Below are 51,040 nucleotides of genomic sequence, written 5' to 3'. Positions count from 1 at the left end.
GGCTTCTTCAGCACGCTGAAGGTAGGCGGCGACGTCTATGTTACCTTCTTCGGTAGCGTTGGGCAGCATGGCGTCTAGCGTGGCCGTTGCCTCCCTTTCATGGATGAGCCTAAAAGGCGTCATCTGGGTGGTCTCCTGCACTGCGGTGTTGTAGGCGAAGACGACGTAAGGCAGGATGACATCCCAGGTTTTGTGTTCGGCATCGACATACATGGCGAGCATATCGGCGATGGTTTTGTTCAGGCGCTCGGTCAGTCCGTTGGCCTGCGGATGGTATGAAGCTGTCCTCCGATGGCTGGTTTGGCTGTAACGCAGGATGGCTTGCGTTAGTTCCGCCGTGAAAGCTGTTCCTCTGTCCGTGATGAGCACGTCGGGGGCGCCGTGTCGAAGAAGAATGCACTTCACGAAAAATTTGGCGACTTCTGCTGCTGTTCTATTCGGTAGGGCTTTCGCCTCGGCGTAGCGGGTCAGGTAGTTGGTCGCTATAGGGATCCACTTATTTCCAGACGCTGGCTCAGGAAAGGTCCAAGCAAGTCCATGCCGATCTGGTGAAAGGTCCTTGAAGGGGTTAAATGGGGTTCAGAAATCCTGCTGGTCGGGTGGGAGGGGTCTCTCGTCGCTAACAATCTGGGGAGGGTTTCACATATTGTGCTTCATCGGCAGACAGTCGGGGCTAGTAATACATGTCTTGAATGCGGCGGAGCGTGCGAGAAAACTCGAGATGATTAACTGTTGGCGCATCGTGTGAAGCCTGTAGAAATTTTTCGCGGAGACAAGCAAGTACAACAAGGAGCTAGGCTGCCTCGTTCGCTACGAAGTTCTTCTTCACGAGGACATCATTCTGTACAAAGAAGGAAGACAGTCCTCGCTTGAATGAGGCGGGGGGTGTAGACACCTTGACTTCTAAGTACGCAATGAGGCGTTATAGGTCGGGATCCGAGCGTTGCTGCTGTGCAAAAGAGCTGGGGTTGATAGGGTGGATGCAGCTGGCATAGGACAGGGTTAATTGGAGAGACATGGGAGAGGCCTTTGCCTTGCAGAGGGTGTACTGAGGCTGATGATGATGATGATGGGCCCCAGGATGGTGTCCTCATCATCGTCCGGTGGCGGTACAACTACAGGGGCTTGTGAGAGGAAATCGGCGTTAGAGTGCTTGCGTCCGGACTTGTGAACGACGGTGATGTCAAACTCCTAAAGGCGCAGACTCCATCGAGCGAGGAAGCCAGTGGGGTCCTTCAAATAGGCAAGCCAGCACAGCGCGTCCTGCAAGCTGTCGCTGGTGGTGGTCATCGTGTCCGAACGAATATTAGAAACATCAGCAATGCGGTTGTACTTCCGAGTCCGGACATCGAGGGTCTTCTTGATTGTGCAGGCTTCTTGCTTGAATTCCTCGACTGTTTTTGGCAGCTGACGGACAATGCCGGAAAAGAGTTTCGATCAGGATAAGTGTGGCGGAAGAGGCCCTTCATTTTCTTCCACCTAACCGCGTACGGGCTCGTTCGGAAGAATCTGGATCCTGGACTCGCGGAATAGTTCGGCTCTTACTTTCCTCGCGAAACTGGTGAACGTCTTCAAAATTTCTCTCTTGAATAGCCCCCATGCCGTTAGGGAAGCCTCGTGGGTTTCATACCACATGCGTGCTGAGCCCTCCAGTGCGAAAAAGACGTGCCTGATTTTCGCCGCATCATCCCACTTGTTGAATAGTTCCACGTGCTCAAATTGGTCCAACCATTCTTCGTGTCCAACCATGCATCGCCTAGGGATTCATTGAAAGTGTGCGGCAGCCGCGGCTGCTGCAGTATGATCGGTTTCGCTGCTCGTAGCAGTGTCTTTTCGCTGTCTGGTGCGGTCAGGCAGGTCCCGAACTCAGGCTCCTCCCCCTGGAGACGTCAGCTGGCTTGGTGAGCTGCTGGCTCGTCCTCGGGTGTGAAGCGCAGAGGGCTTGCGTCACGACTTGAAGGGGGTGTCCGGTACATGGAAGGCTGCCCCGCACGTCCACCAGATGTCACGAAGTGGTGGCTGCAGATCATCAGAAAGGAGTTTATCACTCGGCGGTGGCGTAGCAGTAAACGTGCTCGACGGTCGTCGAACAGAATGCCCGCCGTTGTTGGCCGTGCTCAATTTAAAGCTGACAGCGAACTTTCTAGATAAAGCGTGCAAAGTTACTAGAACATTCTGGAACAACGTAGAATCAGTTCTGCCTTTACGTGATCAATCAAGATAAATCTGGAAGCGTCTTGCTTCACGAACAAAGCGATAAAGCGGTGTGCCGGCAACTTTAAGAATGAACAAACACTGCAAAGATTCGCGGCAATATGAATAAAATAAATAAAGTAGCCGAGGAATTCTACACAGATCTATATAGTAGAAACCGTATTCAGGACGTTAATGAGAGAAGCAGTAGCAGATAGCATTGGGATATCCCACCAGTAACGAAAGAGGAAGTAAAGAAAGCATTCGGAGCAATGGAAAGGGGGAAAGCAGCTGGTGAGGACCAGGTAACAGCAGATCTGTTCAAGGACGAAATAAAGACTGCTCGTAAAAATAGCCGCTTATTATACGCAATGCCTTATGACCTGGAGCCTACCAGAAGCTTGCAGGAACGGTAACATCATCTTTACCCGAAAGAAAGGAATCGTCAAGGGCTTGAAAAATTGCAGACTGATCACCTTACTGTCTCGTGCGCTTGAGGTATTTACTTAGGTAATCGCTAGTAGGATCAGGACTACCTTCTCCTTCAATCAAGCAAATGACCAAGCAGGGTTTCCAAAAGGGTGCTTGGCAATAGACTATATTCACACTACACATTAGTGGATTGAAAATCGAGACCTCGAGCCCTCATGCGCCCGAGGAGCTCACAGTGGCCGTTGCCATGACCCTCCCTAGCTACGCTCCTTGTGACTACTTTTTGACCGACTCCTATTCTGCTTCCGCAGCTTGCGCGATCTAACCGTCGACCGCACTGTTTCTGCGAGTCCTCTGCCATCTACCTTCCCACAATTCGGCCCAGAATCTGGTCTAAGCCACAGTTCACCTGCCACTGGAGGGAAATGAATAGGCGCATGTCTGGGTCCGCGCTCTTTGTTAATGGGTTGATTCCCCTCCGGCCGTCTCTTGTTACCCGAGATTGTGGAGCATTTTCGCTCCTAACGCCGCCAATGCCCCGTTTCTCGCCTTCAACTTCGCAGCGAGGAGTCCATTTTCTTTGCCAACAACAAATCGGCACGTATACCCTAAGATCGTCCACTACCACTATCTTTACCCTACCCGCTTCTGCACCAATTGCCCACTATGCAGGGAATATGGTACTTAATTTCACACCGTCTGGCCGGACGGGCCATTCGGGCAGCCCCTCGGCTTCCTGCCCCGGACGTAGCTAGCTGGGAGTATGCCCTCAGGTACTCCGACCTGGTTAATCAGCACCAGCTGGTCGCATGGGCTGAGGCGACCTCGAGGGCTCTTGGGACCCTGGACTAAGAGCTGCATTCCTAAGCTGATGTAACCGTCAACATTACCAATTAATATATTTTTCGCCACCAATGGCTGCCTGCTTACTGTCCTGCTTAGATGGGGTTACGAGTGAGTAACTAAGCGTCCCTATGCAGCCCTGTTTGACGATTGTCTTGCAAACGGCCGTTCAGATAAAGTTTGCGGCATGTTTCCGCAAGACTTCACTTCGTCGACGGTTTGCTCTTCTTGCACTACGCGGAGTAGGAGGCACGGCGCCAAACTTAAGGCCGGGCATCTGTGGCTGCTTGCCTATCGCCGGTTGTTTTTTCAATTTTGTCTTCCGCCCAACGCACTGACAGGATTTTTTATTTTTTTATTTTACAGGTGCTTGATGGTCGACGAGGCAACGCCTGCATGGGCCTTCCTGGACTCACCAGGATTTTTTTTTCTCTCAGGTTCGTGAGCAGAAAGAAAATACACTTCGCGACGCAGGGGCTGGATCCATGAAAGGCGCCCTGACTGTGGGTAAAGTTTTTGAAGCATGCACATATCTATTCGTGACCAATGCTGTCTTTTGGTCGTGTTCCTCTTCGCACATCAAAATAACGGTGTGTGGAGCGTTGAATTTCAAGAGAAAGTGATTTTTGGCGACGCTGTCGAACCGCCAAAAGCCAAAAGTGCGCCTATTGTGAGGGGTCCTCACCAGCATTAGACACGCTGGTGAGTGTGTTTTTTTGGCGTGTTCAAATTTAATTTTAAGCGCGAAGTTTTGTGTTTGCCGGGCAAAAGCGTGTCCGTAGAAAAGTGCCTCTGGGAGTCACAGAGCCCGTTAAAATTGCGACGATATATAGCGCTTCTATTTCACGGAAAGTCGCATTGAGTTTTCGTAATCTACGGGGATGGCCAGCTATCAGTTTGACAATGGGAGACTGCTCTGAAAGAATGAAACGGAAAGGAACGTGTTATTTTATTTTCATTATCGCTGTAAGGAACACTTGTTATTTTGCTATTTTCTTACCAGAAAATTCGGGAGCGCTGCAGGCTTCTCGCCTGCCGTCGTCTATATTTCCTCTCACTTTTGCTCTGAAGCAACACATTCGTGCATTTCTGGGCTATAAAGATGCAATTAAGAAAGATACATTTAAGAAAAAGATACAAAAATACATTTAAGAAAGCTTGCCCGTGCAGCTGCAGTATGTGATCTTGGTGCGTAGGCATCGGGCTTTAATGAAACTATGCGCGTTATCAAGCCGCAACAGTAAGCTCATACCAGATAAACGAATTCTTTCAGTGCATGATCATAGCCGTTGATTCACCTCCAGGTGCAGTTTGGAGGAACAGCGAGCAATTGGCGTCTCAGGCCAAGCCTCAGCACCTAGACACTGGCTGCAGTTTTTTTTTCCTTGCCTTTATATGCAAGCCTTTTCCCTGAATCAAGAAGCAAACATAGCAGGCATGCTCAAGTCTGTGCCAGTCTGAGGCAAACAAGCTACCGGTGTTTTGATTTACAATAAAAAATGTTACCGTATTTGACAGGACTGTTACATTGTTTATGCGTGTTTATGCGGTTGCCTGAGATGTGGCAGTAACCTTTCACATATTTGGAGTATATTTCTGCAGGAAGACAATATCTCCCGATAATAATTTCTTCACGTTTATGCTGTCTGACATATCAATGCCCTTTGTGTATAACACCCGGGTGGGGCTGAGGTTTGTTGTGTTGCATGCGTGATATTGAACATCACCTGCTTTGGTGCCCACATGGCGCATAGTAGTTTTTATTAAATTGTGGTGTCATGCTTCGGCAAGTTTCTGAGATCTTTGCTGATATTTTTCTCCTTTTTACTCTTTTCGCTCATTCATTATATTTACTGTTCCATTATAGTCAGTTGAACTTCAATTTTAAATAACCCGCTTCCTAATTGATTTCTCTTTGTGGGTTTTTTGGTTTTGTGCTTCTCACATATTCAAAGCATATTGTAAATTCCTGTACACGACCACCTTTGTTTCACGGATCACTTGAAAAAAACTATGGCATCTCCACCACGCACTGATTTTATATATGCATGAAGTAGCGATATACTTCAATTGGAGGGCGCGTGGTTGACTGTTATATCTCCAAATGTTCGTGCACTCACTGCAAAACCTTTTTCCTCCGCGCGAAAGCTACACATGACGAACGCAATACGTCTTCGTTGTCGGCAGAACTGCTGTTTTTCTCCTAGAATAAATGCCGTCATCAATACATGACGCTTGGTTGATATCAATGAAGACGTGACATTTCGTGGCGGAGAAACTGTCAAGATATCGTGGGCGGCTGTGGTGTTGGTTGGCGCCGAAGTTAAAATGATTCGGGCCAACCTGCCCACCACTGCACTCTCCGTAAGTTCGGAGGGGGAGGAGCGACAAACTTCTCCACCCCGCGTGCGAAAGATTGTGAGTCGACTGCTGACCGGCGATAGGGGCCATGACTGATTAGTCGTTGACCGGAGGCATGAGGCGTAGGCAAGTTCCGTAGCGAATTAATTTAATTAGGCAAACAACGACCAAGTATTACAATATGCTCGACAGGTTAGCGCCGTACACTGACGTGACGCAAATAACACAAGCACCAATTGAACACGTTAACACAACAATTAACACAAAGAAAGAAACATCAGGGCGATTGCGATACAAAAATGTTACGAGACGGAAATACAGTACAAAGGATTACAACGAGAAACACAGAAAGCAAAAATACAAAGACAAAAGAGTTGAAGTGAGTAGTGAGAAACAATGGCTTAGCTGCGGAGTGGCAAGGTCCGGTCGCAGGGAGCGTCCGGCTGCGGTTGCTCGTCGCGGGGCTGATGGGGGCTTGCGTGTACGGGCGAACTTGGGCCTCGCGTCTTCGGGAGCACCGTCGCCGCGCTCTACGCGTCAGATCTCCGCCTAGGCTCCTTGCCGACCACTTCCCTGGCTGACCTCACTTACGACCGCACGCACCGAAATCTCCAGACCAACTGCCAGCGCGCGGCGTTCCCGTCGCCCTCTTCGCATGGCAAAGAATGAAAAAAAAAAACACTGGGGAAAAAAGACTCCTCAGGAGCACGCACAGACGAATGCAGCTCCCAAAAAGAAAAAAAAAGGACACATGAAGGAATGTCGAAAGAATTCGGCACAATGCCTTAATCCCACGAGGGGTCCTTGGGGGCCGCGAACAGTGCCGGGGTATTCAATCCACTTCTGCTGTTCCCAACACGTGCAAGCGCTTGCTACCTGTATGGCAACAATGCTAGGAGGGGGGGGGGGTAGTTTTGAGTGACCCCTCCAGCGCTATGGTGAGAATGCCGTTCCCCCGCGGGGGAGGGGGAAAAAGTAGTCGACGCCGCTCCGCGACATGTTTCTGGGAAACAAAGGTCAAAGCTGGACAGGGCAGGCATGAACTTTGTGACACAACCCCCGCGAAAAAAATGATATTCTCAATAACATTCACAAACAAAACACAAATTTCGTGCATGCACACACGCTCCTGGCGGACAAGCCACCTCAGATGAAAGACGCGCACATCACTGTCACCAGCGCGCACCACCTCGTCGTATCACCAGTTTTCCACGAAGGCTCGCAGGATAGCGCACCAACACACGCCTCACGGACTGCCACACCTCACGCAGTCACGTCCCAGTTAGTGAAAACAGTTCGACACTGCACATTCGGTCGTAACAGTCCGACACAAACACGACCACACGCAAACATTTTGCGTTGCATAACATTTCAAAACACTACCAACAATGCACAAAATAACAATAAAAAGAAATTTCTAGCTAATGGTGAAACTGGGCCGTCGCAACGCGTTTAGTTCACCCCATGGCTATTCACACCCGGCCGAGGTAGTCTGTGCCAACGTTATCTTTTCCCTTAATGCTCTCGACCCCGAAGTCGTACTCCTGTAGGAACAGCGCCCAGCGAAGCAGCCGTGAATTCATAAACTGAACCTCGTTCAGATATTTCAGTGGCTGATCATCTGTCTGGACGGTGAATTGTTTGCTGTAGAGGTAGAAATTGAAGCACTTGATAGCCCATACAATGGCCAAGCACTCCTTCTCAACTACTGCGTACGCCTTCTCTCTGAGAAGTAGCTTGCGACTCGCGTACGCGACGGGATGCAGAAGTCCGTCCTTTTCCTGCAACAGTACTGCCCCAACCCCTTGATCTGAGGCGTCGGTACGGAGTACAAATGGCTTGCTGAAATCCGCAACCTGTAGGATGGGGGCCTCTGAGAACAGTTGTTTCAGGCTGTTAAAGGCTTGTTCTTCGTTATCCCCCCACCTAACGCTGTTTGGTGCGAGTTTTTTGGTCAGGTCTGTCAGAGGTGCGGCGACAGTTGCGTAACTCGGGATGAATTCACAATAGTATCCCGCTAGGCCCAAAAAGGCTCGTACTTGGCGTTTGGTTATCGGGCGTGGGGCTTGCGGATCCAGTCCAGTGTTGATTCCATCGGGCAAAGGGTCCCCTTTCCAATCAAGTGACCGAGAAAACACAAATGATCGACGCCGAGTTCGCATTTCTTCGGGTGTGTGGTCATCCCGGCTTCCCGGATTCGCGTGAGAACCTGCTCCAGTGCCTTGACATGGTCCTCCCACGACTCGGTCGCTACGAGCAGGTCGTCGTAGTAATGATAGACGTTGTCTATCCCGTCTAGGAGCTTCCTCATCAGTTTAGCAAAGACGGCTGGGGCGGTCTTGATGCCGAAAGGCATGTTCCTGAATTAGTAAAGGCCACTGGGAGCCGACAACGCCGTCTTTTCCCTTGAGTGATCGTACAGGAGGACCTGCCAATAGCCCTTCGCGAGGTCCATCTTAGAGAACTTTTTGCCTCCCACCTCCGCGATGAGGCAGTCGGCGCGGGGGACCGGTTCGGCGTCGGCGACTAGTACCTCATTTAATCTCCTGAAATCTACGCAAAAGCGGTTCGAACCGTCGGGCTTCTTTATCAGGACTGTTGGGGCATTATATGGTGAGCGTGACTTCTCGATCACGCCCATCCGCAGCATCGCGGCAACCTCCCTCTCAACTTCCTGACGCACTGCGAAGGGAAGCGGGTACTGCTTGATCTGGATGAGCTTGTTGGTGGTAGTGGTCAAGTTGCACACAGCCCACGTGGTGTATCCGGGCCGATCGAAAAACAGCTCCTTATGTCGAGGAATGAGAGACCGTAGCTCCTGTGCTTGTGGTGGGGTCAGTTTCTCGGACGCCGCGACATCGCGGTGGTCGGCTTGTTCCCGGAGAGGCCGCACCAGCGCCCCATCGTCTATATTAGAGGCTACCGCCGCAACCACCGGCACGTGAGAGTTGGTTTCAGGGACCCGGCTGAAGTATTTCTTCAGCATATTGACATGGAATGTTTTTTGGGTTTCCCTCAACATCTACCACGTAGTCGACTTCTCCCTTTTTTCCTTTAACCACATAGGGGCCCTTCCATTTCATCGTGAGCTTTTTGTTCTCGGTGGGGAGCAGTAAGAGCACCTGGTCTCCAAGCTGTAATGCCCTCGATTTAGACCCGCGGTCGTAATATTGCTCGTATCGCTCACCTGTTTCTTCTAGAGCCTCATGTGCCATCTGACAGGTCGTTTCGAGCCTCTCTCGCAGGTCAATCACATACTGGTAGGCCGTCTTGGCCTCCTCTTCCAGTTTGTCCCCCGTCCACAATTCCTTCAGTATAGTGAAGAGGCCTCGCACGTTCCGCCCGTACAAAAGCTCGAACGGGGAGAACCCAGTGCTTGCCTGGGGGACCTCACTGTATGCGAAGGCTCGATAAACCGAACCCACTCCTTGGGCTGTTCTGTGCACATGTGGCGGAGCATCTTCTTGAGCGTCCCGTTGAGCCTTTTCATGAGGCCGTTGACCATCGGGTGGTAGGGCGAGGTGGTCTGCAGGCGAAGAGACAGCAGACGGCCCACTTCTGCCATCATTTCCGAGGTGAAATTCGACCCTCGGTCGCTCGACATCTCCTCCGGAACACTCACTCGGGCGAAAAATTGTAAGAGAGCCTCGGCCACCCGCTCGGTCTCGATGCTGGGCAGGGCGACGGCCTCTGGGAACCGGGTCGCATAGTCGACTAGCGTCGTGATGTAGCTATTCCCCTTCCGAGTTGTGGGCTTGAGGGGCCCAATAATATCCATAGCCGCCCGGCGAAACGGCGTGTCAACCAGAGGCATTTTCTCAAGGGGCACCTCTTTGACTGATCCCCGTGGGGCTGCTTTCAGGCAGCTGTCGCACGACGCCACAAACCGACTAGCGTCACCATGCACGCCGGGCCAGAAGAAATCAGCCAGAATGCGGTCACAAGTCTTTTTGTGCCCCAAATGACCTGCCATCAGTCCGCAGTGCGCGAGGCGGAGAACCTTGTTTCGGTGCTGAAAGGGGACAACCAGCTGTAAAGTACCCGAGCCTGACTCTGGTAGGAACTGAAGACAGAGCATGTCATCTCTTAGCAGAAAGGTGTACAAGCCCCCTCCACTGCACCGGACCTTACCCTCTTCCCTCTGCATCTGAAAACAACGCCGGACGGTCTCGTCCGCTTGTTGGTCTCGGCTAATCTGCGTCGGGGTGACTTCTGCCATAGCGGTTGGTACTCGTAACTTGCGGAACGTCTCCGACAATTGCTGCCTGGACTGTTGACGGGTGGTCACGACCGCCGCGGGTGCGGGCTCGTCCGGGGTACTTGGCTGTCCCTGTACGGGATCCGATGCACCCGCTCCGGCCCCTTCGATACTCAGGGCTATTCCCCTCCATGTCGCGTCGGGCTCGGACGTATGCCTGGCGCCGTCGATATTCCAGAGAATTAGGTCGAACAGTGGCGATTCCATACATCCGGCCAGCACCTCTACCCTATAGTAAGGTATGTCAACTTGAATTCGCGCCTCGGGTAGCGTTTTGACCGAGCGGTCCACCAGGTAAACGGCTCGGTGTCGGCCAGTAAGTTGGGACTTTATTACAAGGTCTCGGTTGACAATAACAATGTTACACCCCGTGTCTCTCAACACCTTTATCATCTGCCCAGCACTGAGGCCTTCAACGACGGGAAGGACCACGGACTCTTGGGCCCTGCCGAGGTTCACCACTGGAAGGAACTGGCCATCTTTCAGCTCTAGATAGCCGTTTTGAATGCAGGTCGACGCGTCCTTTGCTCCAGGGCGTGTCCGGTTGCCCTGCTCAGGATTTCTCCGGCTCTCCTTGCAATGCGCCGCTACGTGCCCCGGTCGCGCGCAAATGTAGCAGCGTGGTGTGGATGATGGTGCCGCGGGTAGCGGTTTTTCCTGGTGGCCTTTGCGGCCAGCGTCGGAGGACTTGTCTACGGGCCGGTCCTCACGTTTCAGTTCACGCCGGCCAAAGTATGTGGACCCCCTAGCAGTGACATAGTTGTCTGCCCTTTGTAGCAGCTCATTCTGATCGCCCGCCGTTTTCTCTTTCAGGATGGTAGCCATCGACGGCGTGCAGTTCTCTAGAAACTGCTCCCTCAAAAGGAGGCTCTTGATACCCTCGTAGGTCTGCTCGCACGAAGAGAGCTGTACCCACCGCTCCCAGTAATTCTCTAGTCGGGAGAAGAACTGGGACGGGGTTTCGTGCTCGTGGGGGGCTTCTGTCCGGAACTTCTGTCGAAATCCCTCCTCCGTCAAGCGGAAACGAAGCAGAAGGGCTCGCTTGACCTTGTCATAGTCTACCGCATCCGCTCCCGGCATGCGGCCAAAAACGGCCAACGCCTCTCCCGCAAGGCACGTGCTAAGGGCAGTAGCCCACTGGTCTTGCAACCACTTCTGCGCCTCTGCGACTCGTTCGAACCGTGTCAGGTAGGCGTCCAAGTCATCCATTTTATCGTTAAACGGCGCCATTAGCTTATGTGGACTGACGACCGTGAAACGCGATGTAGGTTCGCTTTGAACCGAAGCGGAATCTGAACCAGCGCTCCCGCCACCCTCGCCTTTCGCGTGGAGAATTTGTAGTTCAGCGTTCAGTTCTAGCATTCGACGAGCGGAGCGCGCCTTGTTCCTTGCTTCCTCCTCGAGCAGCCGCTGCTCTTCTTCTTTCATTTGCTTGCGCTGTTTCGCGCGCTGATCGCTGAAGAATTCCTGGAGGGCGACCCCCTCGAAGCCCTGCTGCTTCCCGAGCAATTATTTTTTCTAACTCTGCCATTGCACCAACGGTTCTGCCATTGCACCATCGGCCTACGCTTGGCAATGCCGTCGAATCCAAGCTGCAGATGATTTCGTTTGCTCAAACCACGCTTGAGAGCAGCACGATGTTGGCCCGCAAGTGCGTTAGGCTGGTCCGCGCCTTATAACTGGCTGGTCAGCGCCTTATAAACTGCTGGTCAGCGCCTTATAACGGCGATGAGCGCGCGACACGGCTAGAGTTCACGCATGCATACGAAGGGAGAGCGTCCTCTGCTACGCTGTTCCGATCACGAGGAAACATGCTCTGCCACAATATCTGTTCGCGAAATACCGGCTGGCAGTAGAGCACTTGTGCACGACTAAAACGTGACACTGAGACGTGCTTTCTCTCTTTTTGCAGTGATAGCTGCATTGCGGTAGCATTTCGAGCCTTCAACGTGGCGGCGCCGTGGCGGTGCCGCCACCCTGTGGCTGCCCCGCCACGCTGTCACGTGGTGCGGAGCAGCTGCTGGCGGCGCGGCGCCTTGGCTGATCAGGTGGTTCGTCATGTGGTTGGTCACGTGGCCAAGTTCTGCTCCGCCAGCTGTTATCGCGTCACTCGAGGTTTAACCACAGCTAAGCCACGGCCAATCTTTCTTTTCCTTTTACGGGATGCCGCTTGCGAAGCAGACTTAAGATAAGAAAAAATAAACTAAAGGAAATACAGCAGCACGCGGAAAATCTTGCCTCGAATGCGAGCCTTCTAATTTGATCAGCTCTCTGCGAGGTGGGAACACGATAAATTGGTCACCGTCCAGCTCTTTTGTCCAGATGGTGTAAAGAAAAGCATCGCAGCTTTCAAACGTCTCAGTGTCACATCTTAGTCACGTACATGTGGTCTACTGCCCGTCGGTTTTTTGCGAACAGATAATATAATAGGGTGTGTGTCCTCGTGATTGGAAGAGCGTAGAAGAAGATGCTCTCTCTTCGTGCGCATGCTCGAACTCTCGCCGTGTTGCGCGCTTATCGCCGTTATAAGGCGCTGACCAACAGTTTGATCGACGCTCGCACTACACTATTAAACTCTAGGAAGGCTGTACGTGATGGTGACAGTCCTCATCCTGCGTCGAACTGACCAACCCGTATACATCTTAAATATGTACTGCCCCCTAAACTTAAGAACATTACTTTCTCGGACATCTTTAGCAAGGCGCTAAAGATAGCAGGTCGCGACCGCCTTCTGATTGTGGATGACTTCAATGCCCTCAGTCAGTTGTGGGGGTATTGCAAGGAAGAGTCGCGTGCCAGAAAGGTTGCGGAACTAATCTACAGGCTGGGCATTACTCTCCATACTGACCCCGTCCATCCAACACGTGTTCGTAACTCCGTAACTCGGGGCACTTGTCCCGATCTTACACTCAACCGCAACATAAGACACGCAGGCTAGATCAACGCCGAGGATACTCTTGATAGTGACCACTGCATCATCAACACTATCATTTACACTGGCTTTCTACACCACTTCATGGTGCAGGCCCGCCTGCCAGACTGGATGGCGTTCCGTCAATCTCTGCCCCCGTAAAATATGCTCCAAAACAACTATTCTTCCTGGGCACACACCATTCTCCAGACACCAGAAAAACATGAGAGCCAACTACAACCCGCAGATAAGGTGACGAATGTCGACAGCGATCTCCTTCATATGTGGGAAGCCCGGCGCATCCTCACACCGAGGTGGCGCCGCTAGAAATATAAGACACTCTCTTGCAGATTCACGACTCACCCAAAAGGTGGCAGAGTACGCAGCCCAGCTCGCCGACTTTAACTGGGTGGATCGCTGTAACTCGGCTGCTAGACAAATGTCTAGTTGCAATACTTGGGGGCCATTCCGTAGCCTCATAGATCCAACTGAGACCAGCGCAGAAGCACAGAAACATCTGCAACGAGCATTTCATAAATTCGACGGTAATATAGACCAGCTTGCACAGACTCTATGGGATCAGTATCTGTGTCAATTCCAAGACCCCCGTGGACGGGAATACCTCTATGGAGGATGAACCGGATCTCGATCATCCGTTGCATCTACCCCTAGATTAGAAAACAACGCTTGTCACGTTAATCCCCAAGGCAGGTAAACCTATCAATACCGATCACCTCCGACCTATGTCTTTAACGCCTTGTACGGCACAGCTTACGTAGACAATGGCACGAGATCACCTCTAAGGATATCTGGAGGCCTCTAATACGTTCGCAGACACGACGTTCGGATTCTGGCCACACAATTCGGCACATGACATTCTGCTTCAACTCAGCCACGAGGTACTGGAGAGCACCCTCGCAATGACAAGGTGGTTCTCGCCTTGGATTTGAAGGGCGCCTTCGACAACGTGAAACACTCCGTCATCCTCGCTCACCTCACCGAGACACACTGCGGACACAACACTTTTAATTACATCAAACATTTGTTAACGGACCGCGAAGCCTTTGTTTGAACTCATGACAAAGAGCACAGCCCTTACACTATGGGCACGCGGGGCGCGCCACAAGGCGCAGTGTTGTCCCCACTGCTCTTTAACCTGGCAATGCTCCATCTCTCTACCCAGCTGACTGGAGTTGAAGGTGTATAGCATGCAATGTATGCCGACGACATCATCATTTGGCTAACAGAGGGCAACATTGGTCAACTGGAGGACCGTCTGCTAACAGCGGCTGGCCGAGTGGATCGCTATGCTGCGTACTTTGGTCTCCAGTGCTCTCCTTAAAAATCATAATTCTTGCATCTCCGCCTCTCGCCAAGATACAACAGCCCAATAATTTTCTCTCAAGCTAGTGTACTCATACACGAATGAAATGAGATAAGAGTCCTCGGACTCTTTATTCATCAAAATCGTCGCGCTGACAAACCCTAGCCAAGGTTCGCAAGGTTGGTGACCAAGTGGGCCGCATGCTCTGCCGCGTCTCCAGTGTGGAGACCTCAGAAATAAGGGCTCTATGCGAGTCGCCCATGCTTTTATGACGAGTTGAATTCGTTAGTCGACTCCATAACTGCACTTGCGCAAGCATGACGAAGACATCTTCGAGGTTACTCTCCGCAAGATTATCAAAAAGGCGCTCGACCTCCCGATCTCTACCTCCAATGCGAGGCTCCTTGCACTGGGGGTGGTGAACACCTATCAGGAGCTGCGCGAGGCGCACCTCACTAATCAATACAAGCGTCTTGCTCAGACCATGTCCTGTCGTCGCCTACTGGGCCGCTTACATATACAACATGACCATCACATCGAGAAAAGGGTACGAGTGTCCGAACTATGGAGAGGCGCCCCCCGGGTTCGACCTGTTTCCCTACCAAAATGGACTGAGAAGACAACAATTGACGGCGTCAGGCGCGGGCGAATGCCCTGCACCGCCAATATGGCTCCCAACACAGCGTTTTCTACGTAGAGGTGTCTGGCCTACACCATCCCCGGTGAGGATCATACACGGCCGCAGTAATTCACGAGGAAAGACAGGTGGACGGCCTCATTTTTAAGGCCCTTGCGCAACCCACGCGGAGGAGGTAGCAATCGCCCTGGCTGTCTCCCACTCTCGATCTAAATTCATCTTATCCGGCTCGAGAGCGGCCTGTCGGAATTATGAGCTGAGCTAGATAACACCTACAGCGCAAGGAATACTTCCAAGAGCAGCTCGGGATCAGGGCCGCATAATCGTATTTCTCATTTGGACTCCAGGCCACCAGGGCTTAGCAGGGAATGCGGCCGCCAACTCAGCCACCCGCGCACTCAATAAGCGCGCCCCCGATGTATACCTTACCGATCTGGATCAGAACACCTGTCCTTTTTTAACCTTCAAAGATGTATCCGCTCATTACCGCGACTCGCACCGTCAGTGCCCGGCAAGCCGACTGCATTTTGCAATCTCTAGCTTCACTGTGAACCTGGGCGAAATCGCACTGGGAGGATGATTTTTGTGGCTCAGCCGCCGCTGCAGTGTACATAACACAGCATGTGTACGTTACACTATGTAAATACAAATACATTGAAAGCCTCCTATTGAGAACTGAAGTAATTCAAATTCTAGGATAATTTGAATCATACTTGATCCTCTCTGGCCCTCTTCCATGTAATATTACAACAGAACGTAATGAATGTGGCCTTCCGGAAGGAGAAACAGAAGGTGAGCATTCCAATGAAACAGTGGTAATTCGAGGTTGATGAAGCCGAATTCAGCTATAAATTATTTGGAGGGCGTAGTCGGATACTGCAGGGTGATCCATGTATACTAACGTCTAACGCAAAAAAGCTATGTTGTCACATTCGTGCATTTCTCCATTTGACGAACTTTTCCCTTTTGAAAGCACCTACCATGTTTGAAACTTATGCAGGTTTATACTGGTCCGGTATAGCGCCCAAACCAGACAGGCCAATCCGGTATGGAGTTTCAACCGGATAGAGCAAGCCCGGTTCAGGGCACAAACTGAACAGACCGGTCCGGTACGAACCTCAAACCGGATAGACGATGTTAGGTTCACATCTCAAACCGGGCACAAAAGTCCGGTTCGAAGCGCGAACCGGATATGCCAGGGATGACCGCTGCCGGTGATGCCGGTGTTGTTGGCGTGGGGGGCACCACCCGGATGGGTTGCAACAGCGCTGGAGACACCCCTGGTCGTAGCAGGTGGTAGCATCCTCCGTTGGCTCCCCGGAACGGGCTCAGGCACGGCCGAAGTCCACGATGCGAAGCCGTAGAACGCGAGCTCACTGGAGCAGTAGCCGGCGTCGCTCTCTTCCAGCCGAAGCGTCCCTGACCCGCCAGAGCCTCCGCTTCTCTGTTCTCCCCCCCTTTGCCTCGCTCTTCCTCGCCCTTTTTTATAGCCTTGGCGTTAGTCCACGTAAGCCTTGTCGTCTTCTCCACCATTCGTCTCTGTCCGCCTCACCGAATGCTTCTCCACCAATCATCTCTCTGCACCTCACGGAATGCTTCTTCTTCATCTTCTTTATTCTTCGGTTAATCCTCGTCGTCGTCATCACACCTTTATCCTTCATAATTTTGTTTTAGACTCTTTATTATATGTGACAAGGGCCCCCTCTCTGAAAAAATTTTCCATGAAAAACTCGTCACGTCATCCTTATCTTCAAGCCATCCACCGACTATCATCAGTGGCGATTCTGGACCCAGCACACAACACACCGCAGATGTCCAGCACGCGCCAAAAGCACACCACTAACACAGCACAAAAAATTGCACTGATGGAACATTAGCACACCACTGCCGTTGTCCGTGCGGTGTCCTTAATACACATGTTAATGTCACAACACACTCCCTTGTATAATCACTTAACACCAAGTACAGCAACAACCACAAGATAAATCCCGGAGATACATTAGCACACCAAAAACAACAAGATAGATCCCAGAGTTACCTAGAGCTACTCAGTTGGCTCCATCTGTTGAGAGCTCTAATTGGTAACATATGACCTCTGTTTTGCCTCGGCCACCAGAAAACATCTCCCACTTGATGTGGAGTAGAGCTGTGAGCGTCTGTCTTCATTCACATAGAGTTTCATTAGTACCTCATCCCCTCCTGCATTTTTCTCCCCACTGCACGTGGTCACCTCGGCAACATGATCTGTCTTTTCGGCCAATTCCGAGCATGCTACCTTGAGGGCGTACGTTACGGCACCCCTTTCTTCGTACGTCTTCAAAATATTTACATGGAAAACCTTCTTAGTGTCATCTATCAATAATTCATAATCCATGTCCTTTTTCTTCGGAGTCACATGGTAAGGGCCCTTCCATTGCATCAGTAACTTATTATGACCCGTGGGTAGCAGGAAGAGAAACCTGTTGCCCGGATTCAGATTCCTGTGAATGGCTTTCTTTTCATAATATCCCTTATGACGTTCACGCGCCTTTTCCAGGCCTTGATGTGCAAGGCTACATGTTTCCTTCAACCTGGCCCGCAACTCAAGAACGTACGTGTATGTTGTCTTGAGATCTGATGCAATCTCTTTACTAGCCCATAGCTCCTTGAGTATTGCAAATGGACTTCTAACGGTGCTCCCATATAACAGCTCGGAAGGCGAGAAACCAAGACTAGTTTGCGGTACTTCGCGGTAAGCGAACAAAAGAGCTGGGAGATACCTATCCCAATCAGTAGGTTTCTCCTGGCACATTATATTGATCATATTTTTTAGGGTTCCGTTGAACCGCTCTACAAGCCCATTACACATGGGATGGCAAGGCGTCGTCAGTAACTGCCTTACTGACAAAAGGCGGTTAACCTCCTTCATTAGTTCCGATGTGAATTTCGAGCCCAGGTCACTCAAAACTTCCCTCGGTGACACATAACGCGAAAACATTGCCACAAGACCCTCCGCCACTTGGATGCTGTCAATAGTTCTCAGTGGAATAGCGTCAGAATAACGAGTGGCCACGTCAACCAGAGTAAACACATATCTATTTCCTTTGGCGGATATTGGAGATATTGGCCCCACATGTCAATAGCCACTCGCTGAAACGGCCGGTCCATGGCTGGCATCTTGTCCAGACGTACGGAACCAACTCTTCCCTTCGGAACTGTGCACTGACACACGTCACATGAGCGAACAAAGCGCTTAACGTCACTCTGAACACCCGGCCAAAAGAACTCCTCGGTGATCCTAGACACCGTTTTTGAACACCCTTGTGTCCGGCCATAATGGCGTGTTGTCCTAAGCGTAGCACGGACTCTCGCATATCGCTCGGTAACACCAGCTGTTGGACCCACCTTCCTGAACTAAATATGCATTCCCTGTGCAGAAGACCATTTACCAATTGATATTCGAATGACGTGCGACTCTTCTTTCTTATCACTTTTTCCCCGACTCTTTCGAAGCAGGCCTTCAAGCTCGGGTCTTCTTTTTGCCTAATTGCAATCTCGCCCGGTGTTACGCTCAGACACATCGTAACAGGAGTAGACAGCGGGCGCTGGGTTGCTCGGGCCGTCGCTTCAGCTCTTGTCTCCACTGCCGACGAGAAACTGGCTCACCCATCTGAGCTGTCGCGAGCCTTTCCTCCTTTGGATGTCCTTCAACGTCGAGCATCCTCCACTCGAGATCGGGGTCTTCGACACTTCTTGCACCCGTAATGTTTCGCAAGATGAAATCGTAGATGGGTTGGTCTACGCATTTTGCCACTACCTGCCCAGTATAATATGGCGTGGACACTAGAATCCTGGCTTCAGGAGTGACGGCCGACGCTTCCCCTGTAAGATCCTCGTCCTTCACCAGGCTTCTTCGAACCAAAACTGTGTTGGCTCCAGTGTCTCTAAGCACCAATATAGAACGGTCCCCTGTTTGCCCAACCGCCACCAGCGTTGCTGCTTTCGACATGGGTGTTCCACTCACAGCCTCTTTTTCCAGCGGCGTTTGCTCTCCTTTCAGCTGTGGAACTTCAGGTGGCGTGAGAAGTTCTACCCTAGAGTCGACAACGCATGCAGCTCGGTCCTGCGTTCTGTATCGGCACCCATCCAGAGTATGACCAATCCTCTTACAACCTTCACACACAACCTGTGTTTTTCGAGCAGCGCTACTAGTCCGACAGTCAACTGCATGGTGTCCCACCTTGCCGCAGAGAGAACACCTTACTGGCGCTTTAGATGCACCGCCATATGCTCTTGGTTTTGCCACATCTGCCTCTAGGGTCTTTTGGGTTTCCTCCTTTGCCTTACTCAAATTTCTTAGCACTTGATTCTGGAGGAATTGGTCTGCAGTATCGGCGAACTCTGAGGTCTTACGATGACTTGTGCCACTGAGCCGCATAACTTCCTGAGTAAGCGTGGACGTGAACGCTGTGCCTCGGTCACTTAAAACAACATAAGGGGCGCCATGGCGGAGGACTATGCTGATGATGAAAAAGTCAGCAATTTCAGCAGCAGTGGCGCGGGGAAGGGCTTTCGTCTCACAATACCGGGTGAGGTAGTCGGTGGCAACCACAATATACCGGTTACCCAATGATGACGTGGGAAATGGGCCCAGTAAGTCCATGCCTACTTGGTGGAAAGGAATTCTCGGCGGAGCAATGGGTTGGAGCAAGCCAGCCGGCTTGAAAGGTGGTTTCTTCCGACGTTGACACTCGCGGCAAGTACGCACATAACGCTTGACAGTCGCAGAAAGCCTGGGCCAGTAATAACGGTGACGAACTCGTGCCATCGTTCGAGAAAACCCGAGGTGGCCGGAAGGAAGCTCGTCGTGGCATGCCTGCAAAACGTCAGTGCGGAGCGCCGTTGGAACCACGAGCAGGTAACCAGAGTCCGTCGGGGCGTAATTTCGTTTGTAGAGGACGCCATCTCGCAAGCAAAACGACGACAAGCCACGCGCGAATAGACGAGGCGGTAACGAGGCGGTACCCTCAAGATAATCGATGAGTGGCCGCAATTCCGTGTCGTCCCTCTGGTGTTGAGCGAGGTCGGACGTGGTCAGAGCACCAATAAAGAGGGGGTCATCTTCGAGGTCATCAGAGCTGGACGGGATAGGAGCACGGGACAAGCAGTCTGCATCGCTGTGTTTGTTGCCCGACTTGTAGACAACTGTTACATCAAATTCTTGCAAGCGAAGGCTCCAACGAGCTAGCCGGCCCGAGGGGTCTTTAAGATTCGCGAGCCAGCACAGTGAGTGGTGGTCACTCACGACCCGAAACGGGCGACCATACAAGTAGGGCCGGAACTTCGTTATCGCCCACACAACAGCTAGGCACTCCTTTTCAGTGGTTGAGTAATTGGCCTCGGACCGAGACAGCGTGCGGCTGCCGTAAGCAATCACACGCTCAACACCATCTTGCCACTGGACGAGGACTGCACCGAGGCCAATGTTGCTGGCATCGGTGTGAAGTTCTGTATCCGCCTCCTCGTCAAAATGGGCAAGAATGGGCGTTGTTTGTAGGCGTTTGCGGAGCTTTTCGAAGGCGTCCTGCTGTTCCTGTGCCCAGACGAAAGGCTGATCGTCTTTTTTCAGCCGTGTGAGAGGCTCAGCCAGCCTGGAGAAGTCTTGCACGAAGCGTCGGTAATATGCGCAGAGGCCAAGAAACCGGCGCACAGCTCGCTTATCAGTGGGAGTCGGGAACGCAGCTACAGCAGCCGTTTTGTCGGGGTCGGGGCTGACACCCTCAGGTGTCACAACATGGCCCAAATACATAAGCCGTTGTTTACGCGAAGTGGCATTTTTCGGGTTTTAGAGATAGACCGGCTGATCGGATGGCCGTCAATACTGCACTCAAGCGTTTGAGATGTTCTTCGTAGGTCGCAGCGAAAATAGCCACATAATCAAGATAGACGAGACACGACTGCCATTTGAGGCCAACCAGGACAGTGTCCATCATTCTTTGAAAGGTGGCAGGAGCGGTACACAGGCCAAAAGGGAGCACCTTGAACTCGTACAAACCGTCAGGCGTTATGAACGCGGTCTTTTCACGGTCACGTTCATCGACTTCGATCTGCCAGTACTTACTGCGTAGATCAAGAGAGGAAAGTATCGGGCATGACGCAGGCGATCGAACGAGTCATCAATTCGGGGCAACGGATAAACGTCCTTTTTAGTAATCTTGTTGAGGCGACGATAGTCGACGCAGAATCGGAGAGTGCCATCCTTCTTGGCGACCAGCACAACGGGCGAAACCCACGGGCTTGTTGACGGCTGGATAACCTCGTCGCGGAGCATTTCCTCAACCTGCCTCCGAATCACCTCCCGTTCTTTCGCAGACACTCGATAGGGGTGGTGTTGTATAGGCCTCTCGCCTTCATCCACTACAATGCGGTGTTTAGCGACCGATGTTTGTCGAACTTTAGAAGTGGTCGCAAAGCAGTCACGAAAAGAGTCGAGGATCATGTGGAGGCGGTGTTTCTGATCGGCGGTTAGGTCGGCGTTCACGTCAGTCATAACGGGGGCGTCAGACGTCGATGCATGGGTATCGTTGAGGGAGCAGGCGCAGTGGGAGACTGAGTCACTAATTTCATCGAAATAGGCTATGGCGGTTGCTTGCGGCAAGTGGCGGTATTCGGCGCTAAAGTTCGTAACAAAAAGCTGCGTTCGCAGTCCGTGGAGGGAAGTAACACCCCGCGCAACGCAGACTTGTTGACTCAGCAGTAACGACAGGTTACCTTCCGCCACCCCGTGAGGAGTGCGTGGGTTGGAGCATTCCACCGTAATAAACAAACTGGAGCGTGGTGGTAGCGTGACATTGTCATCAAACACGCGAAAAACAGGCCTGTCGGGCTCGCTGCTGTCGGCTATGGCACAATGAGGTGAGAACGTCACGACAAGTTCGCGGAGGTTGATTATCGCACCGTGTTCCCGAAGAAAATCTAACCCGAGGATGAGGTCCTACGAGCAATGAGCCAACACAGCGAAGCAGGCAGTGAAGGTGACACCACGAATCTCCATTCTAGCGGTGCAGACGCCAAGCGGTGTCACCAGATGGCCTCCAGCTGTCCGGATGTGTGTTCCAGGCCAAGGTGTCAGTACTTTCCTCAGGACAAGCGTCAGACCACGACTCATGACGGAGAAATCGGCGCCGTTATCTACGAGAGCAGTCACGCGGCGGCCATCAACGATGACCGAGATTTCAGCCGAAGCTTGGTCACCGTCAGAAAAACGCTGTGTGAGGGAGGTCGGACGAGGGGATCGTTCTCGCGGTCGGGTTGGGGCGTCAAGCGGAGGCGTCTCCGTTCGTCGAAAAGTCGTCGGACTTAAGGGTCGTTAAGATTGTCCAATTGAGGCGTCAAGCAAAGAAGGCGTCTCTGGGTGTCGAAAGGTCGTCGCGGCGTGGGGTCGGAGGTCGGGTCGGATGCTAACGTCGGTGAGCGGAGGATGTTCGTCATTATGTCCGGTGACGGCGGCCCTACCTCCGGGGGTCGCCGTCCTCAGTTTTCCCGGCGCGGGCTGGAGGACTGTCGGACGTAGGACTGGCGAACTGGCGATGAAAACCGTCGAGACGACGGTGACCTGGACTGACGTTGGGCAGTGGGTACAGGTGGGACGTTGGCTGCTAGGTACTGATCGATCTCGCGGGGTCGTTCACCATAGCGCGGCAGGGGTGCGTCGGGCGAAAAGCCGCGCAGGCTAATCCGGCGGTACGGGCAGTGACGACGGATGTGGCCTGCTTCGCCGCAATGGAAGCACAGGGGCCTGTTGTTCGGCGTTCGCCACATGTTTGCCTTCGTGACGGGTGGGCGGTCGTCTGGCAGCGCTGTCGTATGCGGGAATCGGTGGGACGGCGCGGTAGGGGCAGGAGAGTAGAACGCCGACGGTGGTGGCGCAGGACTTCGCAATGTCTCGCTGTATGTCATCACATAGGGCGCTGGCGGTGGCGGCGGTGGAGTGGGCTGCACCGTGCGGCGTATCTCGTCACGGACAGCCTCCGAGATGGCGGTGACACTAGGAGGCTGCTCCACAGAGCGAAGCTTCTGCAGCTCTTCGCGAACGATGCTCCTGATGAGCTCTCGGAGGGAGGTGTTCTCATCCCCGGGCCTCGGCATGTGGCACTCCACAGCAGTGATGTTTGAGGAACGGCCGTAGACCGCAAACCGCTGCTGCAGGGCGCGCTCCATGCCTGCCGCCTCCTTTGCAAAATCGGCGACTGTAGCCGGAGGATCGCGCACGAGCCCAGCGAACAATTGCTCCTTGATGCCCCGCATCAAATGGCGCACCTTCTTGGCTTCCGACATCGAAGGATCAGCGCGGTTGAAAAGCCGGGTCACGTCCTCCACGAACATCGCCACGCTCTCGTTTGGCTGCTGCGCTCTAGATTGTAGGGCCAATTCAGCACGCTCCCTCCGCTCGTTGCTGCTGAACGTATCCAGCAACTGGCGCCGGAAGTCTTGCCAGGTGTGGACGGCGGACTCGTGGTTTTCGAACCACGTCTTGGCGGCGTCCTGGAGGGCAAAGTAGACGTTCCGAAGCTTGCTGTCCTCGTCCCACAGATTAAATTCAGAGACCCTGTCATACCCGTCCAACCAGTCCTCCACATCTTCAAACTTGTCACCATGAAACGGCGCGGGCGTCCGAGGCGAATGAAGAAGCAGCGGTGGCGGACTCACAGTTTGCTGGAAGGTCTGGCTGGCCACCGTAGTGGTCATCTTGCGGGATGGGGCGGCGAGGGGATTGTACTCGGGAGCTAAGCCTTTCAAGCGGCGGCTTGACTTGTGGACAGGTGTCGTGTCCAGGGGGTGTGGCTGAGCGCTGGAGGTTCCTGGGAGCTCTTCGTACATAGATCGTACCCAGCAGCTGCACCAAAAATGTCACGGACGCCGGTAGGACGTTCAATCCCTGGCAGAACAGTACCTGGCGAGCACACTGCGTAGAGCGTAGCCGGCAGGGCCTAGCACAGAGCAGAAGAGGACGATGTCCGGCGCGCGACAAAGGTCGAAGACAGACCGCACGGGGGAGCCGGTAGCGTGATGGCAAAACTAAGTGCGGCAATATCAAGCCACCTATCAAATTAGTTGGTCAGCCTGCAGGAAAACTGCTTAGCGGTTTCTGAATGCTCTGGTTTCGCGGTGCGAAATCTCTCACGAAAACCCTCTGCCGTAGGCCTGAATCTTTGGAGGAGCGCCTTTTTGACTTTCTCGTCGTCCATGGAATCAGCAGCAGGCATCAGCCAAACACATTCAGCGCCTCTCCGACTAAACACATGCTCAATGCCGTGGCCCATTCACTGTGCTCCCAGCCTTGACCCAAAGCTATCCGCTCGAATCGTTGCAGATATGCGTACAGTTATTCTCTTTTGTCATCGAAGGGAGCCATCAGCTTCCTTGGACAAATTCTGACCAGTCTAGGAGATTCGCTCTCCGCTGAGGAACGCTGATCACTGTCCGTGATCTCCTCATATCCTCCCGCGACATGCTCCTGTTTCCCCAAAAGAATCTCCTTCTCTCGTTCTCATCATCATCATCATCATCAGCCTTACTACACCCACTGCAGGGCAAAGGCCTCTCCCATGTCTCTCCAATTAACCCTATCCTTTGCCAGCTGCATCCACCCTTTGCCTGCAAACTTCTTAATCTCATCCGTCCACCTAACCTCCTGCCGTCCCCTGCTACGCTTACTTTCTCTTGGAATCCACTCCGTTACACTTAAGGACCAGCGGTTATCTTGCCTTCGCATTACATGCCCTGCCCAAGCCCATTTCTTTCTCTTGATTTCGACTAGGATGTCATTAACCCGTGTTTGTTCCCTCACCCACTCTGCCCGCTTCTGATCTCTTAACGTTACACCTATCATTTTTCTTTCCATGGCTCGCTGCGTTCTCCTTAACTTAAGCTGAACTCTTTTCGTTAGCCTCCCCGTTTCTGCGCCGTAGGTGAGTACCGGTAAGATTATGCTGTTGTACACTTTCCTCTTGAGGGAAATTGGTAAATTGCCACTCATGATCTGCGAGAATTTGCCATATGCGCTCCACCCCATTCTTATCCTTCTAGTTATCTCCCTCTCATGATCCGGATCAGCTGTCACTACCTGCCCTAAGTAGACGTATTCCGTCACAATTTCTAGGCTCTCGCTGCCAACTGTGAACTGTTCTTCCCTTGCTAGGCTGTTGAACATTGCCTTGGTTTTCTGCATGTTAATTTTTCGACCCATCGATCTGCTCTGCCTGTCTAACTCATTGATCATGATTTGCAGTTCACCTCCTGAGTGACTCAGCAAGGCAATGTCATCAGCAAATCGCAGATTATTTAGGTATTCTCCATTTATTCTTATTCCCAACTGTTCCCAATTCAGGCCTCGAAATACCTCCTGTAAACATGCGGTGAACAGCATTGGCGAGATCGTGTCTCCTTGCCTGACGCCCTTCCTTATTGGAATTTTATTGCTGACTTTATGGAGGACTATAGTAGCTGTGCAGTTGCTATATATATCTTCCAGTATTTTGACATAAGGCTCTTCTACCCCCTGATTACGCAATGCCTGTATGACTGCTGAGGTTTCCACTGAGTCGAATGCTTTCTCGTAATCAATGAAAGCTATATATAGAGGTTGGTTATATTCTGCGCATTTCTCTATCACCTGACTGATAGTGTGAATATGATCTATTGTGGAATATCCTTTACGAAAGCCTGCCTGATCATTTGGTTGATTAAAGTCTAGCGTTGCCCTGACTCTATTAGCGATTACCTTAGTAAATACTTTGTAGGCAACGGATAGTAAGCTGATCGGCCTGTAATTTTTCAAGTCCTTGGCGTCTCCCTTCTTATGAATTAAGATAATGTTTGCATTCTTCCAAGCTTCTGGTACAGTCGAGGTCATAAGGCATTGCGTATACAGGGTGGCTAGTTTTTCTAGCACGATGTCCCCTCTATCCTTCAACAGATCTTCTGTGGCCTGATCCTCCCCAGCTGCTTTTCACCTTTTCATTGCTTCTAAGGCTTTCTTTACTTCATCTTTCCTTACTGGCGGGATGACGCATTCCTGTGCACTGCTGTCTTTCTCATTAAGGCTCTGATTACATTGGCTACTGTACAGGTCTGTGTAGAACTCTTCGGCTACGTTAACTATCTTATCCATATTGCTAATGACATTGCCCTGCTTGTCTCTTAATGCATACATCTGGTTTTACCTATGCCTAGTTTCCTCATCAATGTTTTTAGGCTACCTCCGTTCTTTATAGCATGCTCGATTTTCTCCATGTTAAACTTCCTTATGTCGGCTACCTTGCGCTTATTTATAAACTTTGATAGCTCGGTTAGTTCTATTCTATCGGTAGGGTTAGATGCCCTCATGTTTTCGCGCTTCTTAATCAGATCTTTCGTCACCTGAGATAGCTTCCCGGTATCTTTTCGAACTGTCCTACCGCCTACTTCTAATGCGCTCTCCGTAGTTATTGATGTCAGATTATCGTGCATTGAATGAACATCAAGATCATCTTCCTCAGCTAAAGCCGAATATCTGTTTTGCAGCGCTATCCTAAACTGCTGTGCTTTCCCTCTTACGGCTAACTCGTTAATGGTCTTCTTCTTCACTAGCTTCTTCCGTCCCCTCTTCAAGTCTAAGCTAATTGTAGACCTTATCATTCTGTGGTCGCTACAACGCACCTTTCCGAGGACGGCCACATTCTGAATGATGCCAGGTTTAGCGCATACTATGAAGTCGATTTCATTTTTTATCTCACCATTGCGGCTCTTCAAGGTCCACTTCCTGTTTTCTCGTTTGCGGAAGAAGGTATTCATGATCCGTAAATTATTTCTATCCGCGAATTCGACTAATAACTCTCCCCTGCTATTTCTAGAGCCTATCCCATAGTCACCTACCGCGTGGTCGTCAGACTGCTTCTTGCCTACCTTCGCATTGAAGTCGCCCATCAGTACAGTGTACTGCGATTTTGCTTTATTCATTGCCGATTCTATGTCCTCATAGAAACTTTCAACGGTCTGGTCATCATGGCTGGATGTGGGTGCGTTGGCCCTGCACCACTTTCAGCTTGTACCTCCTATTCAGCCTAATTACTACAGCTGCTACCCTCTCGTTAATATTTAGAGCTCCTCTACATTGCCAGCTATATCTTTATTAATGAGGAATCCCACACCTAGTTCTCGTCTATCCTCTAACCCGCGATAGCACAGTTTGTGTCCGTCCTTTAGTACTGTATACGCCTCACCTGTCCTCCTAACCTCGCTAAGCCCTATCACATCCCATTTAATTCCCGCTAGTTCCTCAAACAGCACTGCTAGGCTAGCCTCACTAGCCAAAGTTCTAGCGTTAAGCATTGCCAGGTTCAGATTCCAATGGCGGCCTGTCCGGAGCCAGAGATTCTTAGCACCCTCCGCTGCGTCACAGGTCTGACCGCCGCCGTGGTCAGTTGCTCTGCAGCCGCTGGGGACTGAGGCCCGAGGGTTAATTGGTTTAATCATAGAAGGTTGTGGCCAAGTACTACACCAGGGTGGCCAAATCCTGCTCTGGTGAGAGAGTGCGTTGTCGGTTCTGGTCACCTTGATCAGGCCGCACTCCAGGCCTGGTTATGGAATTCCATCGACAAGCTGATTTTTTTTTAATACCCGGTGGAGAATTGCGCGGCACCAGGATTTTAACCCCGGTCCTCTTGCACGCGAGGCGGACGTTCTACCTCTACGCCATCGCTGCATCTCTCGTTCTATTCTTTTATTCTGTTCTGCCTCGCGAGCTCTTCTAGCTTCTCGATCTTCTGCCTCGCGATCGTCTGCGCGTACTTGCGCCCTTTCCTCTCTCTGCCTCTTCCCTCCTCCTCATAGAGACGCATCGCCTCTTCCTTGCTTAACCCTAGCATGAGCGCCAGTTCTAACGTTCTTGTAAAATTCATGCTTTCTGCCGTGGAGAGATCGGAAAAATCCGAGACGAAGAAAAAAAAGGAAATGAATCCTGGCACAGGCTCCCCTATCGAAAAAATACACTCTACTAGGCATGGTGGAACCCGGCACCCGACATGATGGTGGATTATGGTGATGTGCAATGGTGGGCACCCACCAAATTGTTGGGTAGTGGGTGCCCACCATATTGCTGGGTGTTGGGTATCATGATGGGTGCCCAGCATAGTGGTGGGTACTTCTGGGTGTCGGGTAATATACTGTTGACTGCCCAGCATAGTGGCGGGTGCTTGTGTGTGCCGGGTAACATGTCGGGCACTGTTGGGTGGCCAGCATAGTACCAGGTACTGGTAGGTGCAAGGCATTATGGCGGTCATTGCGGAGTGCCTAGCATAGTACAATGTTGAATGCCGTGCATTGCTCAGGTGCAGCTATTATGGCAGGCATAAACAGAATATTGAGTGATGGCCATAACGAGCAAGCTGGGTAGCAGCATGACTGGCGTACGCATGGTACTACTGCTTTATACTGTGGCTCCGCATGCTCGACGTCAGAAATTTGATGAAACAGCATGTGGAATGGGACTCAATAAAATATTACAGATACCGGATATAATTATAATGAGAGACGCTGTCTAAACACTATATGATGCATTACACTAAGATTAAGGAGCACATTCACTGCATGATAAACAGAAACTGATGCACTGCAACCTGCAGAGCATAAATTATGGTGATGTAAAAGTAAAAATACGGCTGTCTCCTTGACCTGTTTGCAAACAGAGAAAAACAACCTGCTACCATCACAGGTTTATTTGTATGCAGAGCTTGTACAGCACAGCCACTGGCTTACATAGAGCTGCTCAACGATACTTGTGCACTCATGCACAGCAACGCTCCTGGGACAGCATGGTGTGGAAAGGTCATCGATGTCTTGCCCAAGTCTGTAAAAAAGGAATGAGGATGATCACCTACAGGAATGGCAGCAGTACAAAGTATTAATTTCTTGCCACGTTATGAATCCTTCGGGCTGCAATTCAGTAAACTACCACAAGAAGTCATTCCCTCATACTGCCTCCGCTGTTAAGATGGGCATGTACTAATTAAGGACGCACTGAGGACTCCATCTAATTTTTTTTCCATGAAAAACTGAGTCACGGACTTTGTGGTGCTTTCTGTCTATGTTAATTGCATTTATTGCAGACAACCGAATTTAGAAAAGGGACATTTTTCCCACTACTCCGTTTCCAGTTTCCATTTGTGAGGTCAAGACCAAAAAAGACTCCGTGATGACTGTTTTGAAGTGAATGGTGGTGCAGCGTACCTTCAAGCATATGCTCACAATAACTGCCATGAGAGCACCAGTATGCTTGTGAAAACAACCACTGGTAGTGGTACCTGCATTTTATTACACACTGGCTTCAACACCTCTTTTCAGTGAAAGTAGGTTCTTTCAAATTAGAACGCAGGAATTTATCAATACAGACCATCATCATCATCATCAGCCTGACTATGCCCACTGCTAGGCAAAGGCCTCCCCCATGTACCTCCAATTAACCCTGTCCTTTGCCAGCTGCACCCACCGTATGCTTGCAAACTTCTTAATTTCATCCCTCCACCTAACTTTCGGCCGTCCCCTGCTACACTTGCCTGCTCTTCGAATCCGCTCCGTTGCCCTACCAACATTTATTTATTGATTTGTTTATGTTACCCCTAAATGACCTCTACAGGAGCAGCTGGGATACCTTTTAATATTACATTAAACAGAGGAAAGATTAATAAACAAAATTAGCATAGCCAAAGGCAAGCAGGCTGCTGCTCATAGCTATTTGTACCTAGCACAAAAATATGAATATATGAATACTCTTCTCATCCAACCATTCGTACTTCATCGAAATACAAAAATATGATTTCAATTCAGTTTTCAAATGGAACACTTGTCCCAAAAAAATTTCCCTGCAAAGAGGTAGATATTCAAACAATAAACAGGATAGCAAACTGAAAATACGTGGTTACTTTTAAAATCCTTCAGACCCGAGAAAAGAATCATTTGGCTGCAGTGCATACTTAAGTCTGACTAAGCGTAACTCTACTACTGTACACAGAATATAAAAAATCTGATCAGGAAATCATTTATTTCTGCTTTAATAACTATGTAAGTATTCTACTTACGCACTATAAAAAGCATTCAACCATTAGCTCCTTAGCTTGAGCAAAGGTATATACCAGTTAAGACGGTGAAATGAACTAGTTGGTAAGAATTCATACTCAAGTAATGCAGCGCAAAAAAACACTAACACCGAGAGGACGTAAACCCAGTCCTGACTCGCAGTTTAATACACAACAGAAACTTATTTACCACCTCAAGATATGCAGTGTGGGAAGGTGCGCAATCCAAAAAGGCCGCAACAGGACACATGTTCGCCGTCACTGCCGCACCAAAATGCAGATTCCTTATATTAGTGAATGTAGAGACTGTTGATGCAATCACCTCCATTTTTCCTGATATGAAAGCCTTCTGACACTTCCCACATTAACTGATCCCAGTGAATAATATGAAAGAATAAAAATCTTAGTCCTATGCAACAAAATTTTTCTTTCATCCTTTCAACTGCGCCGTTCACACGAGGCACAGTGCGCTGAAAGATGAGCCTGTCAGCGTAACTAGATAAAAAATTCTCTTCCTGCTGCTCACTCACACAACGGCGTCTGACTGATATAACATTGACGACAAAACATTAGCACCTATGGCACCAACAATGGTAGGTAGCCTGTCTTGTGCCTGACACCAAACTCAAGCGGTATGCAATCTTCCTTGGTGCGACAAACCACACATACTTTTACCTCTAACTCACATTGCCAATGCCTTGAGATAGCTTATTAAGGTAGTATGACAGCAACCTTGTGCCCTACCGGCCTATCCTGAGCTGGTGTTTTCACTTGGCCTTGTATCAAACCTGCACACACATATACAACCAGATCTTGTGAATAGCTGGTTATTGCTAATTTTTTAGACGGAATGGCAATACCATATGATGGTGGCAAAATCTACTGAGCATTGACTTCAAGTACAAGACATCACTCTTCACCAACTTCGAATATGTCAACAAGAAACTCAGGATCGGCACTTTTGTCCTTGGGTAGTAAGCTTAGCAAACACGCCATGCTTTCCCCTCCATAAGAGCATCAAGGAACTGCAGTCTCTTCGTCTAGCACTTTAACACTGAACTTCAATCCCATGCTTTCCTTTTTGAAGGCCTTACAAACATGAAGTAATTGTAACTAAACACTTGTAAGGCAAGGCCTTGCAAACTGCGCTAAATGTTTTGGTCCACACACACAGAGAAAATATTACTCAGGATAGGAGCCACACCTAAGCCTGCCCAAACTTCTTTCTTCCACACATAAAGGCCTTTCTGTTCCCTCACAAACATAGAATCAAGGTGAAATTGCAAAACCTTGGAGACTGCATCAACAAAAATACCACAGTTGTGGTCAGAAGAGCTTTTGCACAAAGCAAACTTGTTTTGAGCTTCACGGCAGCATATTCAAAGGAGGTAAAGAGTGGTACTGTAGTCCCATGTTTGAAGTCAGTGCCCATGAGGCCTTGCCACTGTCAGACTGCCTCTAGCTTTGGCCTTCAGCATTTTTGGTCTCTTTATGATGAAGCTGGCAAGCTCACACCTGTTACCGCATTGTGCCACGTTTGGACAGCAGAGGGAAAAGGATGAAAGTAAAAAAAACACCGTAAGCCTTTGTTCCATAGTGCTAAGATTTTAATCTGTCATCTGGACCAGTAACTTGGGAAGTGTGGACAATGTTTCATATAAGCAGAGGTGGAGATGACTGCATCAGCTTTGCCTCTGTGTACTTGTACAATAAAGGAATCTGCATGTCTGACTTGGTAATGTCAGTGTACACATGTCCAGCTGTGACCTTTTGGTTTGCATGCGTGTTTTTTCCACAGCCCGTTTCTTGGCACAATGATTTCTACAAAAAAGCACAATTCTGAAATGTTGTAGGGAGCAGAAAACATCAACCTGACATCATATTTTGCCACCATGTATTCTAGAATCTTGCCAATACTCTCCTAAGGGGCAGAAACATGGAGGGTAACGAAAAGTGTTCAGCGTAGGTTCAGGACAATGCAGTGAGCTATGGAAAGAAAAACGATAGGAGTAACATTTATGAGACCTGAAGCAGGCAGAACGGTGAGGGAGCAAATGCGGGTTATTGACATGCTACCGAAATCAAGAGGAAGAAATGGGCTTGGGCAGGGCATGTAATGTGAAATCAAGATAACTGCTTGTCCTTAATGTTAACGGAGTGGATTCCAAGGGAAGGCAAGCATGGCAGGGGGTTCCAGAAAGTTAGGTGGGCAGATGAGAATAAGAAGTTTTCTGGGATACGGTGGCCACAGCTAGCAAAGGAAATATATGGGAGAGGCCTTTACCCTGCAGTGGGCATAGTCAGGCTGATTCAAGTTATGAGAGAATTTGCATAATTATGGTTGTAGTATGCACTTTGATCCTGTTCTCTGTTCAGTTTTTCTCACACTTTTGGTCACACTGTAAAACTGCTTTTACACCTTTTCTACCACTGCTCGCAAAAGTGGCAAAGGGAAGAATCCCGTTTTCTGTCTCGACTTGTATTTTACTCAGCTCTGCCTTTAGAGGGTATGAGCTTACGACACGGTCGTTTAACCAGATAAGACTGCAAAAAATAAATCGCCATGACTTCTTTCAATATTCTAGAAATATGAGCTCAACATATGGTCCTCTTTAAAGGAGCACTAATGAGGATTTTGAGCTCACCTTTTTATGATGGGAACTCGATCTACACGCTGCAAGCTTTCTTAGAGAGTTTGAATTGTCCTGTGGAGCTGATTTTCATATTACATCGGATGAAACGTCCCGTTCCCCACCTTTTTTGTTTCTTTAATTGACCAAGCGTAGGAGTCAACCAATTTGAGGAGTGCCTTACAGTCAACATGGTGGCTTGCCACTTGCCATCGGCAGTGTGATACGTAGTAATACGGGGAATGATTTGTGAAAACAAACAGTCCACGGAGATTTTTATTTCTGTGGGCCTAATTGGCAGCTATGCAGTCTGCAACTGAAACTATTTGTAGAAACCTGAAAGCAAAGCAAAAGCAAGAGCCGCCTGTGACTGGCTGAAGGCACTCCCCGCGCTAGTTGACTCCTCCTACTCTCAGAGGTCAGTTAAAAAAATGGTGGGAGCTAGGACATCTAATCCAATTTAATAGAGAAATTGGCTGCACAAGACAATAATTCGAAGTTTCCAAGAATGCTCGGAGCATATAGAGTTTTCATGGTAAAAATACGAGCTCAGAATCCTCATTACTACACCTTTAAAGAACTGCGTTGCATCTGAACATTTCAGACACTTTCCTTGCTGCACTTCCAAAGCACAGTGAACGTGAATAAATACTGAGACTTCAGGAACAATCAAGCAAAGTTGGCATCATTTAATTTAACAAACCATAAAACCAGTAAAAGATCATTTACATATCTAACCATTGTTAAATTCTGGACATCACATAAGGCAATTGCTAGCTCTTTTGTGAATGTTACTATAGTCGGATACATACCAAGAGAGAAGCAGCAGATACCATTCAAAGGAGGCCCTCCAGCCGATGACGTCGAACGATTTTCCTTACGCCATGGTTAATTTGCTTTCGTCTGGCTCCCCCTACGACACCACCCTAGCAGGACTGAGGGGATTAACCACATTTTGAGAATAAGTCCTCGCCATTGGCTGGGTGCAGTCATTTGAGGGGCATTTGCCGCTTTGTTTTTGTATTTTACCTAACTATATAAAAATTTCACGAAAGTTGTTACACCCGACCAAAACTCAAAACGTCACTCTTGCACAACCACAGGCTTTGAAATCTCACCATTTTTTCACATTCACTATGCACCACTTTGGAAATTCCACAAGACGAGTGTCTCAGGGGTTTAGATTCAAGCTAGTCACTTTAATGCGACGTGTTACACTTATACGCCTAGAATAGCGACAGAAAGAGCGCATATTTATTTTCCGCATCCTTAACCTGTTGCACGGGTAAAGAACCTTCCTCCTGTAATTCTGCTGTCGTCAGCACCTAACAACTTCAGACAGAGCCGAATAACAAAAAAGTCGAGAGCCTTCAAAAAGCAGGCTTCCCTTACTGCCTTTGCAGGCAGTGGCAAAAACAGAGCTGAAGCAGTGGTAGAAAGTTCCTAACAATGTGAAAGAGGCTGAACACATAACTAGATCAAGTATGTGACACTACCAAAAATAGTACACAAAATTTCTCTTAGCCTGCAAAAAAGTGGTGGCAAAATATGTCGAGCTAGTGTTTTCTTCAGCACCCCCTCCACCTATATACTTATTAAAGGTCAAGTTAAATGTTTTTAATTCTGTCACTCCTCTTGCATTTTAGTTGAGGTTGTGATTACTTAAGGTGGAGATGCACATTTCTCATTGCTTGCCAATTGACAGACTTAAGTGTTCAACCATCTTCGAATTTCTTAAAACCATCACAGTTTATTACATTACTAAGGCAAATCTTATCCCAGCTTGTTTTTCGAAAAAAAAATTTCCATGCCAAAGCCGCCGTCTCAAGTTTCGAAACTCGTGTAACAATAAATAAATAACAAACGCGAAAAATAGTACAAAACTGCGATTTTTCAATTTTTGATGTAATTTTATGTTCTCACAATAATCATTACAACTACTTTCTAAGTTGCCTGGCAGACAAAGAAGCCAAAAAAATGTTTCAGCGATTAGAAACCGTAAGCAGTCAGAAAACAAATTTCTTAATTTAAGTAAAATAGCTTTTTTTGCCATATTAAGCTGTGAATTCATTGTGAGGTGATACTAGTAAAAATATGAAAGGTAGTAAGCTGCACATTACCATTGAATGCAATTTATTCTGGAGAGTGACTGAAGTCATTTTTGTATTAGGCGAGAAAACAGTGTTGAAAGCTGAGCACCGATGCCAAACCTCAACGTTGCTCTGTACCTGCTCTTTACTGCAGTGCTCACTAGAGCCGGTTGCAAACCAAATATAAGCAGTGCTGCAAGGTGCTCCAAATGGAGGTTACTATGTTTGTGGGTTGAAAGGCCTGATGGCATGTTCATTCATGTTTTAACACTTGAAACAATTGGGTCACTGATTACAATGTAATTCTAGCATGCACAGTTGAAGCACCACTGGCTGTTTCACACGTAGAGAGAAACTGGGAGTGTGACACCGCCACGCTTTGAGAACCGCTGCTGCCAAGAGCCGGCTAGAACGGGCGCATATTTATTGTGCATGTACCTTTGCCATCAATTCTCCCCAGCTGTCGGCAGCTGTGCTTTGCGAAGCACAGCAGCCATCCACTCCCAGTTTTCCCTTAAGTGGGAAAGAGCCTGCACATGAAGATGATGTGACGAAACACTACTGTTCTTTCCAAGGTGCTCTTTTAAACCACTTAGTGAGTTCAATTTGTTTTTCTTGAATGACTTCAAGGAAGCAGAAGACAGCACCATCATTTCATAGTGCTTCTTGCTTCTGCGCAATGAGGAGCGTGGCTGCAGTGGTCTTTGGTCCGCATCTTCATTTACCACGAGGGTTTACTTGATGCTTCTGCTAAGTGGCCATTTAATTTTTATTTTTTGTAACCGTGCCCTTGAGTAGATCTCTGTACTCCAGAAGCTGAAAGCATTCAAGCCCAGCACACCACCTGCAGCACTGCTTAAACCTACACTTGCAGCTGGCTCCAGCATGCACTGTACTGAGGAGCAGGCAGGGAGCAATACCACAGTAGGGCATTGATGCTTTTTAGAACAAAAATTACTCGAATTAAACTTGTGACAATAAATGCGACTGAATGGTATTGTGCAGCTTACTACCTTTCTTATGCTTACCAGGACCACATCACTATGCAACTGACAGTTGAATATGCTGCAGAAAGCAACTTTTTTCCAATTTAGAATTTTTCTGGCACGGCTTAGGTTTTCTCATCGCTGAAACATTTTATAGGCTGCTTTGCCATTCATATAACTTCTGTGAGACCATAAAATTTTGTAAATAATTTCAAAAACAGATAGCTTTCCACCTTTTTCAGTTTAAAAATAACGAAACATGAAACAAATTAATTTCAAATTTTTGCAAGTGAAAGCATAATGTCTAGTCTAAAAAAATTGATAGTCATGCGTTCTTTATTAAGCAAAATGAAAATTGATAGTGCATGCATGTGGTACTTAAGATATCTTTAGCGCATTCACCTTTCCACTGTGCAGAAAACATATAAGATCATGCACCTGCATAGTGCTTCACATGTTTATGATGTGCATGAGTGCATGTCTGTGCGAGCACATACTAAAAATAAAAAAAAACACTTCGCAATTTCATAATGCCCGCTGCCAGCCCAAAGTAGCTGATTCGATGGTTGAATTGAGAAAGAAGCTGCTTCACCAGCTGCATAGCAAGCATACACATCATGAATGTAGTTCTGAACTTTGCGGTTCTGATCTTGCTGTGTACAATGGCTGTACACAGCCAGAGTGCACAGAATGCCCAGCGAAAGCTTCAGCGCTGATGTTTGCAGCTAACCTTTCTTTCAGTTATCGCTTTTGCACTGTTTTAACTACGAGACCCTTCGCACTGTCGGCTATGCTCGCCATGCTGCCTTCTTCGCATTTCGACGGTAATGGCCCCATATGGCAATGTAGCGTTCCTCCAGAAAGCTTACGAGTACGCCACTCGCTATCACGGCTCAAATCTACAATGGGCGTTACCACGTGTTTCTCGCTTTTCTTACACGTATATCTATAACTGTTGTTTTCTGGTTAAAAAGACATAAGTGCTTTAATGTGATCCTACCTTACCGGTCTGGCCTGACTTAGTACTTCCCTTTAGTGCCCATTTAAGATGGGGCCACAGCACAATTTTTTTTTTGGCAAAAACAAGCTGGGATAATGATTCTTCTAGTAAAAGAATAAACTATATGCATTTTTTAAAGAAAATCGAAGATGCTCGAACAAAATCTGGGTCATATGACTTGGAATGACCCAATTTCAAGTTTATAAACTAAAATACACCATCACAAAGTTATTCAGTCTTGTCACATGTCAGCAGCACAAAAAACATGCACTGACGTGTCATCAACCGGTGTCTGCTGAAATTGCTATTTTTGTGTTGTGTACCCAGATATCTCATCCAATCCACTAGACACATCATGATACTTATGTGAGCACACTTATCAGTTGTGTTATTGGCAGCACCTTTCCCACAGAATGATGTATGAAGTCTTCAGCATACTTTTCTGTGAATACATCACAGTGAAGGGATAAGGAAAGGCAGCTGCTCTACAACACAATAATGCATAAATGATCATGCACCACAGGTCTTTTCTCCTCCAACTGCACCAATAACCCAAAGTGTCATTAAAAATTTTAGGTGCTCTTTGAATGACACGAGAAAGTTTTACTGGCTGAAATGAAACAGTTATGGTATTAGTGTGGCCACACCTGGATGTGCAGGTAAAGCAGTCAGGCCCCATGACACGGCACAGCTGTGCAACAAGCAGGCAGTGATATTCTTGCTCTCTGCAGTAAGAAAATGAGAAAAGAACATCATTATAAAAATCGGAAGCATTCAAAGCAAATAAAAAAAAAACTATAGACACTATACCACATGCAAAATGGTTTTGGGGCGGTTGGTTCAGCATTTTTCGAAACAGCGCTCAAAGAGACAGACAGAAGGATGAGAAGCACTGCACACATTGCACTGAATTAAGAGAATTTTATTCATTAAACATTACAGTATACACAGTGCAGAAAAAAGAGCCAACAATCAGTCCCGTCACAAGCTCCATCATTATTCTCATTTTTCCCCTTTCAGAAATACCCTTTCTTTCACTAGAAGCGATAGCAATGCACTGCTCACGCATGTCTCTTTATAATCAAAGATTATATGCAATACACAGATAGCTGACTGAAACCGAGATGAAAAAGCACAGGAAATTATTGAGCGTAAAACAATGTTTGATTATAAAGACACATGCATAAGTAGCACCTCCCTATCACTACTAGCAGAAGAGGCATTTTTGGAAGAGGAGAATGAGGGTAACGATGGAACGTGACACGACTGATTGTTGACTGTTTTATCTGCATTGAACATATACAAAATGCTTCATGAATAAAATTTAGTTGCCAGTTCAACATAGCGTGTGCGTCATCATTCTGCCCACATCTTCCAGCATTGCTCAGAATAATATATACCAAAGCTGAAGTACATCCAGCACACGAGGTTTTCCTCTTGGGTTGGCCCATACAAAAACTGCAGCTTTTTTTTGCTTTTTATCACAACATTCAACATACTGACCGCTCTCGCTACTCCAGGTAGCCTGCAGACTGTCTTTAACCTTTTATAAGGTGCAAGCTGCACGCATGTCTCACCATGGCCGGTCTCGAGGGGAACGTGTGCTCTATTTCTTATGGCCTGTGCAAAGGGGTCTGTTTCTGCCTCTTGGCACACCGCGGTGGTGTCGCCACTGCCCCACCGCTGCATCTGCCATTCACGCGGGAAGAGAAGGTGCGTTCCCTCCCAGTTTGGTCCACGTCATTGGTAACCATCAGGCCCGTATGTTTCATCCTTTGCACTGTATTCAAATACTGTGAATCAGAGAAATCTGAAACGAATTAATGTTTTTGCATGCTTGCCTTCAGTCCGACTGTGCATGATAGCATGTATTCTTCAAGCACAAATGTCACCCGTTCTACACTTTACATTTCACAAAAAGTCAAGACTCTCAGCCTTTGTAGTTCATCTTCTGGCAGGTCTGCATCAGTGTGCAGAATGATGTGCCATGTGGAGCATTAGCATGACAATTTTCAAAGTGTAATGAATTCTGCAGCATTAATATAGCTCCTGAAATTTCAAGCACAGCTGCTTTAGCTTTGCAAAACGGTGGCATTAGCAAGAATTCATGCTGCACCCAAGTAAAGTGCATTATATAATTCGTGAATGGAATGGGCACTGAAAACCCCATGACTGGCCACAGGAGCACAGTGCGATGACAGCACGTTGCACACACTTAACGTCCAAGAGGCATAGATCTGCTCCTCTTGGAAAGGCATTTTGAAGTTTGCCGGTGTCTCATGACTGTCCATTCCCCCAGATGACAATGCATAAATTAGTTGTTGAAAATAACTGCCAGCACGAGCTAACTGCCAGCAAGTCAAAGTTCGGAACTGCGCTTTGAATAAAATCAGCCTTCGCTAGCAAACAGACTTATCTCAGAGGCAATGACAGCCGGTGTGACACAATGTATTCTGCATTTGTACAGCCTCCTCATTGCTTTTGATAAACCTCCCAAGAACATGAACTTTCCTCATATCATTAAGGAAACGAAGATACACCCAAAAAGATTATTCTTCTCAACCTAACGCAGGTAAATTAAAGCAATCTGCAATGTTTTATGCTAGTTGGCTCAGCTTAAGATGTAAGGAGCTGAAAATTAAGGTTTGTGATACTGACATGTTAATAAGTTCCTGAATTTAAGAAAACTAGAGGGCAGTGAACATTCAACCGCACGCACGGCTGGCCATAATCTCAGCCCTTCTTTTATAAAAATGTTTAAATGAAATATTTTATTGGTAGCTTCTTCAGGGTATGCTGCAAGTTAAATGTATACGTCGACAGCAAATAGGGTGCTCTTTATTATTGCTTAAACAATTCATCGGACATCATTTCTGAAATTGCAATACTCAGTACACGTCACTATCTATGCCAGCACACACAACTTGTACTGTTGCTTTCTGGTGATTTTAGGCAGATAAGAATGCCTACAAGCAAACTTGCGCTTAACCCAAAAACTGCTCATTGGGAAAACTCATGTCCTCAAACATCCAGCAGTTCGGCGGCAGCAATAATAACACCAACATTACAGTTTTTCCTGATACTTGCTAACACATTAGTCATTAGCATTCCTTCGAGGTATCGATACAAGTCCCTCGTTTAAGGAAGTTGGGAGGTATATGGGGGGTAATATAATTCAGAACACGTGAAAAGTGATAGCGTAATTAAGTATTATATATATTGCCCCGCAATATTTATTTGACAGTCAAATGTTAGTGTATGTGAGTCTGACTACGCTCTACAAGTATCGTCTCAAGCCAGCAGCCAATAATGGCGGTACAGGATTTACCACTCGCACGTTGCGGACACTTTTGCCCGCGATGGTACATTTTTATGAGGCGAGCTCAAAACTCACTGAGTTTTCCTTCTCTTCCCCTTATCATTAAGCATCATTTAATCATGGACCATGAGACGTGCAAGAATATCATCAGAGTACTTCCTTCTGGATCAGGAATGAGTGATTCCTGCTTTTAAATATTTTCAGCAAGCACATTTTGTGGTGAATCTGTGCACATGTGGGCTGCACTGAAGACGTACAGGCTCAGCATTTTTTTTTTAATTTCGTTGTTGCACTCACCATAAACCAGTGGCCGACAGCGCAAACCAAGTGAATGCCACCCACCACCGCAGGTGCAGGCAGGGAGCAAGCGGTCGGGTCTTCACGCCTCTAGCAACAGCAGAGGGAGTAACTTCTGGAGAAAAACTCCCATTGCTTCTGCGGTGATTGTAAAGGCCGCAGGAAAGAGCGAAGCGGTCCCCTTGACACCAGCTTGGCCTGATATGCATACAAATGGTAAAAGTGCATTCAGAATGGTTCTGAAAATCCAATGACATCATTTTCAAGCCGTTTTGACCACACGTTTTGTAGAATGGTGAACACATTTGCACCAATGACTTCGTTTCTTTAAAAAGACCTCAAATGCGATGCCTATGTTTTATCTACCTATAAGAACACTTGTAATATAGTTGAAGACTGCTTCGAGGCAGTTTACTGATGGAAAAGGCTGAAACGATCAACAATTTTTCCAAATTTATTTCCCCACCAGTGCGGGCCACATCAAACTGAACACCTGTAACCCTTATTGCCGTACTTCATGTCTACCTCTCATGTAATAATACCCTGTAATGGAGCCTTTGAGTATGAATATATAAATAAACAAGTAAATACCCATGCTTGTAAATACACACAGAACACCAGGGGACCATTACCAAAACAGAAAAACATTCTGAGTGGTATGTTTTATTGTTAGGTAGTAATGAGCACGTAAAATATGTTATGTAATGTATCATATTCGTTTGCCGGCACTTGAAGCAAAAGGAACGCGAATCCCCAAATAATACAAAGGGTTCAACATTTTTCACATACTGTAATGGCTGAAATGCAATTCGTTTAAACCAGCATGATTATCCAATGTGTACTGAAATCCAAAAGCTTATTTAAATGCTGTCCTGAAACAAGCCATAAAATAACACTTTGTCGGAATTCACGCGCTCCTTTCATTCCATACAACTCACCAAGTTTACTTTTACGAGGAGGCAAGATCCGTGCTGTAGGCTCCAAAGTGGATACAGACGAGCCACATGCGACGAGCCATGATCCACCTGCGAACACTCGTTAATAGAGAGCATAGTGATATAAGAAATGAAAGAATGTGTCAAAACATTGATCCCCCTCAGTTATGAATAGAGAAAAAGAGAAAACTAGGATATTTAACACAATCAGCTCCCCTAAAATTGCAGTCTGTCCACACAAGTACTTATGTTATGACAACTGCCAAAACCTGTTAAAGCACCAAGTAAACTCCAGAAAAATAAGGGCAGCACACACAAAATGCGAGTATGTGTGAAAGGAATCAGCAGGCATTAATTACGCATTGTAGCACGCAACAGACGTGACGCCCTTTATATTCCAACCAAAATTTACAGGAGCAAAAAGACGCAGAAACACAAAAAGCTTGACAAATGAGTGTTCAATTAACAGTGATTAGCAAATGGTAGAAAGACTTGCGCTGAACTTATCCACATACTAAAAGCCTGTAAAGAGAAGCCCATTCCTGTATATTATGGCATTCCTTTTGTGAAGAGAACCACACAGGATAACTGAATGGACATGCTCCGAATTATAATGCATCTTTTCAGCTAATGATAAGGATTGCAAGCGAATAACTCGCCGAGTTGCACAATCGCAGCATTTCAAAGCTGGCCTGCAAGTACTCTCGTTGCCGCTTACTTTTGCACTAACTGAGAAATTTTACATTGTGCTAAACAGGCGCACTAAAGTTTCCGTTCAAAGGATTCACTACAGGCACGTAGCATATAAGGCATTTTCATTTTCCTCGTTGGCGTTGCATAACCCCTCTCGCAACGGCGCCTCTCCTCCTCCTGTACCCTCCTCGCCCTCTTTTTTCCCCTTTCCTCCTATTTTCTCTTTTCCTCCGCGTCCTCGCCTAGTTGTTCTCTTTCACAGCCGTTCCGATCTTCGCTCCGCTCCTTTCTTTTCTATAACCTCAGCGGCTAGGGCATATTTCTGCAGCCGCTGCAGAGAAAGCGATTCGGGGACGTATTTTCGCCTTCGGGCTAGGGCATATTTCTGCAGCCACTACAGAGAAAGCGATTCAGGGACGTATTTTCGCCTTCGGGCTAGGGCATATTTCTACAGCCACTACACAGAAAGCGATTCGGGGACGTATTTTCGCCTTCGGGCTAGGGCATATTTCTGCAGCCACTACAGAGAAAGCGATTCGGGGACGTATTTTCGCCTTCGGGCTAGGGCATATTTCTGCAGCCACTACAGAGAAAGCGATTCAGGGACGTATTTTCGCCTTCGGGCTAGGGCATATTTCTGCAGCCACTACAGAGAAAGCGATTCGGGGACGTATTTTCGCCTTCGGGCTAGGGCATATTTCTGCAGCCACTGCAGAGAAAGCGATTCGGGGACGTATTTTCGCCTTCGGGCTAGGGCATATTTCTGCAGCCACTACAGAGAAAGCGATTCGGGGACGTATTTTCGCCTTCGGGCTAGGGCATATTTCTGCAGCCACTGCAGAGAAAGCGATTCGGGGACGTATTTTCGCCTTCGGAAGGCGTTCGAATCGTGGTGCAGCGTCTTGTGTGCGCTTGTTTTGGAGCGAAAACGCGGCTCTGCGCCCATTTATGCAGCCACAGAGCCCAGTTCATTAACTGCCGCAGAGAAAGCGATTCGGTGACGTATTTTCGCCTTCGGAACGCGTTCGAATCGTGGTCCAACGCGCAATAACGCGAGACAAACTACCCGTAGTCAAGTATTAGGGCCAAGCATACACCACGCGACAGAAAATACATAGGTCGCGTAGAGAAAGCTATTGCGGACGTACTTACGCCCGCGAAATCTCGCCGTGAACACTTACGCTCACCGACTGCAGTCAAACAGCGAGGCAAATCCACTTTGTGCGCAAATGTGGGCGTAAACCAACAAACGCTAAAACTGGGCACGTAATTCAGTTGACATTCCGACTGCGTTTCACTCATGCATATACATATGTCTTTTTTCAGAAGGCCAATTAAGCGTTCCTTCACTGCAAAGTCATAAGAGTTGGCTCCTCCTAGAAGCCGCTTGGCGTGAAGGGTAGCTTCCAGGGTTTGCGTCGCCAAGCTGTTTCTAGTCTGTTTTCATCAGGTTGATCAGAGAGAAAACTCTGTTGCACTGCAGTGCGGCGAACAGGGAAGCTTGTAGAGGCAAAGCCTTATTTCAGAGCGCCCGTCTGCCTCATTGAGTCTTTAGAGCTCTTCTCTGCAGCGCTTCCCTCATCATCCCTGTACAGTCCGTGCATTTGATTCACCATGTAAATAGAATAAATATATTGTTGTCCCCCAATGTCTTCCTGAGTCCCGTCATCCTCGTACCTCCACCCTGCCCGACCCCGCTACCTCGATCCCATCAATGCTTTCCGCACGTGCAGATGGCGCATTGGTAGACTCTCAAAATCAAGGTGGTCAAGAGAGGGTGAATAAGGAGCCTATTCACACGGAAAAATAAAAATGACCCATACAGAAAGTAAAATTTCCCTACATTACAACAATAATATATTAATCTATTTTCCCCCTAAGCGTTTAAATTCTCTAGATATAGGAGAAAATCCCTAGGGTTGGCAGGCCTGCGCCGAAGGCTCGGAAGAGCTGGCGCAGTGTAAACGGAAAGAGGAGTGGTTGTGGGGAGAGGAGGAGGGGCAGGAGCAGCGAGGAGGGTTATGGAACGCCAACGAGGACTCACGTGCCGTCGGCTCGCGCGTGCCTCGGTACTGCAGTAAACAAGGCAGCTGAGGCGTGCTTTTTGAGAGCTGTAGAGAAGTTGGCGTTACGACCACTGAGGGTGAACAAAATTGAAAATTAACTTTGAGAGGTTTTTTACGGCACCACGGGTGTTCTTACCCAACAAAAATCCGTCCGTCGCCGTCCTGTTTTAAGCGATGCAAATCTTAAATGGGAGCACAGTTGCATGACTGTGTTCGAAAAGTGTGGAAATGACGGGGCGCTTACATCGCACCACAGTGCAAGTTTATCGCCAAACAGAACGGCTGCCAGTGATTAGTTGACCACAACAGCGCGTTTACCGGAAAGGCGATGCTGCTGTGTTCACCCTTGAGATTACTCAGACACGAACGTCACATGATTCATTTCACTTATTTTTTTTTAATCGAAAAACATCAATATGCTAAGTAAAGCAGTTTTCGGATAGGCAGCACAACGACCTTCACCTCAACCAACGACAGCAGTGGGTGACGTATGTGGCACAGTTATGGCGTCGAACCTTTACCCACGACCTTCAGTTGACCTTTGACATTGGGGTGCCCTTTGGGTTGACCTTAAGAGCACCCGATGGGGTGATGTGAAGCCACGTGATGGGTATCCATGCGCGCAGAAGCTTCCCGCTGAATTCCAGGGTAATTCAAGTTAAGGCACTGCCAACTTTCCCCCTGAAAATAATAATAATAATAATAATTGGTTTTGGGGGAAAAGAAATGGCGCAGTATCTGTCTCATATATCGTTGGACACCTGAACCGCGCCGTAAGGGAAGGGATGGAGGGAGTGAAAGAAGAAAGAGAAATAGGTGCCGTAGTGGAGGGCTCCGGCATAATTTCGACCACCTGGAGATCTTTAACGTGCACTGACATCGCACAGCACACAGGCGCCTTAGCGTTTTGCCTCCATAAAAACGCAGCCGCCGCGGTCGGGTTCGAACCCGGGAACTCCGGATCAGTAGTCGAGCGCCCTAACCACTGAGCCACCGCGGCGGGTATCCCCCCCCTGAAAATTGCTGCTTGTGGTTTGGTTATTTTCGCGTGGAGGGCTCAATTCCGTCATTTAAGTGCGACGCAGCACTGAAAAAAAAATCACACTTTCCAATAAATGCACGCCATAAAGAGAACTTGCGAAGAAGCCGCCTTGTTCCACGATCAAAGGGACGGAGAGCAAAGACCTCAAGTGAATAGCAGGGCCGACTAGTAGCAGCCAAAAACGATGTAAATGCGTGGGAAGGCTTACTTACCACCAGTACGTCGGTGAGTACTATATATGTGTCAGTATTTGGCAACTTGCTTCGTGTATACTTGTTCGTATTGGAAGCTTCTCACTCATTCACGCACGAACCGGCAATTGACGAACACAGCCCTTCTACACCATCTACCAGAAATTGAGAGGAGGGGGGAGGTATTCACTATGCTCTTTTTAGGCTTGAGAGTAGTTACCGAATGTAAAGAAACTGGTCGCCGATGTACTTTCCAATGCGACGGTTATGCAGACGCATATCAGTATATTTCGATTTTATAGCTCTCTCCGGCATAGCGAGAATGAGCTTTTCAAACGCTTAACAAGCTGCGACTGCAGTACACGAACAGAGGCACGCAAAAAACGGCACCATGTGACGTCACGAACCGACGAGTCAAGCGACGAAGATCATGACGTCGTATAATTAATGGTAATGAATATAATTAGGCAAAACTAAGATTAATCACTATAATTAGTGATGACATCATATGAGTGTGACGTCATACCAGGTCAAGTGACAGCGATGTAATGTGCCATCAGACCTAGTCACGTGACGACGCTGTAATATGACATCACACCTACTCACGTGACAACGATGCAATTTCTCGTCGTACCAGGCCCCCATCTACACCCTTCCACCCCCATTTCAAGATCCATATGGATCCCACATTACTACACATGCGCGCATGACGCATTGCAAAGAGTGCCCACAACCCGGTCCGCATTAATGACATTAGGATTGTCCAGCAGGTAAACGAGCCACTTCTCATGCACGACATACTGCAAAGATCATGCAACGACACACGCCTTTGACTCTCGAGATGATGGCGATGATGATGATGATGCTAACAGTGTATCCTTATGAGCGCGGGGAAGTGTGATATACCGCTACCAAATTAAAAGTTGCCAGATAATTGAATAAATATTGTACATTACCCAGCAACCGAAGACAATTATTGTGCGGGAAAATAGGAATACCTGCAGCTAATAGTTAGGGATGATGATGTTGATGTTCCTGGGAGGTCAAGACCCTCCCTCGTTTCAGCTACTTCCCTCCAGGTTTGGAAATCCTAGGAATTCTCCGATTACTCGGTGATACCGCGCCATTTTGAAATAAAGGGCTAGATCACGTCTTCGAACACTGTGTCAACTATTGGTCAAAACAACTGGCCTAGAGGGGACAGCGTGAACCGCTCTCTCTGTCAAGAGCACCATGGCTCAAATTTCCCCGCAGCAGAATATCTTTTCCCGAGCACCCCCCCTCCCCCCACCCCATTCGCCTGAACAGAATGTTGTGTACCATTTCGTCAACCAGTCTGAGAAAATTGCTTTAAGTCAATCACTTGTCTTCCTTCAGGACTGAACTAATCAATGGTACGCCAGCATCCTCGACGTTTTTTACCTGCGAGCACCGCCCGTGCATTCTGCAAAGCCGTTTATATTCAATGATGGGTCTCTGCAAAATAGTTGCACGAAAGATAACGCGTAGTGCCTGGTCATCTGCAAGGCAGGCTGCCAACTTAACCGATCCCATACGAGAAAAGAAAAAAAAAGAGGATGATTAGAAACATGCAAACAAAAATCGCACACTAAAAACAGAAGCGAACAACAGTGTGCCCCATTAAACGTCATATTAGAAGGTTTGAAACAGCGACTCAGCAGCACGGCGCGAGCATATAATCAGTTCTATTATACATCTTCATTAAAAAAAAAGGAAAACGAATCGGCTACCACATCTCTATACGTTCATTATAGTCTTGCATTTTTTCGCCGCTAAAACACCGCTATGCTGGCGCGTTCGCATCGTGTTGCGGTGTTTCGGCATAATAAGCGAATTTCTGAGAAGGAACAAGGAACAGGAGACCAAAAGGGGGTTATTCGGAAGGATAAAAAAGTGGATAAAAAAAAATGGAGCGAACAGCGGAACAGCTGTGAGAGAAAATTACAATTATTACAATTACTGCACCATTTCCTCTCCTCGAAAAGCAATTTTCCAAATAAAAATGCCCCTGTGCTGTGCGGCGTTAAACAACGGCAAGTGGACTAAACTGAAATGAGCCGTCCGCTATAGTATTCATCATAATCTCTGCATCACTCCGGAACGTGTAACTCAACGTTTACCTTTCTGTTTTTTTATTCACGCATGTACAGAAGTACAGTCGACCTCAGTTTTCGGCATACCGCCGAAGCAGACATCGTTTGGCGCATACATAACCGAGCTCATTAGGCAGTGTAAGCTTTATCATCGTATCCAGAAGTACAGCACCTCATCGCGGACACTTCTAGACGGCGTGCGCTTTACCAAAATTAACCGCACGCCACGCGCCCCCGTTTCATTCCGTCCCGATATCGTCCGCACGCGTCTACAGCAGCGGTGAGCCACACGCAGCCTAGTAGGCGTTGCATAACCCTCCTCGCCCCACCGGCCGCTCCCCCTCTCCATTCGTCCGAGCAGCGGCGCCAAACAGGCGGGACTCGGGTGCGCGGGGGTGCTGAGGGGGAAAAAAGCGCGGGAAAGACCTTCCGCGCGACCGGCCGCCTCGCCATTAAGCCTGTTTCACATGGCGCGCCGGGAACGAAAAATTACGGCCCGGTCGCACTGTCGTTGCGACGATAATCGCAGCCGCCGTTTCACATGCCAACGATTTCTGTCGGTGCCATCGGCACCCTAGCGTCGGTGCGGCCTTTCAGTGGACGAAAATTCTTCGGCTGCAATAAATGTCAAACATCGTGGCAGGCGTTGATTTCGTAATCATGGGTAATAATATTGGGCCGTGATGTATTATTAAGTTCAATAAAACGTTTTGGAGATTTTCCTCTCAACTATGCTATGGCGTTTTTTACCAGTTTTGTGTGCCCTCAGCAAAGGTTCAGTATCGGCTTTTTGGAGCGCGGTTTATTAACCCAACAAGTGTGGCCCTCCTTAAACATCAGTCTTAGATCTAGGAACTGAATTTCATCTTTTTCCGGCATTTCGAACGTGAAATTTAGACCCATTGCGTTCTCTTTAAACACTTTCAACACATCAACCGCGCGCCTAGCGTGCCCTCCCTTTTTCATTAGTATTAGAAAGTCATCTACATATCTCCAGATCTTAAAAGCAAGACCGTCAAGATTTTCCTTGATCGCTACGTCTACTTTTGCAAGAAAAATGCTACTGAGTATCGGGGCTACACGAGAACCAATACACACACCCTGTTTTTGCAAGAAAATTGTCCCGCGCCATTCCACAAAAGTTGAACACAGGTAAAAAGAAAGCAGTTCTAAAAAGGCTTCTACTGTGATACCGCTGCGACCCGTAAATGCTACTTCATCGTTCTTGAGTGTGATGCATTCCTTCACGGTGGAGAAGAGCTTGCCATGAGGTAGGGAATAATACAAATCTTCAACATCAATGCTAAATCCGAAACAGGTTCCTGGGTTGCTGTCTTGGAAGTACCAGACGATCGCCTGTGAGTCAGGAACAGCATATGGGTCGACTACTTCTAAGGCGTTGAGATTCTTTTGTAGATAGCCGGATACTGCGTGTTGCCAAGTGTGGCGCTCGGACACAATTGTGCGAAAGAGCCCGATGTACTAGAAATTTGCTGCTATGTTCGCGCTGTATTTTTTCCTCTAAAATTACTATATATTTGAAAAATATATTTGTGGGGAAAAATGGGAAATTTTTAGCCGACAACTGGGAAAAACCAACTGGCCAATGCAGCAACACTGGTATCGGGCATGTTGTAGTATGGGGTATGGAGCAGTCCGAGTTTCCGAGCGCAATTTCGAGTTTCCGAGCTCGGGCGCAATTTGATACAGAGATGGACGCGAGGGAGCACTGGTAGTTTGCAGTCTCTCGCATTATGGCGCGCAGAATCGCGTTTTTGCTCGAATTGCGCGCAATACGCGAGTTTCATACAGCGCTGCACACGAGGGAGCACAAATAGTTCGCAGTTTCTTGCGCTATGGCGCGCAGAATCGCTTTTTTGCTCGAAATAACCCCATAGACTACGATTCTACCTTGTTGGCCGCGCGCAGATACGTCCCCAGTCGCTGTCTGTGCAGCGGCGCCGCCTTCTCGGGCCAGGTCAGCAATATGGCGGCCCCGCGCACGCGAACGAACTCGACTGACACCTAATGGCGAGGCGGCCGGTCGCGCGGAAGGTCTTTCCCGCGCTTTTTTCCCCCTCAGCACCAATAACCAAACCACAAGCAGCAATTTTCAAGGGGAAAGTTGGCAGTGCCTTAACTTGAATAACCCTGGAATTCAGCGGGAAGCTTCTGCGCGCATGGTTACCCATCACGTGGCTTCACATCACCCCATCGGGTGCTCTTAAGGTCAACCCAAAGGGCACCCCAATGTCAAAGGTCAACTGAAGGTCATGGGTAAAGGTTCGACGCCATAACTGTGCCACATACGTGACCCACTGCTGTCGTTGGTTGAGGTGAAGGTCGTTGTGCTGCCTATCCGAAAACTGCTTTACTTAGCATAATGATGTTTTTCGATTAAAAAAAAAATAAGTGAAATGAATCATGTGACGTTCGTGTCTGAGTAATCTCAAGGGTGAACACAGCAGCATCGCCTTTCCGTTAAACGCGCTGTTGTGGTCAACTAATCACTGGCAGCCGTTCTGTTTGGCGATAAACTTGCACTGTGGTGCGATGTAAGCGCCCCGTCATTTCCACACTTTTCGAACACAGTCATGCAACTGTGCTCCCATTTAAGATTTGCATCGCTTAAAACAGGACGGCGACGGACGGATTTTTGTTGGGTAAGAACACCCGTGGTGCCGTAAAAAACCTCTCAAAGTTAATTTTCAATTTTGTTCACCCTCAGTGGTCGTAACGCCAACTTCTCTACAGCTCTCAAAAAGCACGCCTCAGCTGCCTTGTTTACTGCAGTACCGAGGCGCGCGCGAGCCGACGGCACGCGAGTCCTCGTTGGCGTTCCATAACCCTCCTCGCTGCTCCGGCCCCTCCTCCTCTCCCCACAACCACTCCTCTTTCCGTTTACACTGTGCCAGCTCTTCCGAGCCTTCGGCGCAGGCCTGCCAACCCTAGGGATTTTCTCGTATATCTAGAGAATTTAAACGTTTAGGGGAAAAATAGATTAATATATTATTGTTGTAATGTAGGGAAATTTTACTTTCTGTATGGGTCATTTTTATTTTTCCGTGTGAATAGGCTCCTTATTCACCCTCTCTTGACCACCTTGATTTTGAGAGTCTACCAATGCGCCATCTGCACGTGGGGAAAGCATTGATGGGATCGAGGTAGCGGGTTCGGACAGGGTAGAGGTACGAGGATGACGGAACTCAGGAAGACATTGGGGGACAACAATATATTTATTCTATTTACATGGTGAATCAAATGCACGGACTGTACAGAGATGATGAGGGAAGCGCTGCAGAGAAGAGCTCTAAAGACTCAATGAGGCAGACGGGCGCCCTGAAATAAGGCTTTGCCTCTACAAGCTTCCCTGTTCGCCGCACTGCAGTGCAACAGAGTTTTCTCTCTGATCAACCTGATGAAAACAAAGACTAGAAACAGCTTGGCGACGCAAACACTGGAAGCTACCCTTCATGCCAAGCGGCTTCTAGGAGGAGCCAACTCTTATGACTTTGCAGTGAAGGAACGCTTAATTGGCCTTCTGAAAAAAGACATATGTATATGCATGAGTGAAACGCAGTCGGAATGTCAACTGAATTACGTGCCCAGTTTTAGCGTTTGTTGGT

The 51,040-nt window shown here is 48.4% G+C and overlaps 1 long non-coding RNA gene across 1 annotated transcript; it reads right to left on the bottom strand.

Annotated features, from left to right (window-relative positions):
- Positions 1-28,697: 28,697 nt before the first annotated feature.
- On the bottom strand, positions 28,698-40,750 carry LOC144094952 (uncharacterized). Its single transcript, XR_013306625.1, has 3 exons — positions 40,374-40,750; positions 37,405-37,482; positions 28,698-28,826 (listed from the first exon to the last, which is right to left on the bottom strand). It is a non-coding gene; the product is annotated as an uncharacterized LOC144094952 (long non-coding RNA).
- Between the last annotated feature and the right edge of the window lie 10,290 nt (positions 40,751-51,040).

The sequence above is a fragment of the Amblyomma americanum genome, chromosome 6, assembly GCF_052857255.1.
Source record: "Amblyomma americanum isolate KBUSLIRL-KWMA chromosome 6, ASM5285725v1, whole genome shotgun sequence".
NCBI classification, from domain to species: domain Eukaryota; kingdom Metazoa; phylum Arthropoda; class Arachnida; order Ixodida; family Ixodidae; genus Amblyomma; species Amblyomma americanum.
The sequence above is the reverse complement of the archived record's forward strand: the minus strand, read 5'-3'. Positions and strand labels throughout refer to the sequence as shown.